At 41.7% G+C, this 72,089-nt stretch overlaps 2 protein-coding genes across 4 annotated transcripts; one reads left to right on the plus strand and one right to left on the minus strand.

Moving 5' to 3' along the window:
- Positions 1-10,287: 10,287 nt before the first annotated feature.
- Positions 10,288-24,099, plus strand: Gsg1 (germ cell associated 1). 3 transcript variants are annotated; one of them, XM_026409303.2, is made up of 6 exons: positions 10,288-10,335; positions 18,278-18,596; positions 20,030-20,200; positions 20,929-21,081; positions 21,864-21,975; positions 23,760-24,099. In XM_026409303.2, the coding sequence occupies exons 1-6, from the start codon at positions 10,288-10,290 to the stop codon at positions 24,097-24,099; spliced, it is 1,143 nt and encodes a 380-aa protein (XP_026265088.1). The 3 variants fall into 3 exon arrangements, with proteins under 3 accessions (XP_026265088.1, XP_026265089.1, XP_026265090.1); XM_026409304.2 differs by having other exon boundaries at positions 20,030-20,077; XM_026409305.1 differs by lacking the exons at positions 10,288-10,335; positions 20,929-21,081 and having other exon boundaries at positions 18,275-18,596; positions 20,030-20,077.
- Positions 24,100-24,953: 854 nt separating this feature from the next.
- Positions 24,954-59,791, minus strand: Fam234b (family with sequence similarity 234 member B). Its single transcript, XM_026409287.2, has 13 exons — positions 59,737-59,791; positions 47,031-47,429; positions 44,917-45,015; positions 42,887-43,075; positions 41,696-41,826; positions 38,181-38,328; positions 37,684-37,825; positions 36,221-36,364; positions 35,263-35,344; positions 31,925-32,080; positions 29,652-29,769; positions 27,926-28,146; positions 24,954-27,332 (listed from the first exon to the last, which is right to left on the minus strand). Exons 1-13 carry the CDS (start codon positions 59,771-59,773, stop codon positions 27,327-27,329), a joined length of 1,872 nt encoding a protein of 623 aa, XP_026265072.2. The 5' UTR covers positions 59,774-59,791; the 3' UTR covers positions 24,954-27,326.
- Between the last annotated feature and the right edge of the window lie 12,298 nt (positions 59,792-72,089).

Here is a 72,089-nt window from a genome sequence, read left to right on the forward strand (position 1 = left end):
CAGACATATGAACAGGAGTGCAATCCATGCATTTTTTAAAATTGTTCTTTGCTACATAGGTCATATCACATCCAAATGTTAAAGATTCTACCCTTTACTCAATAGGGAATGCAGCTGGTTTGGAGTCTTCAAAGCCAAGTTGGAAATGATGTACATTTGAGAATTGCCCTGACTTCCTCAAAGCCACATGTTGCCAGGGGTCATTGGATTCTGAGTAAGACTCCCTTGAGCACTTATCCATTTTAAAATAGTTATATATGGATCCCTGGTGAGTCAGACAACTCCAAACACCACTGAAATTCTTCTTCATGCATCCTGTCCACTCTTGGTTCACCTCCAGAGAGATTCACTACTCTGAAACTTTGCCATATTTGTTAATCACCATAGTGAGTTGGCAAAATGTCTATCTAGGCCATCGTACTCCTGCTTGCATAGAATCCCCATAAGAACTGCACCCCTGTCACATCTTATCAGAAAGTCATGTATTACAATCAATAAGAGCACATCATCAGGTTTCTCTTCAATAAAATATTAATAGAACCAACTTATTGCATTATGGACATTGCATGAAACAATAAGCAAATGAGTCCATAGCATGGTACCTGATACATTGTAAATAGTCAATAAATATTAGCTACATTTAGATGATGATGATGATGTAGTTTAAGTACATTGAATTTAATTAAGGAAAGTATAACTAACCAGAACACACAATTGGAATTTTTTTAAAGTCTGCATTATATATACCCTTTCTCAGCCTAACAATGACTTTTCAAAGATAAAGACAAGAAGTAAAAATATTCATATGGATGTTTTGGGTCATGTTGCTTGACAAAGGTGACAACCTCCTGCCTTTATGAATCTAAGAAAGGAAAGGTTTACATGGGGAAGTCCTATTTTTCAGACCTTTGCTCCTTTACACACTATGTCCCTACATGTTCAATTTTTCTATGTTAAATTTTTAAATAAAAGCAATAAGATTCAGAGAGGGCAAATTAAAAGCAGTAAAACTCATAAAGGACATGCTTTCCTGAAGGTATATGTATGAGCTGGGTATGAAATATAAGTTGAAGTATTTCTGTTTCAAACACTGTTTCCTAAGGCTGCTGTAACAAATTGCCAAACACCTGGTAGCTTAAAATAACAGAAATTTATTAAAAAAAAAAAAAAAAAACAGAAATTTACTCTCTCGGAGTTTTGAAGGCCAAAAGTCTGAAATTGGTTTTACTGGACCAAAAGCAAGGTGTCATCAGGGCTGTATTTCCTTTGGAGGCTCAGGAAAGGACCTTCCTTGCCTCTTCCAACTTCTGGTGACTGTACTTCATAGCATCATCACTCCAGTGGCGGTGGCACCGACTCCTACCCTCACCGTCTGTGGCATTGTTCTCTCTATCTTGGCCTGAGGGAACTGAATCTGCACTGCCTAAGGAAAGAATAATGCCCTATCGTGTTGTAGTTGCCAAGCAATACAACATTAACACACCTCAGGATCTCCTCTCACCACCCACTTTTGCCTTTAAACCTACAACCAGGCACAAGTCTCAGCAGATCATGCAAGCAGAGGTCTAGGAATGGACTTTAACCACATGGGTAGAAGGAATATACAATCGAATGAGAGCTGACCTCACTGATATAGGTCTATTAAGCAGAGATGCATTTAAAGTTGAAGCTTACAGCCAGGCACGGTGGTGTACACCTTATAATCCAAGCAGCCTGGGAGGCTGAAACAGGAGGATCACATGTTCAAAGCCAGCCTCAGTAAAAGCGAGGTGCTAAGCAACTCAGTGAGACCCTTTCTCTATTTAAAATAAAAAATAGGGCTAGGAATGTAGCTCAGTGGTCAAGTGCCCCTGAGTTCAATCCCCAGTACAAAAAAAAAAAAAAAAAAAAATGTTCAAACAGCCAAATTCCTAAATAGAAAAAAAATAATAATAAAAAAGATAAAGTTGCAGCTTACAGAGTTAAAAAGATGCTAATAGCTTATTTGGTTGTTTGACTAAATATGGAACTAAAGATGGCCCATGGTAATGAACTAGAGATGCCTGATATCCCTTGATTTTCCGTTGATGGTGGAATTCAAGGGCTTGGGATTCATCCTTGAAAAGCCCTATCAGTACTCTTCTCTGTATGTTGGACCTTACTGTGGAAGCCACACTCTTGGAAAAATCCAGATGCAATGGATATAATTGGATCCCAGAGTGACAGAGTCCATGTGGCCGCATTCAACCACGAAATGCAAAGCAGGAGTGCCTAACTGGACACAGATGCAGAAGCAACGCAATGATGAAAATTGTCTACCCACTTCTGGTACTGCAGCTGCAACTGATGTTACCACTTGATTAAGCTTCTGATAATCAATTGGCATTCTCCACAATCCATGCGTTTTATGTATAGATCAAATAGCAGAGTTAACTGAGGATGTGGTAGAATCACCACCTGGGCATTTTATTAAGTGATCTAAAAAGTTGCTAGTTTTCAGAGTAAGAGAAGATTCTGCAACAGGTCCAGGTTGCTGTTCAAGTTATTCTGTCACTTGGGCCATGTGATCCAGCAGACTCAATGGTATTTGAGGTGTCAGAGGCAGATAGGATGCTGCCTGGAGCCTTTGGCAGCTCCTCATAGGTGAGTCATAGTGGAAGCCCTTGGTATTCTGAAGCAAGGCCTAGCCATCATCTATAGATGACTACTCTCCCTTTGAGAAACAACAGTTGACCTGCTACTGGGCCTTAGTGGAAACTAAATACTTAACCATGGGCCACCTAGTTACCATGTGACCTGATCTTCCTATCATGAACTTGGTGTTATCTGACCAATAAGCCATACAGTTGGACATAGATAGGAGCACTTTATCATTGAATAGGAGTGGGATATATGTAATTGGGACTGAACAGGTCCTGAAAGCACAAGTCAGTCACATGGAAAAATGGCTCAAATGAACATGGTTCCTACTTCTGCTCTAAGGTCAAGTTTCCTTCCACCTGTACCTATGGTCTAAGGGGGAGTACCCTATGATCAGCTGGCAGAACAAGAGAAGAACAGAGGGCCTGGTTTATACATGGTTCTGCATGTTATGTAGGTACCACCTGAAAGTGGACAGCTGCAGTGTATGTCCCTTTCTGGGACATCCCTGAAGGACAGCAGTGAAGGAAAATCTTTAAGTGAGTCAAGTGGGCAGAACTTTTGGCAATGCATCTGATTGTGCATTTTACTTAGAAGGAAAAATGGCCCAGTGTGTGACTATATACATATTCATGAGCTATAGTCGATGTATTAGCTGGATGGTCAGGGACTTAGAAGGAACATGATTGGGAAACTGATGACAAAGATATCTGGGAAAGAGGTATGTAGATAGACCTCTCCAAATGTGCAAAGGACATGAAGATATTTGTTTCCCACATAAATGCTCACCCATGGATGATGTCAGCAGAGGATAGGATGATCTTTTCTTTGGGTAGCAGTCAACCTCATTTCCCAGTCACCCTGTCATTGCTCAATGGGTTCATGAACAAAGTGACCATGGTGGTAGGAACAAAGTTATGCATGGTTCAGCAACATGGACATCTACTCACCAAGGGTGACCTGACTATGGCCACTGCTGAGTGCCTAATCTTCCAGCAGCAGAAAACTGCACTGAGCCCCTAATATGGCCCCGTTTCCTTGGGTGATCAGCCACAATGTAATGCTGGGTTGATTACATCAAAACATTTCCATCAAGGAAGAGGCAGCACTTTGTCCTTACTGGAATAGACACTTATTCTAGGTATGGATTTGCCTTCACTACATATAATGCTTATGCCAAAACTATCAGCCCTTGCAGGGCTGGGGCAAGCTTCTTTCTCAAGAAAGCTGTATATGGTCTGAATCAGCATTCAGTAATATGGTGCTGTTTCTTCTAGAGCCAATATTTATGGAATAAAGAGAAACAGCCAAGAGTTACCCTTAATGACCCACTAGCAATATTTTTGATTTCTGTTCTCACAACCTTATGTTCTGTTGGTCTAGAAGTCTCAGTTCCAAAGTTGGAGATGGGAGGGTACTTCTACTAGGAGGCATGATTCCTTTGAATTAGTTAAGATGTCCCCCTGGCCACTTTGAGTTCCTCATGTTTCTGAGTCAATGGGCTAAGACAATGGTTGAGATGATTGATCCAGACTGCTAAAGGGGAAATTGGACTCCATAAGGAAGAGTATACCTGGAATGCAGGAGATTCCTTGGGAGTCTCTTAGCACTACCATGCCCTATTATTAAGGTCAGTGGGAAACTACATAATCCAATTTGGGCAGGATAACAAATGGCCTAGAATGAGGGTGTGGGCAACCTCTCCAGAGAAGAACCAAGAGTTGATGAAGGCAACTCAGTTTTTGAAGGCAGAGAGAATAAAGAATGGGTAGTCGAAGAGGGTAGTTATAAATACCAACAGGACTGTGTGAACACTTACAGAAACGAGGACTGTAATTTTCATGAGTATTTCTTTTTTATTTTTTTAAGAATATGTTTGTGCACATTTACACACATATCAAGCACCTATCTTTGTTTTCTTTCCTCTATTATTCTTTTCTCCTGCATGACGTGATAGACTTTATATTTAAGTGTTATTAAATCTACACTGTACTATTTAAGTTATGTCACTAAAAGAGTAGGCAGCACTAAAAACAAAAACAAAAAATTCCCCCTCTTCAGGGGAAGGAATTAATATGTTTTCAATTGTTTGCAAGATAATTCTATTAGGCAGAATTAAGATCCTATTATTGTCTGATGGTGATTAAGTAAAGTTTAAAGAGGGAGGTTTGAGTATCAAGTTGACAGGGGTGAACTTGTGAGGGTTGCTGTTGATTATCAACTGATTGGCTTGAGAGATGCTTAGGAAATTAGTAAAACACACTTCCAGGTGAGATTGTGTTATGGTTTGGATGTGAGGTGTCCCCAAAAAGCTCATGTGAAAGACAATACAAGATTTAGAAGAGAAATTATTGGGTTATGAGACTCTTAACCCAATCAGTGAATTAATTCCCTGATGGGATTAATTGAGTGGTAACTGAAGGCAGGTAGGGTGTGGCTGGAGGAAGTGGGCACTGGGGGCATGCCTTTGGGGTATATATTTTGTATCTGGCAAGTGGAGTCTCTCACTTTCTGCTTTCTAATCATCATGTGAGCTGCCTCCCTCTGCTGTACTCTTCTGCCATGATGTTCGGCCTCACCTCAAGCCCCAAGGAATGCAGTTGGCTGTTTATGGAATGAGCCCCCAAATAAACTCTTCCTCCCCTAAAATTGTTCTGGCCGAGTCTTTTAGTCACAATAGCAAAAACAGCTGACTGAAACAGACTGTGATGGTGTTTCCAGAGATGATGGGCATGTGGGTCAGCAAACTGATAGGGGAAGATCTGCCCTGAATATGGTGGCAACATTCAATAGGCTGGGAGCCCAGAGGGAACAAAAAGTGGAAGAAGAATAAGAAGTCGGGGGAATGGGGAGGAGGAGGAAGAGGAAGCCTGTCTACAGTCCAGCTCAATTCTTGAACAGGGCACTTTGGCTGCTACTATTCCCCATAGACATGAGAATCTAGCTTCTTCAGCCTAGGAACAGGGACTCACACCAGCAATTCTCCAGGGAGCTTCCTGGCCTTCAGCCTCAAATGGAGGCTATATCATTGTTCCTCTTGTTCTGAGGCTTTCAGATTCCTGGGCTTAGTAGTCACTGGTTTCTCCAGCTCTTCAGCTTGCAGACTACTATTGTGGGACTATCCAACCCCCATTCATGTAAAGCCAATCTAATAAACCCCTTTTTATAATTGTGTGTGTGTGTGTGTGTGTGTGTGTGTGTGTGTGTGTGCGCGCTCGCGCGCATATGCACACTACTGGTTCTGTTCCTCTAGAAAACCCTGACACATATTTATACAGAAAAGAAATCATGGACTGATGCCTCTAGTTCCAATTAATCCCATAGGATTCCTTTTTGCTTTCCTCTGTTCCAATATTTTTGATGGAATGAGAACTCTATAATGAGAACTTGTTCCCAACAGGATTAACAAACATGTTTCCTCATATGCCCAAATTCTAGATACATTTAAGACAGCTTCACAATTGCTTCATGCATCAGCATAGCTAGCACTGGAATGTCCCTCCAAGGCCCATGTGTTGAAGATTGGGTCCCCAAAGCAACAATGTTCAGAAGTGGGGCTTTTGGAAAATGATTGGCTCATGAGGATGCTAACTTCATCAGTAAGTTAATCCATTGATGAATCCATAATCTGAATAGACTGGTAGAAACTGAGGGAGGTGAAATATAATTGAAGGGAACAGTTCTTGGGGGTGTGCCTTTGGGAACTATATTTGTTCCTGGCCCCTTCCTGTCTTTCAGATTCTTTGCTGCAGCTAGTTGAACAGCTTTTCTCCACCAGGCCCTTCTGCCAGGATGCTCTGCCTCGACTTACCACACAAAGCAATGGAGCAGCAGGCTGACCTTGTGCTGAAATTCTGAAGTTGTTGATAAAAATAAATCTTTCCTCCTTTTAAGTCATTTTACTCAGGTATTTGTCAGAGTGACAAAAAGCTAAATAATACACACATCTACCACAAAATGAATTAGGTATTTACATTAAAAGGAGTTTTGGAGTTTGTTGCAATTCTCCCCTTCAACCTCACTAAACTGACTGCGGATAGTTGAACACTGTGTTCCTGAGTTCCCTGGATTTTTGCTCATCCCCCTTTGGTGTGGTTATAGTATTCATGCGAAATACAATTGAATTCATTTGTTTCAGTTTGTTTACAGTTTTAGGTTTTTCTTTTCCTTCCCATCTTGTTTTAATTTTATTTTCAAATATGTAAAACACCAGCACGCTTCTAAAAGTCAAAACTATACCAAAAAAAAAAAAATCTTAGAGAATGTCACTACCTCCAAAATTATTTCCATTCCCTCCCTGCAGTAAATAATCAACTCCATTATTTTCTGGCTTATCCTTCCTGTGTTTCTTTGGGTAACAATAAGCAGACATGTTTTGTTTCCCCTTATTTCTTTCACAAAAGATGGTATACTATATCCTTTTCTGCCTTGGAATTTTTTTTTATTTAACATTTCCTGGAAATCATTCCATATCAATTCATAGAAATCCCACCCACCCATCCCCACCCCACCCCACCCCCAGCCGCCACCTCCTCTTCCCCCCCCCCCCCCGCCCCTCTCTCTCTCTCTCTCTCTGTTGTTGATTAGTGTTTTGTTGCTTTGATATTTAGGTAGTTTTAAATGTTATACAATTTTATATACTGTTGTAATGAATGATTTCATGCACACCATTCTAATATTATGGGAGGTATACTTTCAGGATAAATCCCTAAAACTGTGACTTCCGGGTCAAGAGAGAAATCCACATGAAGTTTTGTTAGTGCCAAATTCTTCTCCACAGGGCTGTGCCATTTTTCATTCCCTCCAAAAGCGTGAGAGCAATTGATTCCCCACAGTCTCATCAGCAGAGCATGTTGCCAAGCTGTTTAATTTTGCCAATCTGACAGATAAGTGATGGTAGTTTAACTCTGCATTACACTTATTGTAAGTGAAATCAAATAGCTTTTCACATGTTTAAGGACATTCTGATGTCTCTTTTTATAAATTGTCTGTTCCTGAATTTTTCCCATTTTTATAAGAAGTTTTATCTTTATTTCTTTTTAATTTTTTAAAGTTCTTTATATAATAGGAATATTCTTAATTTTTTAAAGTTCTTCATATAATAGGGATATTAGCCTTTATCTATGATATAGATTATAAATATCTCCTTCAAGCTTGTCATTTTTAATTTTATTTATGGTGATTTTGTCATTCAAATGTTTGGTTGGATTTGTTTTTGTTTTATGGAATCAAATTCATCAAATCTTTTTTCTTATCAAGTACTCGGATTTTTAACTATGATTAAAAAGCCTTTCTTTACAATTTATCTTGTAGAGGAATTTACCTATGCTTTCTTTGAGTACTTGTATAATGTCATTTTTAAGTTTGGCTGTCTAATCCATTTGGAGTTTTCTTATATCTGATATTTTAAAAAAATGAACTCTATAATAATTTTCCCAAATGGCTATTCAGTTTGACCCAATAATGTTTGTTTAAAAGATCATTATTACCCCGAGGATTACAGGAATCACCTTCATCTTATACTGGAGGTCCATACATGGCTGTGTTTATTTCTTTACCTCTTCTATTCCTTTGGTCTGTCTAGTTATGCTCCAAGGTCACATGGTTTAATCCTATAGGCTTTATAGTATATCAGTGAGGGTTAGTCCTACCTTAGAGCTCTTCCTTTTTGTCGTTTTCCTGGCTAATATCAAGGATTTTTCAAAAAAAAAAAAATAACTTAAACATCAACTAATCATAGTCTTTTTTTAAAAATGCTCCTGGGAGGCACAGTGGCTCACACCTATAATCCTAGCAGCTCTGAAGGCTGAGGCAGGGGGATCACAAGTTCAAAGCCAGCCTCAACAACTGAGTAAGGTCCCAAGCAACTTAATGAGACCCTTTCTCTTTTTTTTTAGTTGTTTTTTTTGTTTTGTTTTGTTTTGTTTTTTTGTTTTTTAGTTCTCGGCGGACACAACATCTTTGTTGGTATGTGGTGCTGAGGATCGAACCCGGGCCGCACGCATGCCAGGCGAGCGCGCTACCGCTTGAGCCACATCCCCAGCCCGAGACCCTTTCTCAAAATAAAAAAGGGCTGAGAATATGGCTCAGTGGTTAAGTCCCCTGGGTTCAATCTCTAGTTAAAAAAAAAAATGCTCTTTGGTATTCATATTAGGATTACATTAAATTTATAAATGAATTTATGGAGAACTGACATCTTGATCAAGTTGAGATTTGCCAAGAAGAGGACTCATTATTCCTTTTATTCAAGTTATCAACACTTTAAATCTGATGTTTTCAGACATTTACTTAGGTATCTTAGGTAATTTAATAAAACAATCAATATTTATTAAGCAAGTATTATCTTCTCCACACTGTACTACCCACCATAGAAGTGAAGTAGGCTCTGTCCTCAAGCAGCTTAGAATTTAAGAGTAACATACCCAAAGCAAACAAAGAGTTCAAGACCCCACTTAAAGAAGCTCCCATTGTACAGCCAGCCCAGACATGCCCATGGGAGTTCAGAGGAAAGAGACAGTGATAGGGCTAGGATAACAGGATATTGAGACTGGAGTCATATGCCCTGAAGGTTGTGTAGGATTTAGATGTGATGGCAAAGAAAAGGAAGAAACCCAAATGGGGGTTTGGGAAAGGGAGTGCCTAATAAAGGTTCAGAGGTAGACTGAGTGTGAAATGTTTCACAGGGCAGAAGACACCCATTCAGACTCTCAGAATAGTAGAGTCATCAAAAATCCTCTCTTGAAATCTCAGAAAGTTATGCATTCATCAAAATTATGCTAATGAATGTCTCCTATGTTCCCACATCCAAGTATATAAAATCCTTTAAAAGGGCAAACTCTGTACATCATTATCTTCACAGCAAATGATCCAGAGTCCTGCTGTTGAATAGAGTAGCTACTAGCCACACGTGGCCACTGAGTCCTTATGATGTGGATGGTGTGACTGAGGAACTGAATTTCTAATTTTATTTAACTAGAATTTGTTTAAATTTAAATTTTAAAAAGGAAATCATGTATTTTTTCAATTGAACCCTACTTTATTGTTTAGGGAGGGATCTATCCTACTTGAACCATAGCACTGTGTAAGATTTCATTGTTGTAGTGCAGTATGTTTGTCCATTTTATTTTTTTTAATGTGGCTATAAGAAAACTAAATGGCATATGTGGTTCACAATGTATTTCTCTTTTGACAGCACTAGTCTAAAGCCCTACAAATCAGTGTGGCCTGATGTTATCAACTGGGAGACTTCCCAACCCTTTGGCATCTACACTTGAACAAGCTCCCCAGGCAATCCTTATGCACAGTGAGAGAAGTACTGATCTAGCAATTTCAGAAGGCCTTCAGAGACCTTTGATAGGTACCTAGTGTCCCTCCACATCCTGGCCCTTCTGGGGGTGAGGGGAGGGGGAGTGGGGGCAGCAGGGAGGTTCCTGCCTGCCACTATGACATCATAGAATATACCATAGGTCACACCGCCCCACCCAAGCTAGTAACTCACCTTCAGGACATCATTCCCATGCTCTCAAACCCACCACACACACCATCTCACCCCTCTGCTGGCAAGAGGGGATCTGATTCATCCTCTCACTCAACACTCATTCTACTCAACTGATTAAGACCCCTCAGAAGAGAAACTGAAACTTCTCTGCCTTTGAACTACAACAGTGAATGAACAGTCCCTCTCAATTGATTCAAAATGTTTGTCTCACCCAGGAGGTAAGTACACTACTTTCTGAAGTTTCAAAAAGAGAAATATTCTTAATGTTGGACTCATAATACAGTGTATACCAACTTATCAATTTAATTTATTTTTACAAGTTCCCAAGTAGGAGCTTACAAACACATTGTAGGATTATAAAAATTAGAATGAAAATTTGGTAGTCAAACTAATTTCTATTGATAAGACTAGTATATTCATACCTTTGTCTCTTGGTTTTCCATTTCCTTTTATTCTTCCTTTGCCTCTTCATCTTCCTTTTACTCTCTGTTCCCAGGGGTTCCTTAGTTCTTAGCTATACCTTTTCCCTTTTCCTTCCATCTATGATTTGTATTGCCAAAATCTGGTCTTGGCTCAGTGGTGGAGCGCTTGCCTCATATGTATGAGGCACTGGGTTGGATTCTCAATACCACATATAAATAAATGAATAAAATAAAGGTCCATCAACAACTAAAAAATATATATATTAAAAAAAAAAAAACTGGTCCCCAGTGATGGCTTAGTGGTGGTGGCAACAATGGAGATGTGTGTATATCACTCTAGGGAATTGAAAGAGGAGGCATGAATTTCTGTGCTGAATGGCGAGGATCCCCAAGCCAGTTGGGATCTGGAAATGGGGAGGGAAGCATAGCCCCGGTTCTTTCTGGGCTTGAATCTGGAGAGTCATCAACCATTCTTCCAGACCTAGGAAGACCCTCACAACAGATAGATCTTGCCCTGTTTGGGGTTGGAGCCACATGTGGAAATGACTAGCTTCCCTTCAAACCTGGGATAGCCAGCTTTCAGCTCCAAGTGTTACTAAAAAAGCAAAGGGTGTTCATTCTTTAATATCTGACCTTTCTCATGAAAGAAAAAATGAAGCTTCTGATTAGTCAAGAAACTAAAACACACACACAGGAAACAATGTATCGCACGGGAAATGCTCGGAAAGAAAGGAAAACCTAGTAAGAGTCGCTTCTGGGTCTCTGGGATGGCCAGGAAGAGACACAGTAAGTTCTGAAATGCCATCAGAGAGCAGGCTTTGGACAGCTTCCCCAATTCAAAAGCAGCCCAAAGTAAATAGACCATAAATAGGAGTACCCTCAAGTAGATGTGAAAATGAAAGCCAGTAATGGCTTGACTTTATCGTTTTTCATCATCAGTTTTCTAGGAGAGACGGAGGGGAGTAAGGGAGAGTCTGTTTGCTAACATACACCTCAGAAGTATAAAGTATAGTACACTTAACCTGCAGCCTCATTCTGTAGGAGTTCCCACAATCTGGCCGGCAATCTGTGAATTTTGTTAAAGGTGACTAAGCGGGTGATGAGTCAGGGACACGGTGTTAAGAGGTTCTGAATACTGACTCCACCATTTATAAGCTTTGGGGCCTTGAGCAAGTCAAACGCCCTGAATCTGAGCCCTCGCTTGTAGGAGCTTGTAGTAGGGAGGTGCCACCTCTCTTGGCGACTGGGTGGGAGGACTGAAGAGGCTCGTGAAGACCCTAGGTGCCAGCCAACTTCCCAGGGCTCCGCTTCCCTCCACCTCTCCCTCTCCAGGGTAGAACTGCGGAGGAGGCCTGGGGGCTAGGGGTGGGCCAAAATCCCCAGCACAGCCCTGGGGCGGGGAGTAGGGACAAGAACTCGGATCCGCTGAGGGGCTGGTGGTCCCCAAGCTCCCCGCTAGGATCTACCTAAGGAGGCCACACGGGCGGGGACCTGCATCGTTAGGGGCGAGGAAGGTCGGGGGCCGGGAAATGCCCCACGGTGAGGAGCGCTCCTCACTGGTGGCCCACAGGTGCGAGGACTTTATGTCACGAGCCAGGCTCTTCCCTCGCTCCAGGAGCCCGAGCCAGGCAGCCACTAGGCCGCCCCGCCGCCCGGCCCGGCTCCAGCCCTGAGGAGGCCCCGGCCCGGCTCCCCGCCCCTCCCCCCAGCCCTGAAGCCGAAACGGTCGGAAGTCGCTGGGGCGGGGCCGGGACGAACAATTCAAAACACGTCGCCTGGCAACGCGCGCCCGCTGCTAGGCAACCGGGGCGCCGTCGTAAACGCTCGGAGCGGCACTCGAGCTCGGGTGGGGCGGAGGGAACGGGTTGGGACGCAGGCTGAGCTCGGGACCGCGACAGACTGACGGGGGAGGGAGCGGGGAGAGAACAGGAAAAGGCGGGACGAGGGGGGCGCACGCGGAAATGGAAACGGGGCCGCCCAGCTCGGCCCGTGGGCAGCCGCGCCCTGAGCACCCCTCTGGCTCATCCCCACCCCGCGGTCCCCAAGAGTCCCCAGACGGCCCTGCTGGCGCCGTCACCCGCGCGTGAGCGATTGCCCCACAGGATGTGCAGATGTGGCTGCCCCCTCTGATTCACTCCAGCTGCTAGGGTATGGAAGAAAGGCGGCTTCCTCTCCTGGAAATGACTGCATTAGCAAAAGCCCTCAAACAATTCCATTAAAAAGCGGAAAGGGACAGGCCAAAGAGAGGCCCCACAAAGCCTTCCTTTGGTCCTCCCCGCTGAACGGGAGTGGAGGTGTTCCCAGCCCTGGGCACCCCGTTCGGAAGACTAGGGAGACATTTGTTGTTGGATCACTTGGAGTTCTGGTGGGCCTTTACACTAGGGCACCGTGGAGAATCATTAGTCTGAAGTTGAGAAGCCAGAGCTGAATCCTGTCCTGAACATTTGGAGAGTCCTCAGCCAGGGCATTTTGGTGGCCCTTCTTCCCTTCCCTTCTGGAAAGTATCCCATAGGAAGACCTTAATTTCATCAGTAAATTAGTCAAATGTAGGACTGGGGTTGTGGCTCAGCGGTAGAGCGCTCACCTAGCTCGTGGGAGACCCTGAGTTCAATCCTCAGCACCACATAAAAATAAAAGCATTGTGTCCAACTACAAAAAAATAAATATTGAAAAAAAAGTCAAATGTCCCACACTGAAGTAAAAATTGTAATTAAAGCAGCAAAATCTCAGAATGTTCTAGATGCCTCATCCAGAGGGGTCTAATCAGTAGGGAATCACCCAGTTTGGAAAAAGACATAACATTTCCAATCTGTCACTGATGGGTTTTTTTTGTTTTTTTTGTTTTTTTTTTTTTGGTCACCGACTTTTGAACACTGTCTCCTGATCTCTGTGAACTAAAGATAATACTAGTTCATGAGATCATTGCTGTTTTCTGAGCTCTGCTCATAGAAAAGAGGAATGTTCCCACAGGTGGGAGGAAATGTATTGGCAGAGAATCAGTTTGATGAAACTCTTGGTACATCTGTGTAGAAAGGCTTAGGGTGTGTCTATGGACCTATAGACCTTTTTTAGCTTCCCCTTAACTCTTTTGCACGTGAATCAGCTGAATCCTGTCTGCTTTAGCAACAGAAGGATATCTGGACATGCTTCTTCATTCACCCATAGGCTTCCTAATTATTTATAATACCTTGGCATTATAAACCTCATTTATTTATTCCAGAGTGTTAAAACAGTGCTAAGCTCTGCAGAACAACAATGAATAAAACATGACTGCTACTGTATCAAGCAATTTTAAAGTCAAATGAGGGTAACAGACAAAACCATGTGATAAATTACAGGAGAGCCCTGTGCATCAGAACATACAGGAGCCGAGAACAAGGCCATGTCCATCAGAGCCAGTAACAGCAGAATCACTTAAATTCCACTCCAAAATTCCACTTTTGTCTATTGAATAACAAAAAGGAGTCCATGGGGTCAGAAATATGGCTCCTGGGAAAGGGACAGAGAAACCACTATCAGGAAAGGTAAACAAGAAGATACCAGTAAGGATAATTGGATTAAGGATAAGACTGGATCTCTTAGCCCCAGCTTGGGCATTAGAGAAGGAGTGTAGTATACAACCTGCTCTGGCCCAGCATTTTACCCCTCATTTCATCCACCTCTAATCTACAGCACATTCACAAAACAATGAATTTCTGCCTACAACTTAGGTGTGTCAAGACCATGGCTTCTCTTTATATCTAATTAATGTGGTTTTATGCAGTAGAGAGAACAACAAGAATCTTAACACATGCAAATTAGCCAGACCTTGGTTTTGTGATGTCATAAATGGTGAGGTGCGTACATGTCTCTGTGGCAGTCATCCTGAAGTAGTAACAGTCCAACACACTAAAGTTAAATACTGTTTTCAAATGTAGAATCTTTGTGCTGAGTCATGAGCTTCTGAGCCTGGCCTAATTATATTTATGTTACATTGACTAGCAATCACTTTTTCTGTTCTAAGAAAGGAAATGGAAGAAAAAAAATATTAACATGCCCAAATTACAATGAAAGGAAGTGAAGAGTATGCTGGGCTCGGATTTGTCTGTCCAGGCAGAGAAACCTCGCATTTTGTTAAAAAGAGGAAATTAGATGCTATGGCCCAGAGCTCTTAGGGAGAGGGAGGCCAAGACTGGTCACATCCAAGAGCCAGTGCATCCAAGCATCCACCCAAAAGGCATAGCCTCAGAAGGGGTGGATCCAGGCTTGCTTTGTGGAAACCTAAAATAATATCATTTTGGAGGCCCTCTTTAAGAAAAATAATACAAAATTACAAGTTTGAATTAGGTAACAAAGTCTTGGAAGCAGCCCAAGTAAGTAGGGGACCACAGAGCTGAAGTTCATTAGCTTCAGTCTGAATCCGCGCTGGGCCTCCTCATGTAACACACTTAAGACCTTGCCACTCCCATCCCCTTTTCCCTGGAGAAGACAAACTTCAGGCTATTAAGGCATAGGAGGTGCGGTTTATGAGCAAAAGCAATAAAAACTGAAGACATAAGGCTGTGCCAAACAGTGACTCAAGCTGGATATGAGAAGTGTCTGCAAGTATTTGAAAGGGTGTAAGCACAGAAAGAGGAAAAGAATTGTTCACTGTTCTGGGGTGGAGAAAATGAGGATACAATTAAGTAGAGAAAAATGTGCACAAAACTCATCAGGAAATATTGGCTAGTTGTATTTTCTGATACCGTGGAGTTGTATTTCCCATGGAAAGTATTTGAGGATCCATTGAGTCACTGAAAATTAGAACTGACCACAATAAAATGTGCTATAGGAAATAATCATAAAAAAGAGGTCCTCCAGGGTATGACTGGATGCCCCCCAAAGTTCACCCCGAGCCCTGAATTCCATCAGGCTGACACATGGCATTCTGTAGATTGGTGTGCAGGGAGGAGGCCAAATGAAGAATGCAGTCCTATAGGGAGGAACAGTCACCTCCACCCACGTTTTTCCTGACTGGTGGAGAAAGCGCTGGACAGAAGAGGAAAAAATGTGAGGGGATAGCGCCACCCAGCGTTGTGAGGAAGCCACGTCTCCAGGAAAGAATCGGCTGCAAATGTTACCACAAATTCTCTTTTCCCAGAGGCAAGCAAGTTCTGTCACAAGAAGTAAAGGACTGTTTGGGTGACAACATAAAATATGGCTGGGCATAAGCACATTTGTATAAAATTTGCTTGTTAGCATCAATCTGGGAAGAGGAGAGAATATATTGGGTGATGAAAACAGGATCCAAAGAGACTCATTTGCCTAGAACATGGAAAAATTCCAACGCTTAAGGTTAACTTAAAGTTAATTTGTCTTTGATTCCCTATGAAGACAAATATAGAATGGGAAAAAACGTAACTTAGTGGCTAGTCCAGAAGAGATAGGGCAGGAAGGACATTCTATAAAGAGCTTTGTTAAATTGATGCCCAAAATGAGCTGAACAATTGTCACTTTATATTAGTTCCCCAAATATATTAAGATCTTTCTAAATTACTGGACCTTCCCCCAAAAGAACTATGGAATCTCATCCTTACTGCCATTGTGACCTAACACACTCTTCCTTTCTCTGAGGGTTCCATATGGACACAGGTACTTAATGCTTACTAATGACACTACCTTACCTAAAAGAGACCACCTGTGGAAGAGGAAACTATTCCATGTCCATATCTCCCCAAAGACATTGCAGATAATAGAGCTCCTTCAAAGGAATAGAAAGCTCCACTCAAGGAAATAGGAACCTGGGTAGTAATGGTGGCCCTATAATATTTTCTGTGGATTTCATAAAATCAAGCCCAGCCCATTCACACCAGTTATCTAGGGGAATAGCAAGTAGATGGAAACTAAATCATTTACTTAAAATAAATAAGTTCCCTCTGCAAACACAGATCTTTTCCTCTTTGTGCTTAATCCCAGGTCCCCACTGGCAAGCTATCTGGCATAATCACCCAGAACAGCTGGGCTGTGACTACATTGTCAATTATTAAATGCCCATGTTCACTGTAAGTCAGCATTTAATCAAGAAGCACTCGAAAACCTATGGGATAGGAAGGGAGGGGTGGGAAGGCATTTTCATTCTTGGAACACTAAATCAAAAGGCATTGCAACCCAGATGGCATCCTTCCATCCATCCAGACCGGCTGCAAGATGCTGACCATGGCCAAGGTAACCATCTTTATTCTACAGCTGTACCGCATTTGTTCTTTTAAAAGGTGTGATCGTCTCATTCATTTGTTGTCCTTTCTAGCCTGTATTAATGCTGTTTTTCTGTTAATATATGTTGATAGAAGAGTTGCTGACATATCCTAGTGATCTAAGCCTGAGTGTTAGAGAAGCCACTCTATTCCTTGGCCTGGGTTCTGTTGTCAGCATATGGAAAAGATATAGCTTTTCTTATGGCAGAATTTCTCCAGGGTAACTTTAAGGAACCCACTGTAAAACGAGATTTGCTCTTTCAAGAGGTATCTGGATTCTAGAGAGAAAAGGTATGTGACAAAGAGTGTGGCAGCACAATATTGAAGAGAATTCTTGAGAAGCATCAAGTGAGATGATCACTCGGTTATTGAGCATCAAAAATCACCTTATCAGATTGCTTTCCAAAAGCTGTTTTATCTCATTTTGTATTTTGGTTTTTATATACATGTTCATAAATAATGTGTGCTTTGTCTGTGGTGTATGCTGCTTCTTGAAGGGGGCTCCTTGCATCTAACCACGGGCACTTGTTCTGGAAGGGGGGAGCCTCTTTGAGCTAATTCAAGCTCTTTATCTTTTCTCAAATTGCCTCTTAACTTGGTGTCACCTTAGTGTCACAAGGTAGGTACACCTCTATTTCTTATTTCTGAATAACTAGAGAATAATTTACAAATATGTGTAACTCAAAATGGATTGAGGCTAGAGTTAAAAATCTGATGTGATAGTAGACAAATTTCCAAACCAAATATGACTGAAAATAGCTATTGAAAACAAACCCTGAGGTTACAAATTTACAAATTCTTAGTTCAGTCTTTACACAGAATGATCCATGAAAATATTTTAGCTAGAAGTCCATTTCCTATTTGAGCAATGGGTATAAGGATAATTAGAAAGTATAATTCATAGTTACCAGAACAATGACAAAAGACTTATAATACACACTTTGTCTATGGTGTATACTGTATTAGTCCCTGGAAATTCTAAAGAACAAGCTATTATGGTTCTTGGTCAAAGTTCTCTGTTAAGCTGGGGGTGAAGAGACAGGCAGGTTTTGGGACCTGTCCATTTAACTGTGGTTTTATTTACATCTCTTCAGCTAAGAAGATCTAGGTCTGATTAATTCTGATATGAAAGATCCCCTGAAAAGCTCAAGATGGTTTACTTTAAGGAGCGTCTGTCGGCAACTAAGCGCATGCAGGCTTTCTTCCTGTTCAGTGTGCATCGATGTAACAGCACACGTTGCTGCATAACACAAAGCACAAGAATTGTCGTTAATTTTGTCTTTAAATCCAGCTCCAAACCACTGCTCAACAAGGTTGCAAGTTTAATATTGGTCATTTTTAGATCACCCTCTTCAAATGCTAAAAATGAGTAGGCAAGCAGGGGTTCCAGCCAGAGGCACGTGGGCCACAGAGACTGGTTCTGCCTATCAGGCTTGAAGGAGAAGGAAGCAGGTTCACATCTCAGAGGAGACTCAGACCGCAGGCTCTCCAGCTCCCCTCCCTTCTCTTGTGTTTGTGTGTTACAGATGGAACTCACGAAGGGCTTCTCTGGCCAACGGACATTCATATCTGCAGCCCTCAGCCTGCTATCACTCAGCCTCTCCACAACATCCCTGCTCAGCAGCTCCTGGTTTGTGGGCACACAGAAGGTGCCTAAGCCCCTGTGCGGAAAAAGTCTGGCAGCCAAATGCTTTGACATGCCAATGTCCCTGGAGGGCAGCTTCCCCAACGCATCAACCCCGGAGGTGGTTCAATACAGCTGGGAGACTGGGGATGACCGGTTCTCCTTCCTTACCTTCCGGAGTGGCATGTGGCTATCCTGTGAGGAAACCATGGAAGAACCAGGTAGCCTCCTCACCTTCAACTTCATTTATTTTATTTTGTATTTTATATTTTATTTTATTTGCAGGGGAGTAAGGAATCTTATGAGGCAAGGAAACCATTTAGGACAGCTTAGAACTGGGCAGCAGTGAAAAGTACTGCACTTGCCTAAACCCAGATGAGCCTCATCCCACCACCCGACCCCTGCTCTGCACCTTCTACATCCTGGGTGCTGTCCCTTTTTCATAGCCCCTTTTAATAAGTCCAAAATTCCTTCTAGATTCTCATCCCCATTCTTTAGTAAGACCTACTGGGTGATTTGTGCTTTTGTTTTGTTTTGTTGTTGTTGTTGATGGTGTTTCATTTTTTGATTGTTTGTTCATTTTGAGTTGGGATCTCACTAAGTTGCCCAGGCTGGCCTTGAAATCCAGATCTTCCTGCCTCAGACTCCCAAATAGCTGGGATCACAGGCATGCACCACCATAACTGGCTCTGTTTGCTGGTTTAACATAGCATATTTAAAATAGCATTAACCTTAAGAGTTTCATTTAGTCCTTTCGTGTTAAAATTCCCATTCTAGTGAGCTAGAATTGCTGTATAGAAACAAAACAAGGAGAGAGAAATATTGTAGAAAAAGCCCAAGCTCTACCCAACTGTGATCTTATATGAGTAACTGCATTTCCGTAAGCCTTGATTTTCTCATTTGTGAGATGAAAGGATCACTGTAGATCATCTCCAAAAGCCTCTTCTTTCCCCTCTCCCCACAAGAGCGTATTTCATTCTAAGGGATTACTGTTACAATTTAAAAGACTGGGGGAACCAAGGCTCAGAGAAGGTACTGGATCTTGTAAGGACCCTCTGGAGTAGCTTTAGACAGTTGCTCCAAGGTCTCTTGCCACACTGTCAACATGCCCTAGTCAGCGTATATTCCTCAGCTGAGAGAGAATAAGATCACCTTGTGGCCTCAAAGGTCATTCAGAATCATACTCAATTTGAGATCTGCTATTTCTCCCAAACTGGGCTAAGGAGAAAAGGAAATGGAAGAGGAATAAAAATGTATGTGTTGGCATTTTATCTTTATTATTTTGCCACTTAGCACTGCTTCAACCACAGCCCTGGAAACAATTTAGAGACATTTGATCCAGTGGTATAGTGGCTTCAAAAGGCATTTGTTAACAGCAGAATCATGCACTCTTCCTGAGAGGAAATGGGAATGTTAGTCTGTGTAAAAACTCTCATCTTCATTATCAGAAGGGAGAAGAGAGAAGTTAGCTTGGATGATTCTTGCCTGTGCCATTCATATTCATCCATGCATTCTTTCCTGCTTTCAAAATGAGACATTAAATGCCTACTATATGCAAGGCACCCTGCTGAGCAGATGGATGTGGGATGTGGGAAAGGCTTTCATCCCAACTGTCCAGGGAAGCACTTCTATGAAGTCGTGTCTTGTGTTTCAGGGGAGAGGTGCCGAAGTTTCATTGAACTCACACCACCAGCCGAGAGAGGTGAGAAAGGACTACTGGAATTTGCCACGTTGCAAGGCCCATGTCACCCCACTCTCCGATTTGGAGGGGAGTGGTTGAAGGAGAAGGCTTTCCTCCCCCACCTTCCCTTGGGGCTTGTGGCAAGTATGTGTTCGATAAGGAATTTAGTTATTGAATTTAGTTATCATTGATTGGGGCCTCTCTGGATCTAAACTACACTGTGATCTTCTGCTTTTCTCTTCTTCTGAGCCCTACTGAGTGCCATAAATTACTCCTAAAGCTGACTTTCATTCATATGCAATTTACATGCATGAATGCAAAATGGGAACAACAGAGGGACAAGTAAAGTTCATAAACAGGAAACCAGCAGCTAGCTGTGGCCAAGAAACTGCATTGAAAAGCTCAAGTTGTTTTTTTTTCCTTTATTTTCTCCCATCCCTTTTTTTAAAAATTTATTTATTTATTTATTTATTTATAATGAAAAGGAAGTAATAGGAGGAGGGAAGAAAGGAGAAAGGAAACAAAGCTGATTATCCCAAACTTATATAAAGAAAAAGACAAAATGATATAGCAAAGTTACATCCCTAGATTTATGGAAATTAGGTGATTCTCCCCCACAAATCTCCCTAAAACTATTACTGTCCATCAAGTTTACTTGATTATATGTTGGGTGCTGCACATAGCGGGAACTAACTGCAGGGTGAGAGCAAGGACCTCAAAATGAAGTAATTGTTTCCAGCTTTGCCTCCTTTTCCCCTTCTCCTACACTGCCGGGCTTCTAACTTCTGGAGGGTGCCCTGTGATGGTTGTTGGTTCAGTTATTTAACCGTCTGGCTGAGGTTCTAACAGAGATGGTTGTTGGTTTCTAACAGAGATCCTCTGGTTATCACTGGGAGCCCAAATCACGTACATTGGCCTTGAGTTCATCAGCTTCCTCCTGCTCCTGATGGACTTGCTGCTCACGGGGAACCCTGGCTGTGGGCTTAAGCTGAGCGCCTTTGCAGCCATTGCCTCCGTTTTGTCAGGTGAGTGACCCCCACGGTGTCAGATGGCTGTCCTCCATCTGCCTTGAAGCACAAGCGGGAGGGCTTGGGTCTTGGTTCTTAAGCAGAGGGAGGAGGAGCCTAAAGGCAATATAGAGTGGAGATGAAAGATAACTTTATAGGCATCTTTCATTTAAAATGGAAATAACGATAACACATGAAATTATACATTGGATCATTAAGGTTTTTTTCTTTTCTCTCTATTTTTCATTTATTTTTTTGGTCTGGTACTGGGGACTGAACCCCCAAAGGCTTTACCACTGAGCTAGCTACACCCACCCCCTTTTATTTTTTTACTTTGAGATGAGGTCTCAAGGCTGGCCTCAAACTGGCTTGGATCAATGTGTACTTTACAAAATGATTTGCTTCTAGGTTCCTTTACTTGAAAGTTTTCTCAATATGTGAAACCTCTGGTTTGGTACTCTCAGATTGTGACATAGGCATAGCTTTTCAAGACTATTATATATACAGATCCACATATAATATAAAGAACAAAGAGTGGGGTGGGAAGAAGTCAAAAGGATGTGGTGGCCCTGGGTGCAGTACTGACTCAGAGGCTTTCTTCCATAGTACTCACCCTGAAATCTGGGGTGATCGTGGCCAAGTTACGAATTCAAAAAGAAGCCCCCATTGCTGCTTATAGTCTTCTGGGAAATGTGATGGCCACACCTGATTCAAAGTGAGAAGGCGTTCCAAAATCGTCTTCCTGTGGATGGCAAAGGCAGCCCTTCTCCAAGGGCTCTGCCTTCCTCTTCCCTCTGTAGGCCTTCTGGGGATGGTGGCCCATATGATGTATTCCCAAGTCTTCCAGGCAACTGTCAACGTGGGTCCAGAAGACTGGAGACCACATTCTTGGAATTATGGCTGGGCCTTCTAGTAAGTGCTGGTCATCTTTTTAGCCCCTCCTTCGCTAGAGTTTCTACCCTCAGCTAGATACTCATTCTATGTCCTCCTGCTTTCTCTTCATGCCTCATCTCACAAGTCTGCCAGCCAAACGTGGGGCTGGATCATCAGAACCTCTACTCTTTACCTGCTTCCCAGGGTGTGCAGAGAACATTCCTCTGGCTGACTTTGTGAGGATATGACCTCCTCCCATTTTCCTGATCACCATTTGTAGCAATCTCTTCTTCCCTTGAAACGTTCGTTTCCCTTGTGAAATGAAACTGATTTTATGTGACTTATGGAAATGATACTGTACATTTCCTTATAGTTCATGATTCAAAGTCTCAGAGAAACAAAGGATAATTGGCTTTGAAATTTGGATTGAATTCCATCAATTCAAATGGATCAAATCAATTTGATTTGATCATTTTTTCAATGGCTCATCAACCAAATTCTCTCCCCTTTCATTCTAAACTCAAGCCAAGAGTAACTTCTTGCACCTTTCTCCATTCTTATCTTTACCAAACTATGTTAGAAATAAAAACTTCTCATCCACAGTTATTCTCTTAAAAAAAATTTAGTTTGACTCAAGTTTGCACTTCTAAGAAGGCACTGTGGAAACCTACCCATGTCTGGAATGAGAGCCTACCCACTTTTCTTGCGGTGCAATATGTGCCCTTTGATTCAGGAGTCCTTAGTCTTCCAGCCACATCATCGGCTTAGTTCACTTCCTCTACCCAGCATTTCTCACCTTTTGTGTCTCTTCAAGTCATTCCTGGCATTTCAGTTGTGGAGTTTAGACTGCAAAACTCTCTGAAGCAACCCAGCCTGAATCTCTACTTCCCACGAGCTATGGCATGGCTTTAAGCATCACTTGGCCTCATGAAATCCCACCTAACCTCGCAAAACTTCCTGTTACCTGAGCGTCCCAGAATCACAGGGAGATTCAGAGATTTAGCTTTCCAAATTTTTAGAAATGAGTTTGATGTAGTTCCCTGGTGGTTTTTTTTTTTCTTTTTTTCTTTCTTGAATCCATTCAGCTTCTCTTAATCTCCAGCATCCATTATAAAATACCTTAAGCCAAGACCACAGTGTTTCATAATAAGCAGACCCCCCTAGTATCACACACAAAATACCTTCAGGTTTGTAGTAAAATTTTCCTACATTATTCCATAACTTTGTGGACCTAAGACTATTAAGTTAAAAAAAAAAAGTGGAAGAGGGATGATTCCTCCTGGCATCTGAGTGAAGAAAGGAGAAGGGGGAAAAAGGGCATTAGGTCATGTCTATCATGTCCACCATATCCAGTTGAGTTGCAGATCTGTGGTATCTCGGAGAGATAAAAGGGTGGTAACTGCAGCTTTGGAAACAAGAGTTAAAATTACACACACACACACACACACACACACAGGCACACCATCAGGTTTAAGAGCATGGCACTGACAACCAATCAATTCAGTGAAAATAAATCCATTAAATCCCTTGTTTGATTTTAGTACTACATGAGTCAGTCTCATCAATTTCAAAACAGTCTGTACCACCAAGACATACCAAATTGTCCTCTTGCTTATAGTTGTTTACGTGAATCATGATGAAAAGCAGCATACTCAAGCTCCTTAGTTCCCAAGAGACACCAGCCTAGTATGCCAATAGAAAAATCTGACTTTCAAGAAAATCAGATTTTATATATATATATATATATATATATATATATAATTTTTTTTTCGGTGCTGGGGAAAGTCAGATTCTTACTGTCCCTTTTGTGTGTTTGTCCCTAGCACGGCCTGGGTTTCCTTCACCTGCTGCATGGCATCTGCTGTCACCACTTTCAACACATACACCAGGATGGTCCTGGAGTTCAAATGCAGACATAGTAAGACCTTCAAAGAAAACCCAGGTTGCCTACTCCATCACCACCGGTGCTTCCCTCAGCAGCAGTCATGTACAACCCACCCCGGAGGTCCTCCCACAAGCTACCACCAATACCACAACCAGCCCATCCACTCCATCTCCGAAAGTGCTGACTTCTACTCAGCACTACAAGACCAGAGATTTCAACAAGGGACCAGCCAGGAGCTGAAAGAAGTGGTTGGGTCATCCATAGAAGAGCAGTGCTAGTAGTTAAGTGGGTTTGGAGAGCAGGCTGAGCCCAACCTTACACAATTTGTTCATTATAAACATCAGCTTAAGCCAAACTGTCTCTTGCGTTATTTTTTTAGAGGCTAAGAATAAGGGCATCTTAAAGTCAAAGTCCAAAGGGACACTACAACTGCCCCTTCCCCTCCATAGCTCTGTCCCATGTCCTCCATCCTCCGTACGTCCTGGCTCAGAATTTCTTTCTCTCTTGCCAATTGCTTATGTGCCAGGTTCTGGACTAAGCAATGGTGATAAAAGGGAGAGTCAAATACAGCTCCTGATTTTAAGGGTCTTATAAACCAGCTTATCAGTCTGAAAATTAGAGAAAAATAAAGTGAGCAAATTAACAGTAATTTGGAGTTCAATTTCCACTGAAATTTTCCCAGAAGTCAGACTGTAAGATGGAAGCACTACTGAGCATGTTAATTTGAAGGGCAGGTGTCCTCCATACTGCTTATTACAATTTCCTGCATCCACACAGTAGATCCCAATAAAGGTGTTATTAAATATTATTCTAGAAACAATTAGGAGGGTAGTGTGATGTGAGAAGGCTCATGCAGTCCACTTCTAGAAACAGCCTACTAAGGCTAATCAGATGGGTAGGGTTCCCAGAAGAGAATCACATGGGGCTTCTCCAGTGACTGAGAGGGGGGCAGAGGCTCCTCTCTAGACGCCCATCTGCTCCTCCCTTCTGAGACACTTGCTCTGCTATTCCTCCACAAAGAATGCCATCCATCCACTCCCCCATTCTCTTTTCCATCCTTGATAGCAAGAAGAATGAGAATGGCACACAAATGTATTCCTGTACATGGTATTTATTCAGTAACAGTTCACATTTTAAATAGTCTTTCTAGACAACAGACCAGCAGGCTTATCTTTGATGTGGGCAATAAGGATAGCAATTCACATTCATGGGGTTAGTTGGTATCACCAGACCACACATTGGAAGAGGGTGAGGATGTTGTCGAGGACAGAGGGGAGGGTTTACAAAGGGAAGGAGAGAAGGGAGACTGAGAGGCAGGGAAGACCCTCGCATTGCAGAAATCATTACTACTTCTAAATAGTGGTCGTATGGGCTTTGCCCGGCACCCCCATGTTGGGATTGTGGAGACAAAGGAGCACTTCCTATCTTGGATTTCTGGGTGGATGGCTGTCTTCAAGAAGAAGGAAGTTTAGGGACACATTTGACAAGAGACCAGCACCCACATTGGTCAGTTTCCAGCCAGTACTGATATCCTTATGTACTAGCTACAAGAGGAAGTAAACGTGGAACTTTTCATTGCATTTAGCAAGCAAAGATTCAAACTTGTAAGGAGAAGTTAGCTCCCAAAACACCAAGGAGAATTCAGCAACGTCATTCTTCCTCTTATCTGTGTCTGAGACTCACACTCTACAAACACAGTCCTCTGCTGAAACAATCCCACCAAAACAAGTCCCCAGTAAACAACTTTGCATTGTTTACTATATTGGCTGGCTTCCCAGAAAACCTCAACATGGTAGTTATGTCTAGGTGGCTCAGCAAGCCACAGGAACAACACATTTTGGGGTTCAGTCTACTAAAAATTACTTATAGGCATTTACACTCAAGTAGATTTAAATTTTGAATCTGGGATCACCTCCATACCCAGGTATCCTCTTCATTATTCCTTCAAAGAGTCAGTTGGACACACATACTTCCAAAGAAAGTATTGAAATCGAATATGCTTTCTGGGTCTTAAGGCAGCGGTACCTAGAAACCTATTGAGGCCAAGCTACAGGCCAGACAGTACACAGGTCACATGATGAGCCTGCTTGGATTTATTGCTGCCAACCTCCAGTTATGTCACAATAACTATCCCTGGATGACTAACAGGTATCCCTTTAAACCTGGAATCCATACTTTCCTGGAGCTCCTTAATTAATACAAACTAGAAAGATATAAGCCCAAGCAAGGAGAGAACCTGATTTTCAGGGCAGACCTATCAAAGTTAAGAAGAAAAACATTTTTCCATCAGCTATTAATGGAATTCTCTGCTATACAGACAATGACAATGGCCTAGAAGTTTAGGAGAGAATTTTAAATAAAGGCAACAAATTTACATAGAAGAAAGGGGAAGTAAGCACTGGAGATAATTCTGAAGAACTTAAGCATTTACAAAAGTTATAGTATTTACATAAGAATTTCCTCAAAATACAATGCTTCAAAGGCTGTACAGGAAGGAGAAGTGCAGGGCAGAGGGGTTGCACACTGGACTCAAGTAGCAAAGGAAGTCCAGAACATATCCCTGAATAAAATAGAGAGAGCCAGGGGAGGGAAGAGGAGGAGGATGTTCTAGAGAAGATTCTAAGAAAGCAGAGTGAAAATGCAGCAGGACAAGGACACAGGCCTCCCAGGACCTGGCTTCCAAGTCTGAATTAAAGACAGCAGACACATATACCCTCTGACGTTACTGCAGCAACAAGAACCACAAATGGCAGAGCCATTGATACCCCATACAACACCACATATAGACCTCGTCAGAGGTGGGTCATTGAAACCATATTTTTCTTGCTCCCATTGTGATAGGGACATTTATTCTTATGGCCACTTTGATGTAGATGACAAATCTAGGAAAGGCATTGATGAAAACATGACACGGCTAACAGTCCTCCACTACCAATCTGTATCACTGCTCTCTAGAGTTAGGAGGGAAGTAGCCATGGTAAAAGTGGTAAAAGTGGAAGGAGAGAAAGATGAATGATCCTCAAAATCGGAGTTGGGCCATCTGGAAGTCTCAAGATGACCAGACCAGATGTATTTCAGGAGGACAGGAAATGGGATCCCTGAATCTTAGGGAATGTCTGGAAAATGACATCACCACAACATTAAAAAATACAAATAGCATAATGTGAAACAAAATATTTCCTAGCCATCATCTTCACTGGATTTCCCAGCAACAGTTTATAAATTAGACATACAAAATAATAATACATCTATAAGATTCACATTTTCAAATTCTCCACACTGACTTCCTAGAGGGTATTAATACAAGGATTGGAAAGGTGGTAAGATACCCCAGCCAAGCGAATCATGCTGTTATCAAAAAGCTCCAACAGGCCTTCCAAAGTGCAAGGATCACAAACGAGTACTAAAATGAGGCCAAAGTTGTCTTCTTTCCAAAGAACTGCTTTTACACTGTCAGAAGGGACCTGTTCTGTTTATCTCTTCTGAAACCGAAGATTTCATCAGACTAGATCTGCAGGAAAAGGTAGAAGCATCAGTGACTTTTTTTCATGGTAAGAATTCTCAAAGAAATGGAAGGTCAGAATATTCCTCCATTTCCTTTTGTTTAGTCCCAATAGTTTATAAGAATCTCTCCTCTCTCCAAAAAAGGCCCAGAGACTTTGTCCTTCTGCATGATAAGCTCTTGAGCTTTGAACTAGAGCATTTCCAGCAAGATAATTCTGTGTAGTGTGTGACTCTGGCCAGCCCTGCATAATGCCCACATCACTGGCTCCTACCCAAAAAATACCAGTAGGATCCATTCCCTTCGGTCACTGGGACCACATTCTTTCAAATGTCTCCTATGGGAGATGACATCATTTCCAGCTGAGACAATTAACTTGAGAACCATGTCTTCATGGTTGAGGCAGAAGGATCCCAAGTTCAAAGCCAGCCTCAGCAAAAGTGAGGTGCTAAGCAACTCAGTGAGACCCTGTCTCTAAATAATTAAATACAATATAGGGCTGGGGATGTGGCTCAGTGGTTGAGTGCCTCTGAGTTCAATCCCCGGCACTCTATGTACCCCCATCAAAAAAATAATAACTAAGGATCTCAGAAGCTATTCACCTGGTAGGGAGAATCAACAAATTTTATCCTAGAAAGGAATCTTCTCAGCTCCCCACGGCCAATTTTGGGGGTGGTCTCCTTCAGCTGAACCATTTGGCCCTCCATCAATGCCCACCGCAGACTAAGTTTGCTGACCACCAGGGGTGCTGGATGCCCTTCAGAGATTGTCCCTGTTGTCCTGGTGACATAAAAGGCATCTTTCCAGAGGTCGTTGATTCCAACTGAGGAAAGACAAAAATGATAGCAGTTAACAAAGACAGACAGCTTCTAGTAATAGTGGCTTGGCTCAACACCTTCAGTCATTAATTTACTCACTACTTCATATGAAAAATTTCCTGAGCACCTAGCAAATGCCAGAAAGTGAAGAAGGGAAATGCCAAACAGAAAGTGTGAAGAAGTGAGTGACTGCATGCCAGCAAAGCAGCTTATTCTTCAGTGTTTGAGCCTTTACTTTTCTGACACTATCTCCAAGGAAGCCCCAACTCAGCAAATGAGAGAACATGCCCACTGGTGAGCACTCAGTAAAAAAGTGAACCCCGCAGACTAGAAAGCCCAAGAATTTCCAGATTGTCAGAACATGGTCACATCTGTTACTTCCTAGCAAGGGTTGATTTTACATCATCTTGAAATAGTGTTTACAATAAAAATGGCCTTGAGATTCTTGATTACCATTACATAATGTTCCCTGTATACAATTTTAAACTAATATTGATTTTGCAAGTGGAAGACTCTCCACCTCACCTCCACCCCCATGACCCACAACCAGTAGGCAGGCAGGACTACAGGTTCTGGGTCAGTTCTTCCCAATGCATCCCAATAAATGAGAGCCACAGCACTAATCCAATTCTAGGAATGAGTTTGTAATTACAGAGCAAGTCTACAAGTGGCAAGAGAGTATGAACAAAAAACAAAAAGCAGATATGGCCAGGAGATGTGGTCTCCCCATCCCCTACCCATCAACAGGAAGAGCAGCTTCCAGCAGGGGTGGGATTGTGAAAGGAGAACAGCAGCCAGCCAGACTAGTAGGTGGCAGCAGCTGAATGCCTCGGGCTTCAGTTTCCTGGATTAGGGGTCTCTAATATATGAGCCCAATTTTATGATAGATATGTAAAGTAGAAGAACATTTCCAAATGTTAACTGTGGTTATGAGCAGCCAGATTCTGGGTAATTTTTCTTCTTTAATCAAAGAAAACACATGGGCACTGCAGAGTCACTCTCTTGACTCCAATTTCTATGCAATACACATTTACTATTCAAAAAACCCACTCCAACTAAATCAATGCCCTGACAAATCATATTCTACTTCTATTATATTCCTCTCAGTCAATTCCAAATCCTATACTCCCAGAGGGTCAAGCAACTGGTCTTCCCCATGAAGATGTCCTGTGAGTCTTGCCAGCACCTAGCACATTGCTGAGGCTTAGTACATTTTGCCGAGGGGCTGCATCCATCATCCCTGAAGAGCCTCTCTGCAGTGCCCATGTGTTTTCACCTCCCTTTCAGCACATTCAGAGGCTCTTGGCTCTTGCCCTGCTGGCCTGGTGTTCCTAGCCAGAGGGAGCCCTCGAGCAGCACCCCTGGCCCAAGGACAGCAAGGAAAATCCTGCTGCTGTTGCCTAAAAAGCTCATATCCTTCCCTTGGTGGGGTAAGGGCATCCTCACATACACCCAGTACACATTCTCCCCCCACCAGTCTACACAGACCCCCAGTGTCACTGGAACTCACCCTCTGAGGCCGTCACTGTGCCCGAGGTGTTGGTCAGGTCCAGGAAGATGGAGGGGAAAGCTGGGTGCAGGAGGTATAGGTGGTGGAGGCTGGGTGGCTCAGCTCCCATGAGGGCATCCTAACAATAAGTCACAGAAAGAAAGAGCAAAGCTGATTACATTCCTGCACATGATGTTCCTCAAGTGAGGGGATAGACGATAAAGTGGTGGTTACTCATTGCTCTCAGATGCTAAATCCTAATCCCAAGTACAAGGATGTGTTTGAAAGAAATGCCCACATACAGGAGATTGGTTACTTCAAAGCTCAAAACACTGGGTCATTACTAACTTCTTCAAACCCCTATCTATAACTAGAAAATGCTCATATGAGAAAAAGAAAAAGAAATCTTCTGTAGAGAATCTTCCTTTCTTCTACTTATGGAAATCCACCTGACCAGGAGAAGCATGGGCGGGAGCCCACAAAATAGAAGAGGGCTTTTTCCACACACCCAGGTATGAGGGGACAGTGCTCTGTCTCAGTTAACGTGGCCATAAAACAGCCAAGTGCCTTCCTCACTGCCTATAGAACAAAACCCAAATTTCTTAGCTTGAAAACTAAAGTCTAGCACTATTTAACCAAAAATCTACCTTTCCGAGACTTCAACTGCAATTATTTACTGCCCACCCCATACTTTAAAGAGTGTCTCATAATTCAATAAAGCCAGGCATGGTGGTGCATGCCTATAATCCCAGCAGCTCAGGAGGCTGAAGCAGGAGAATCGCAGATTCAAAACCAGCCTCAAGAAGTTAGGGAGGCACCAAGAAACTTAGTGAGAACCTATCTCAAAATAAAAAAATAAAAAATGGCTGGGAATATGGCTCAATGATCAAGTGCCTTTGTACCAGGGTTCAATCCTGGTACTTAAAAAAAAAAAAAAAAGAATGTCTCAAAATGATTCTAAATACATGCTTCTCTTGGCTCTACCTAACGACTGCCAATCTTATTATTTCCCTGCTCAACTAACTACTCTCTGCACCCCAAATCCATACATCAGAATACTTCCCACCCCAGGTACCCAACATAAATGCCACCTTTTCATGAAAAGGTCCCTCTATCACGCCAAACAAAATTACTATCTCCCTTCTTTTATATACCCATCTACACTTATTTGTAGCTCCACTGGAGCATTTGTAACATGCCTTTGTCTAGTAGGAAACTAGGAAATCAAAATGTTAGGTGAGCTGGGCATGGCAGTAACACCTGTAACTCCAAACTTGGGAGACTGAGGCAGAAGGATCACAAGTTCAAAGCTAGCCTTAGCAACTTAGTGAGGCACTAAGAAACTTAGTGAGATCCTATCTCAAAATAAAAATAAAAAGCACTGGAGATGTGGCTCGGGTGGTTAGGTGAACTTCCAGTGGTCACATGTTAGGGCATGACAGAGCTAACACTGTAATCTAGGTTTTAAGTAAATCTGATCCTCAAAATGAGAAAATATATTAGCATCTTCATTAATGGGCTCAGAAAAGTTAAGTAGCTTATCAAGAGAACACATGGTTGATGAATTCAGGACTCTGTGTCCACTCATCCCTGAACCATCTGCTTCCTGCAGAGGGTCAGGGCTGCTTCCCATTATCCTTAGATCCCCACAGAGAGCGCAGGGCCTGGCACACAGTAAGTGCTAAGTTGAGATGTCAGGGCGGGCTTACTTAAGATGCCTAGGCACCTATTCTAGGTGGCACTCAGCCTCATCAACCCCACTAAAATACTGCAGTATAACAAGTAAGGCTTTATAAAATCTGTCTACTAGGTGTTAGACTTTCTGTTCCGATACTTCTCCAAATGACCTCTCAGCTTTTGCCTACTCAGTGGCCCTCTCCAATTACTCTGCCTCTTTAACATGCCGATCTGCAGCCTCAGTTCACTCACCTCAAAGACCATCCCAACCTGACTCCCATGTGAAACTCACTCTGCCCACTCCAGATCAGTCATAATGATGTCTCCTCTTCAGCCACTGTGGCATATATGAGTTTGGACCTGGAATCTTGGAAGGACTTTCTATTCTTTCCCCAGCCTCTCATTGTGGGCAGCAAGCAGTTATGGGCCCTGGTCAGTATTCACATTCTTGGCCGAAAGGCAAAGGCAGGAAGCATGGCTCAGGAGAACATGACTTGTTTCTACCTCTAACCCTAGGAAGGTGACCACTTGGATAACACCTTGAGATCCCAGTCAGCTCTACAGATCAGCTGCCATGTGACAAAGTGAAAAGGGACCCCTCCCCCAGGCTCACTCACAGAATTGGGAGAGGCAGGTGACAACCCTTCAGCCCAGAAGAGGAAGACGGACTTCTGGTCTGAAGTAACTGCTGAGGTGGTCGGTGCATCTTTCATGTGACATGGAGCACTGTAACTCCAAGCGATGGAGCCAGAGTCACCATCTATCACCATCATCTGCAAGAGAGAAAATAAAAGTGAAGAAAGCCAGTCCTTGGAAAATCAGCAGGCTGAGAAAGCATACCAAACAGAAACAAGGCAAACACCACAAATATTCAAACAACACCCATCAGGCCTTCCTCCGTGTTGGTGGGGAATTGGCTCCAGGATCCCTCTCCACCATGAATACCCAAATCAGTGGATGTTCAAGAACCTTACACAGAATAGTGTAGATTCTGCATGTCCTCTATACTTCAAATCATCTCTAGGTTACTTTTAATACCCTACACAATGTAAATGCCATGGAAATAGTTGCTATATTATTTGTTTAGGGACTAGTGACAAGAAAAAAAATAGTCTAAGTGTTCAGTGCACCCACATGTTTTCTTCCAAATATTTTTTAATCCACAGTTGGCTGAATATCCCAATGTAGAACCCAAAGATATGGGGAGAGCCAACTGCATTCAGAGGTTGAGCTTCTGAGAGGTAAGCAAACCGGGAGTTCAGAGAACATCAAATAATGGGATGAGGAGAGACCAGTATCCAAATTTCTGCAGTTCTTGTTCCCTTTTAATAGAGCTTAAGGAACTTTATAGTTCTTTTCAAGAGGATATTATAAATCATCAAGTCCACCTTATTTTACAGGTGAGGACAGGATTCTCAGAAACAGAGAGTCACTGGGATTGTCCCACATTTAAGACAGTCTCAGCAAAGCCATTCTAGCCATCTAGTATTGAAACTAGATGCCAACAGCAGGCCACATTGCTGTTCTTTCCCTCCCATAACCACAGGAAGCAACTAAGTGAATACCAGGCACTGCATTACGAGCTTTATGACTTTAACCCTACTGAGTCATGGCATATGTACTTGAGCCCTAGGATAGCCTCAAATTTAAAGGAGCACAGACTTAACAGGCATAAACAAACCAAGAGGTATTTCCACATCTGCATTTCTCAAAGGCTAATAAGTCAAAATCACAATCCCCAGCAGCACTTATACCTCCTTTAACCCCCCAAACCTCAAACTTCATAGATCTAGAACCTGTCATTTGCCCAAATCCCCAAGAAATTCCCCCACCATCTCCCATCCAGGGTTCTTACTCCCTCTCCTCCATGTCTCTGCTCTTCAGTAAGTGGAAGACCCAGCCCTTTCGGGACAGTCACTTCCTACTCCTGGAGACCACTGGGCAGCAGAGAGGAGAAATAGACAAGCAGGAGAGATTCCCTTTTGTAGTTGTGGGGAGAAAAGAAGCCTAGAAGCACCACACTGAAAACTGTATCCAGTCACATACCTGCAGTATCATATTGAACTGCCATGACAAGCCCCTGAAGGCAGGCAATATTACTTACTGCTCCTGTTTACAGATGCAAACAGTGAGGTGAAATTATGTAATTTGCCCAACATCACCAGTAAGTAGTGGAGCCAGGATTAAAACCCAGGCCTGAAATCTTCCGTATCTCAGTGCATAAACAACCTTCTCCCTTAATCCTCCTGGGAATGTCAATAAAATAAGCCAAACCTATTTGAAATTCTTTCAGAGTACAATCAGACTTCACTTCTCACTGCTGGAAGACTCTCCCTTCTACCTTCACATCTGTCCTCTGCCTGTGACCAAAAAACTCTGTGGCATCCATACCCCACCCACATCCCGCAGCCTGCCTTCAGGGCCCACTCAAGCTGAGTCACTCTGATCTCTCACAGAAATGTGCTCAGGCATCCTTCTCTCTCTCAGCAAACCTTCCTCCACTGCCATGATTCTGCACATGCAACCCCTGACTGACATGCAGCATCTCGACTCCCTGGCCCTCTAGCTCTCCTGCACCCCACCTGCTCCTGGGTGCTGTGGGAATCATGTGCAAACACCCCTAACAGCACTTTCTAGCCTAGGTGGCCTAGGTGCCCCAAGAGAAGCAGCCCTGTCTTCATTTGTTTTCCATCTCTAACATCTAACTCAGAACTTGACACACCCTAGAGGGGATGAGTCAGTGCTTGTTCAATTATTTTCTCTCAGGGAACATTGTGCAACATATAGATATGTATTTTTCTAAGCCAATTATAAAAAATGAATTTTTAAAATTCTACAATTCTGCCTGTAATATTAAAGAAATGACAACGGTCCAGCCAAACATTAAACCCACACAACATGCAGGCTCCCCGAAAATCAGAAAGATCTATTCTGTGTCCCTGGAACATGCCACACCATTTCTGTCTCTGGGCCTCTGGTCTTGGTGTTCCTGACCTAGCCTGCTGTCCCATCCACATAAATTCAATTTTAAAGTCTCTAATCATATTTCCATCTTTTATATAAAGTCTTCCACGAAAAACGCAGCTGCCATAGATACCCTGCCTTCTCTGAAACATACTTGCTCTGAAGTATCACATTCCTTTATTTTTTATTTTTTTTAGTTTGTTCTAATTAGCTATACATGACAGTAGAATACATTTTGACACATATTGGAGCACAACTTCTCAGTCCTCCTGCTGTACATGGTGCAGAGTCACACCTGTAGTGTAATTATACATGTATATAGGGTAATAATGTCCCTCTCATTCCCACCCTCACACCCCTTCCCATCTCTTCACTCCCCTCTGCACAATCCAAAGTTCCTTCATTCTTTCCTACTACGCCTCCCCTCCCATTATGGATCAACATCCGCTTATCAGAGAAAACATTCAGCCTTTGGTTTTTTGGTTTTGGCTTATTTCATTTAGCATGATATTCTCCAGCTCCATTCATTTACCTACAAATGCCATAATTTCATTCTTCTTTAAAACTGAGTAATATTCCACTGTGTGTGTATGTGTGTGTATGTGTGTGTGTGTGTGTGTGTGTGTGTGTATACACACCACATTTTCTTTATCTATTCATCTGTTGAAGGGCATCTAGGTTGGTTCCATTCCATTCTTTTAATAGCTGCCTTTACCCTATCAAGAGATTTCAGAAGGTTCCTCCTGCCTAACTGTAAGTTAAGGATCTAGCAGGAACTTGTGTACAGGAATGAAATTAGCCAGAAATACTTTCAGTGCTTTATGTCTGAGCAGTGAATTTTGAGTTCTCATTTTACCCATTCAGTTAGACTTTGGAGTTCTTTCAAAGATAAGACCATTTTTAGATTCTTATTTCTTAAGTCTAGCACAGAGATGGACACAAAGCATATACTTTATATAAGTTTTGATGGATTTGAGTCCCAGAATTTTACCTTTTTCATCCCAAGTCCATCCTGTATCTGCAGAAGGAAGTCTAATGTTTGATCATCAGTGAAATACCCAGGAGTAGGCTGGCTGCAAATAAGGACAAGGAAGAAATCAACAGTGAATAAGAAAACAAGGAACTCCTTCCCTTCTTTCTCTTGCAAATGCCAGATATCAAGTAAATGTTCTAGGTAAATTTTTAAATTGTTTCATGTGCTTTGAAAGTGAAGCTGAACATGGTCGCCCGTGCCTGTAATCCCAGCTACATTACTGAGGCAGAAGAATCACAAGTTCAAAAGCAGCTTGAACAACTTAGCAAGACCCTATCTCAAAATAAAACAAAATAACTTTAAAAAAAAAAAAACAGCTGAACATGGGACACACAGCTATAATTCTAGCTACTCAGGAAGCTGAGCCAAGAAGTTCTCAAGTTTGAGGCCGGATTCAGGAACTTCAGGAAGGTGCTGTCTTGAAATTTTAAAAAAAGAAACAAATAAAAAGGACTAGTGGTGTAACTCGATGGTAGGGCACCCTTGGATTCAATTCCCAGTACAGAAAGCAAGCAAGTAAGTAAATTAAGTAAGTAAAATAAAAAGAAAAGAGAGGGGCTGGGGATGTGGCTCAAGTGGTAGCGCGCTCCCCTGGCATGCGTGCGGCCCGGGTTCGATCCTCAGCACCACATACCAACAAGGATGTTGTGTCCACCGAGAACTAAAAAATAAATATTAAAAATTCTCTCTCTCTCTCTCTCTCTCTCTCTCTCTCTCTCTCTCTCCCCTCTCTCTCCTCTCTCACTCTCTCTTTAAAAAAAAAAGAAAAGAGAGGCTGGGGCTATAGCTCAGTCGCAGAACACTTGCCTAGCATGTGTGAGGTACTCAGTTCAATCCTTAGCACCACATAAAAATAAACAAATAAATAAAGACAGTAGATCAAACCAGCAAACAGGAGCAGGAGCAGTCTACGAACCTACGTAGGCCTTGAAGGCTCAGTGTCCAGTAAGGTGTAAGGTTTTGTCCCCGAAGCAATACCAGGCCTTGTCTGGTTGTAACCAGGAGATTGCTGCAGTTGGAATCTGGCGCCTTTACCATCTGGAGTAGTTCAACACCATCACTGGATTAAACAAGACCCCAATAGTTAGCCTCTGGAGTGAATGAGATTCCTGAAACCATTTATTTTAGCTTTTTCTCTCACTCTATGTGTGCTTGCATATAAAGTTGTCCCTGGGCAATCATGGGGGATTGGTGCCAAGACCCCTGCAAATACCAAAATCCACAGTTACTCAAGTCCTTATATAAAATAGTATAGTACCTACACACAGTTTACATCCTCCTGCAGACTTTAAAATCTCACTAGATTACTGATAAAACCTAGGGTCATGTAAATGCCATGTAAATAGTTGTTATACTCTATTGTTGAGGGAATAAGGACAAGGAAAAAATGAGTGGACATGTTCAATACAGATAAAAAATTTTCCCTGAGATTTCCAATCTTCAGCTGGTTGAATAAAAAATGTGGACTCCATGGATACAGACAGACAGCCGTGCTCTTACATCCATTTCCATTTAATCTCACTTTCTTTATCATTCCCATTTAATCTCACTTTCTTGATCCTTAGAAACCAAGGTTCTCTAGAAAATTCCATATAAGTCCAAAACAAACTCACAAGAAAAGTGCTATTGTGCCATGTCTCTCACATTGGAAACTCAGGGAGAGGAAAAGAGCGGATAATGGCAGAGAAGACAGATGGAGAGCAGGACAGGAGGCCTGAAATTGTCAGTGAGGTTGGACAGCAACTCCTGGCTTGCACTTCATCAAATTCTTCCTTTCTCTACACCACTGGGCCAGTCTGTTTAATTCCTGTCAAATTCACTGAAACAATATGATACTGCCCCTCAAAAAATGCTAGAAAATGATTTGCAACTTCTGGTAGAAAAGAACAAAACAATTATTACCCCAGCAGAGGGCTAGATGGGTACAAATTCACTGCGGATGACAACTACATGCTTTTAGTTAAGAAACAGATAAAAATTTAAAAGTAAGATTTCATGGACGCTATCCTTGCTTCTATTGAAATGATTCTTCAACTAAAAGAAAAATACGGGATAGAGTAGGCCAGATAGTTATGCACAGCCTTATGAAGAGTTATTTTAAATAAATCTATCTCCCCATCACTACTCTGACTCAACCAAATATCCTTTCTTGCAACCTATGTGTGAAGTGATCATACATCATGGGCACAAACACATAGATACTAATACATTATGTGATCAAGAGGAAGAATTCACCACATCAGAAGATGGTATATTAAGCCTGGCACTGTTTCCCCTAATCTCTGCCCACACATTCACCAGCCCAACCAAATTTAGAGATTCCACAGCATATGAGTTCTCAGGAGACCTCGAACTACCCAAGTTCAAGGTTTGCCTTACCTGTACACGTCAATGAGCTCAGACAAGTTGATGGATCTTCTTTTCTCCCATTCTGGCTCTTCTATCTGCAGAGAAGGTGGTGAGCTGTCTCGATTTTGGGCCTGAACAAAAATGTCCCGCAGGGCGACAGCTTGTATATTTCCTAGCACCACAGGAAGAACCAACACTGAGAATTGAATTTAACAGGACTATCCCAGGGTGGGGATCTGAGCAAGAGACCCATAGCCAATTAGATAGGTCTACGAGACCCTGCTCAACCTGGTCCCACACATGGAATGGGGGTGTGGAAGTGATTGGGCAAATGCTGGACAGAGTCTTCCCTCTAGAGAAGGCAGCAAGGGAAAGCAGGGCTCACAATCTATTGAGGGGAGAGGGCCCTGCAGGGGAGGCAATGAAAGAGCTGGCTCTGCAATCCCTGAGCTTTCACCACCTCCCAAGGAAGGCCTGGTTACATATACCGGAGGGGAACAGTAGTGAAAATCAGCCTTGCTCCTTACCAAAGCCAAACAGGATGTAGACGGCTCCATTTGCAGTGATGTAAACCTGAGGACCAATCAGATTCCCTACTCCCACAATGTTGTACTTCACGGGTCGGCCTATTGGACTCCCCGTCCGGCCAGACACCAGCAGAAAGCACAGATCTGGCTGAAGAAGTGAAAGAAGGGGTCGAGTCAATAGAAGCCCTTCATTTCCTAGTCAAACAGCCTCTCCTGACAGTCATTGCCTCCTGTTCAGCCAAGGGCTCAAAATTCCCAAAGCTCTAGCCAAGGCTGCTTTGGTAATTTCCCTGAAAGTAAGAAATGAGTGAACAGCCCATCCCCTGATTAGTACATGCAAAGGGCACCTTTGCATCAGACAGTTTATCTGAAGCACAAGTGTTGCTGACTGCCCAGTCTTCAGAGACACACAATTCTAGCCTAGAGTTGAATACAGGATTGGCTAACCTCAGGTCTTTACTCCCATACCCTGAAGCCCTCAGTACTATTCAGCCCCAGCTAGAACCACTACAGGCAGAGCTTTTCCATCACGACATCAGATGTCTGACCACTGTCAACTTCACTCTCAGAGATAGGCAAACCTTTCCTGTGAAAGGTCAGGTAGTAAATATTTTAGGCTTTGCTAACCACATGGTCTCCACAGCAACAACCCTCCTATTTGGACCTAGCATAAAAACAACCATAGAAAACACATAAATAAATGGGTGTGGCTGTGTTCCAATAAACTTTATTCATGAAAATAAGCAGAGGGCCAAATTTGGCCTGCAGAGCATAATTTATCAACCTTATCTCTTTGTTCTTTGTTTGAGGAGTCACCAGTTGGGAAATACAGAAACTATGCCAATATCTTAACTTCAGTAAAGCTTTTGATAAAGTGTTTTATCATGAATTCTTATGGACAAGATAAAGAAATATGGTATTCATGGGGTCAGTACTAATCCAGAGGGATGTTTTTAGAATGTCATAACACTCTGCTATTGCCTCATTCCTTTAAGACATTTTTTTATCAAAAATTTAAATAGAATTCAAGTTTATCACAAAGCTGAGAGGAATAGCTAATATGCTATATGACAAACTCCAAAAAAAAAAGTCTTAGGCTAGAAGATGAGTCAAAATCTGTTAGAAAAAAATACTGGCCTATTAACTAATGATTACTTAAAAGATATGGGTGCTTCACTGGGAATAAAAACAAAGAGCAAATCTTAGGTTATTGTAATCTTTGACTGTAAAACTAGATATAGAGTCTTCATTTAAAAAGTCAGTTTCCTCAGGATGGTATAATTCATTAAACTAAGAATAAAATACCATTTGCAGATATGGGTACCACATTTAAAAGAGATAAACTGTGAAGTGCAAAGGGAAAGAAATCAAGAAAAAGAGAGGCTGGGACTTCCAGCAACTGGGGGAACAATATAAGAAACTAAGATATTTGAGATGGGGCTATAGCTCAGTTAGTAGAGTGCTTGCCTCACACGCACAAAGCCCTGGGTTCAATCCCCAGCACCACAAAAAAAAAAAAAAAAAAAAAAAAAACTAAGCTATTTGGCCTTGAGAGCAGCAAGCTTAGAGAGACCAAGCTAACTGAACTCAGGGATTAGACTCATTCAGAGTAGCTCTACTGAGCTGAAGCTAGAACAATGAATGGAAGATATGAGAAAGCACTAATAGGATAATTTCTAGAGCTAACTAACAATGAAATGGACCACCCACAAATGAGTGCTCTTCCCATCACCTGAGTGTGCGAGAAGAGCACAGGTGCCAGTGTGTCTGGAATCAAACCCAGATATCACAGCATGGTGTGAGAGCAGTAACTGCTTGGCTTCTAAAGTCCCTCCTCCTAACTTTCTAGTCTAGATCCATTTCCTAATCCCAAGCCAGGTCCAGTTCTCCCAAACTCAGTTTACACTAACCTGAGACCTAAGGATACAATCACTAGGGCACTGACCTAATATGTTTCCATTCTTATGAAAACAGTTCCTTCCATGTCTATGGCTTACATGGCTCCCACTTTCTCTGTTGCTGGTAAAGAGGGCAAAGAGATTAGAATAAAAATGAAGCTGCTGCTCTAAATCAATCACTTCTCCAAGAATTTTCTGGAACTATCACTTTTCAAGCATAACATATTCCATATCTGTACACTATTGTGCAAATGAGTAAATTTTGTGAGGCAAGCTGAGCAATACACTAAATAGAGACAAAGTAATAATTTTTAAAAAGGCAGAGTAAGAGCAGATGAAAAGCTGACTCCTCTAATGGAGGGTCCCCTAATGGCTTGAACCACTATCCCTTGGCCACCACAGCTATAAGAGGCAGATGGGGCACTAAGAACAAGATCTCTGAATTTGTTCTGCTTATAAACATGCTCAGGGCCTTGTTCTGCGCTGAATTCTATTAGAATGAAACTCCCCAGATTTCTCCCCCTTTGGACCTTTAGAAAATCACTCCCAGCTAGAGGTAATAATTAAAATTTTCCCTAGACCACACAGTTTCTTTATTCATAATGATTATGTGAATAATTCCTGAATTCTTGGTTCATGTCCACTTGGAGACCAAACTGCCAGTTGAAGAAAACCAACAGAAAGTACTCACAAGGTCCTTTAGTTTAAAATTAAAATAAGCAATCAAATGAGGCAAACTTGTCTGCATCCACATTTTCTCACAAATATTCATTGCCATTTGTTCTTTTGTTCATAAGCATGTCCTTGACAGTCTCATACTAGAAAGTCTGAGAAAGTGTTAGAGAAACTGAAAAAAAGCTCTAAGAAGTGCTTCAGGAATAAAACTTAAAGTTGAGCTGATTTTATTCAGTAATTCAGTTTTTCCTGTGATTTGGGAAAAACACTATTACTTTATCTGTCTACAGAATAACTAGCTCCATAATTGATACATCTATAATTTAGAGGTCACTATTATAGAATTAAACTATCTTGTCACAGCATAGGCTATAATACTTCTTCATTAGATCACTGATTTTATCATTTGATTTAAGATTTTTTTCTATGTATCTATTTAATAAATTTTCTATCAGTCTCTCCTGTTTTGTAGTTGAAATAAAATTTCAAAATGTATATAGTAAATATGGTAAAACTAACAATACCTTTACATGGTAACAATAAGCACTCTCCTAGGCACTTTATATATGTTAGTTCTATTTTTCGTAACAATCTTATGAGTGGATACAGCACTGCCATTTTTACAGAAGAATCCAGAACATGGATAGGTTCTTTGGCTTGCCCAAGACCACAAAGCTACAGAGTGGTAGAGGAGGAATTTACACACAGACTGCTGGCTTCAAAGCTCAACTACACCACAGTCCATGTAATCATAATGAAACTGCTGGGAAAAATGGGTTCATAATGCTCATTTGTGCACTTAACCTCACCAAGAGAATTTATTTAAACCTAAGCCCTTATAAAAAGAAAGTTTCAAGCAGTATTTATAATAACAACATTAGAAACTGAGACAACTAAAATTGAAGTTAAAAAAAAAACAAACAAAATTAATAAAGAACATACCTGTGTTTCCCCAATGGCCAGAACCACTAGATCTCTGACATGGTCCTCATCCAAGTCTGGCAGCAACACCACTGGGGCAGCCAAGGTACCGTTGGACAGGTAATTTGGGTTTAAAGTCCAGATGGCTTTTCCTAGGGAAGGACAAATAGGCTGATCACTAGTACAACTTTCTGCCTCTAGAAAAGGCAGATGCCATGTTCCCAGGCCAGAAAAGGGACACTCCCAGGGCTCAACAATAGACAGCGACACCTTACTTTTTCCCTTTTGCTTTTATCTTACTGGGGACAAAGGGGTCAGGAGATGTGATCTGAAATCCACATCCATCTAACAACCTCACACCAAGACTTTTGAGATCAAATGGAGGTACTATAGTCTCTCCAGAAAGGGTGAGCTGGCTCCACTGAGGTGGAGAATGAAACCGTTAGAGGGTATTTTAATACCACCCGAAGCCAGCCAAGGGCACCGACCAGAAGACCCACTCTGGTGCCTTTTCCCACAGGGTCACATAAGTAAGCACCAAGTATATGGCAGGAGGTAGTCAAGAGAACTTCAGTTCTAGAGCTAACTGTATTCTTTTTTTGTTTGTTTGTTTATTGTTTCACTCAGAAGCACCCCTCTAGAAAACCCCAATCTCTAAACCTGGGGAGGATGAGTGTGTAACCCCAAGAGATAGCAAGCATTCTAGCAGTAGCTTATGACTCTGAAAGGAGCCTTCATTACATTTTAACTCTTTTTCTTTCTTTTGTCTTGGGTGTCTAAAAGCAACAAGAAGCTAAAATATCAAATGAACGCGTTTCAGTAAGCTTTTATTTCTTCACTGCAATATTTTTAAGTAGTTAACATCTAAGTTTACACACGGACTCCATGTGTATCAAATAGGAAGGGACCACCTCATTTGTCTTTTTACAAAGACAACCATTGAGCAGGGAGACTATTTACAAACCAGAGGCCTCGGGGCAGTTTCTGTCTAGGTAACTGGGTTTACCCCATCTTACCCCAAACGGGTTGAAACATGGATCTATTTACTCAACCTGCCCAGACTTCTTATCTTATTCCCTTAATAACCACTTCCAGAGCAGCAAATCAAACTTTCCACTCTGTCAGGGTAAAAAAGTCCCTTCTCTACCAGATTGTTCTAACACAAAATCATGGCTCACTGGAACAAAGACTTTGGGGGCAAACGATCTTTACCTGATGTTGCATTGAATGCACTGAGCATCTTGCGTGTCCCTGTCACAAGGCAGATGATTTCAGCCACACTTCCTGGCATGAGATCCAAACATGTGATATCTTGGGCCTCTTCTGGGAGGGGACTGGACCACAGTGTGCTGCCATTCATTCCCGAAAGGCACACGAGATTAGCAGTTGATCTGGAGCTACCTAAAAGCACACAAGGGTGATAAGAAAGGAAAGGAGGCAGGAGAGATAAGAGGTAGAGATGAGCAGAAGGCCTGAACACCAAAAGTGAAGGGTGCTAAGGCAGAAGCTCACACTAGTGTGTTTAGCTCCCTCCCATATTTCTGACCCTCAGAGTACCTGTCCTCTCTGCTCATAAGACACTGGCCTCCTCTGTGCTGCCTCCCTGCATGTCCACTTTTTCGGCTTTGCCAACATATCCATTTATCTATCTGCTACCTTGGCCACCACTAAATAGTGACATCCTTAAGGACAAGGACTGTTTATATATCCTCAGCACCTTGCAAAGTGCCTGGTACACATAGCAACCAATTGTTTGCTGAACAAAAGACAGGAGCAAAATCCAGAATATGGAAAGATGGTTCTTGAGAACAACAACAACAAAAAAAAAAAAAAAAAACAGGAAGAAAAGAGAAGGTATATGTTCAGAAATGTGAGGCTGATCTAGGATACATGAAAAGTAGGAGGAAAAATACTTGAATCCTAATCTCAGTAGCAAATGCTCCCTGAGAGCAGAAAAAAAATGTTTCCATGAAGCAGCTGATCTGGTCTTGGGCAGGAGAGAATAATACATGGGAAGAGTCAAAAACCTAGGTCCTAGGATAGCTGGCAGGGAACTAGAGCAGCTCCCCTCCCTAGTAAATAAGCCATTATGTAACTTAATGACCCTCTTGCCAGTTGTACTTTCACTTTCAGAACAGGGACAGCTTGCCTCATCTCACACACTTTCCACTTACAGCAACAACTAAGATAAAGAAAGCTAAGTTTTGAGCTTCATTCTACCTATTCCTCAGTATTACTAATCAAACATGTGACCTAAAAACAAATGACAAACTTTGGCTTGCTGTTTCAGATCTCATTCTCAGAAACAGATATACAGGACAAACAGAGGTGAAATGTGTCAGTTCTAGATTTCTGAGATCCTCAGATGCTATGGTTAATATCCTGTGCTGTTCTTCCTAGGTAAGGGCCCTACAGACTCCATATCCATTCAATGGCTGGTTTTTTGTTTGTTCGTTTGTTTCTCTGGATGATGATGAGTTACCCGTTCCCCATTGAATCATGGTTCCCTGAAGCACAGAGTGGGCTCCTCTTGTTTAGTTCTAACCAACACAGCTCTGGAGAGGGTACACAGCATGTGCCCCACACCGTCAGCATCCAATACCATTGCATGAATGAATAAACAAGTGAACCAACAAATAAAAACTCAATTCCTCCCTGTCAGTGGCACAGAGTTGGGCACAAGTGCTCGACGTGAGGGTTGAGGATATGAACTCCAGAGTCTGACTCTTGGATCTGAATTCCATCTCTGCCATTTACCAGCTGTTGGACTTTGGCTAAGTTCCTTAAGTTCACTATATCTGTTTCCTCATTCACAAAAGGGTGATGCAGGCCAAGGCACAAGGATCACAAGTTCAAGGTCAGCCTCAGCCTCAGTCCCCCCTAGGTACCCCTCTCCCTATAAAAAAAGAGACAATGGAAAACTCACTGGGAGGAAACTGAGAGAAACCTAAGTACTAACAGTGTCACTGCAGGTGTCTGGACAAGTCACTTCCTCTCTGCATTAGTTTCTTCACTGACCTGGATGACAATGAATAGCTCCTTACATCTGTAACTCTCTCTGATTTCTGGAACTGAACTTCATTTACATGGGGAACTACTGACTCGGCTTATCATGTATGACAGATCCGTGGTAGCTTTCTCTTCCCTACAGAAACCCTTCTGCAGTGCCCCTTGGATACAGCTGCTGCTTTTGGGCTGGCTGACAGCAACCCTGAGGCAGCTTGGAAAACCACATCACTTACCTGCTGCACTCCCATTCCTTGATGTTACAAAGGAGAGAAGCACATCCCGCAGGCCATCTCCATTCACATCAGCCAATTCCAGTGGAGACAGGTCCCCACCTGATGTGCACATAAAAACAAAGAGGTCCTGAGAATGTTGCCACAACCCAGTTCTCTACTGCCAGCACGTCCACAGAAACCAAGCACACTTCCAGTTCCCAGACTAGATGGTGTAGACATGCCTCTCCTACTCCCCAGCCCCACCCCAAAAAGTCTATCTCAAAGCCCTGGGCATTATGCACAAAACAAACATAAGAACACCCAGAAAGGTGGAGAGATTAGGCAGATGGGCTAGAGACTGCGAGACCCACAGAGTGAAAACGTGATGAGTCCTCTGGGTTTTCCTGGCCTCATATATACCAGACAGGGTGCTGCAGAAGTCATCAGTAACCCAGAAATGCCCAAAGTACAAAGAAGCCCCAAGAAAAGCTGATTTCCCTGGCCAAAGGCCCAGGAAAGGTGCAGCCTAGCATGGCAGGAAAGCTCTAATCCAACCAAGCAGCACACACAACAAAGACTGACTGGGGAGCCTACACAAGCTGACACCAGGGTAGCACCCCTCCCCTGCCACCAGGGTCATGGCACAACAGACCAGGTGGGAGCAGCACTGTCACCCCCACCTAGCAGTACCAAGGCCCTCCACACACAAGGAAAGCCAACAGTTCTACCCCACCCAGCATTAGTGAGGCAGCTGTCCCCTTTCCCACCAGAGGGTGTCAGCAGAGGCCAGTGGGGAGCCTGTACTTCATCCCCACCCTGCAGTTGCAAGACAGGAGCCCCCCCTAGCCCCCCACCCAACAGTGTGGAGGCAGAGGAGGCCCGCCAAATTTGGAAAGAACTCATGCTGTAAGTGGAAGCCTAAATTGATACAACCACTTTGGAAGATAATCTAACATAAACTACTAAGAATGAACATGCACACACCCTATGACCCAGCAATTTCATTCCTAGGTTTGTGCCTAGAGAAGTTCTTATACATTGCATCAGGAGACAGGTACAGAAAGGTTCTTAGCAGCATTCGTTATTCAAAAAATAGTAAATAAAGACTAGAAACCACTTAAATGTTCATCAACAGGAAAATGGATTTTTAAAATCATGGAATATTCATATCATGGAAAACCAGACAGTAGTAAAAATGAATAAACTCCAGCCACATAAATTAATATGGATTAACTAAAAATCTTTTTTCATAAAATTAAGTTGAACAAAAAAGCAAATCACAGAAAATGACATAATTACATTTATGTAAAATTCAAAAGGAGGCAGAATTAATGAATATATCATTTAGGGGTACATGTCCATGTGACAAAACTTTAAAGAAAGATCAAGAAAAAAAAAATCAACACAAAATTCAGGAGAGCAGAACCTTGTGGTGGGCAGAGGGGGACATGATCAGGAGGAACACATGGGAGGCTGCAGAGGTCTCAAAAATGTTCTATTTCTGGAGCTGGGCAGTGGATACACCAAAAACTCGTTACCAGGCTTTACTGTATAAATACCACATATGAAAATTAAATTTGCCTTTAGAGAACAAAAGATGAGAACAGAGAATCCATCAGAAGCTAATTCAAATGGAATCAGAAAAGTGGCAGAGATGAAGCATTTCTAGGTCAAAATGACACGGGAAGGCTGGGAATAGCAGCACCCATTCACAGGAGACAAGACTGCTCAGTGGAGATACAATCCCCAGTCCTGTAAGAGCACCAGGGCCTTGTCTAGCTAGGTCTTGAGCTTTACTTTTCTCTGTAAACAGCCCTTTCTACAGTTTTGCATCCCCCTACCCCTACCCCCACCCTCCCATACACAGGGCTGGCTCCAAGGCAGGAGTCCAGCAAACCAATGTCCTGTCCTCTCTGTGTCTAATTATGACCAATACCCAATACAATAAAGGTGTCTGTCTAGAGGTGTAGAAATCCCCCTATTGTTTTATTTCAAATCTTAACCTCCTAACCATTTCCACACACAGGGAGAAAAATGCTACATGACACAAATTTTTTAAGATTTGGAAAAATACTCAATGTAATCCGACATATGATGAAATGTTACAAACTAAAGCTGAAAACCCCACAACTTACCTGCTTGTGAGCCCAAGTGGCGGCTCCAAGTGCTGTGCAGGTCTCTGGGGGGACAGGGGATCAGGAAAGCACAGAGGAGCACCAAGATCATTGAGATCACCAAGGTTAGCAGGAAGACAGATGTGCGTATGTAGGACACAAGGGAAGAGGTCGCCTTCTGCTCCAGGCCCCCCAGAGGCTCCGAGGGGTACCCTTCTGTGGTGACTTCTGAAAGATGTGGCTTGGCAGCCCCTGCAACCTCAGCATCTGAGTCAGGCTCTGGTGCTTCTCCCAGAGGACTCTTCCCATTTTTGACCCCTCCATTCTTCTGCTGCAAGTTAAGTACAAGATCATCTTCGCTCTCATCACTGTCGGCCTGAGTAAGGGGATCGTATTCCCCTAGGTCTGGGCTCTTCTTCCCTGAAAAGACAGAAGGACAGTGAGTCAAAGAGAACTAGGAAGGAGAAACTTCACCAAATATATACACCTGTAAACACCTGGGGAAAAATACACACACACACACACGTACACAAGTCTAGATTTACATCAAGTTTGGATTCTGGTGGTGATCTGTAAAATTAGATGCCAGCAAAAGGGTGGTGGCAAGGTAAGAGGGGAAGAAAAGCATAGTACTCTAGAATTATTGCCTTCATCAGGTCAAGAAAATGGAAAAGGATTCAGCAACATGATGAAACTAGAGGACATGATGTTAAGTGAAATAAGTCAGGCACAGGATGACAAATACTACTTGTTTTCACTTACATGTGAAACTAAAAAGTTGATCTAAAAAAAGTAGGGAATACAACAGTGGCCACCTGAGCCTGGGAAGAGTGAGGGGAAGGGAGGGCTGGAGAGAGGATGGCTGATGGGTAGGAGAGATGACTTCTCATGCTCTATAGCACAATAGGTAGCTGTAGTTGACAACAATTAATTGGACATTTCAGAAAGCAAGTAGAGAGGATTTTGAATGCTCCCAACACAAAGTAATGATAAAAGTTTGAGGTGATAGATATGCCCAATTACCCTGATCTGATCACTACACATTGTACGCAAGTAGTAAAATCTCATGCTATATACTATTAATATGCACAATCACTACATGTCAATTAAAAATTAAATTTTTAAAAGAAAATAAATTTGTAAAAATTGGCAAATTTCAAATACCTTTAGTTCAATAAAAAGTTTTCTAAATTTGTTTGAGTCTTGCTAATAAAAAAAAGACCAGACCATGGCCCATATAGCCACTTTCCATAAACCCAACATGCATTATTCACTTAGACTTTCTCAGATCTGTGATGTCTTCATCTTTCCTGGTAACAGAACAGAACAGAACGCTTCTTCTCCGTACGCCGCTTCTCACAGCCCCATATTCATGACTTCCCAACTGTCTCTATGGAGACAACTCAGAAAACTGAACATTAAATGTCATCTGGAGATGTGTTACTGGAGCTCACTCCTCAGGACTGCCCTCTCAGTAAACAGTGTTTACCTCTACAACTGCCATTCTGAGAAGTGTCCTGGGAGAGGTGGCAATCTGGCAGGAAGTAGAAGTAGAAGACTGGTCTGCAAGCTGGTCTGCACAGCAAGCTCCCTGTTTTTATTTAGAATCTGTGTTGACTTGAGGCAGCTGAGAGACAGAAATTTCAGGAGGACTTGGCACATATCCCGAGCCTACTCCTGGCCCTCATTGCCCACAACTGAATGATTTCATACCTTTATTTCATGCCATAATCAATAAAAAGTTTCTTTGGGGGAAATAACCTGGAAAGCTGTTAGTAATGTAAACTCTACCATTAAATATTTTGTTCAGAAGAAATATAAACGAGAAAACGTAAGTCCGCTAATGTCAGGGAGAAAGAATCCTTGATGCTAATCTCTGCCTCTGGGTCCCTGTGGTCTTGGTGATGTCGTTTCATACATTATGTTTCAGTTTGCTCAACACATGAAATGAAGCGATAAAATACTTTCTCTCTATGACCAGATATGGAGAGAAAAACCTTCAGTGTAAAGTTTAGTATTTGGTATACAGAAAACAATAAATGTTTGACTAAGAAAATGTATACTCTGCAAAATATTTTTATCACATTAAATATTTTTTTTAAAAAAAGACAATACTGAATATAATGGCATCCTAATAACCAGAAATTTCTCTTTTATTTTCATTTTCAAAGCTATTCATTTTATCCAAAAAGGATTGGATTTGATTTTTACAATTAAAAGAAGATAAACTAATTATTAGGAACCTTATTCAAAATCTTATTTGGGGGCTGGAGATGTGGCTCAGCGGTAGCGCGCTCGCCTGGCATGCGTGCGGCCCGGGTTCGATCCTCAGCACCACATACCAACAAAGATGTTGTGTCCGCCGAGAACTAAAAAATAAATATTAAAAAAATTCTCTCTCTCTCTCTCTCTCTCTCTCTCTCTCTCTCTCTCTCTCCCCCACCCCCTCTCTCACTCTCTCTTTAAAAAAAAAAAAAAGAAGAAGAAAAACAAAATCTTATTTGGCCTTCCAGGACAGGCCAAAGGGTCAGCACAGGTTCAGGATAGATTCCTGTGATATTTACTTCCGCTATATGAAACATCTCATTTTTTTTAAATGAGTAGTACACGCTATTCCTCATCCATCCCAGGTAATTCTATTTATAATATTTTGCAGAGGCATGAGTTGTTACAATAATATTGACTCTAATACTTTTTAAAGTGGTCATTTGTTTTGTTTCTAACTAAAATACACCTGATATGATAAGTGAAATCTGGTGTTATGTGTACACACATACATACATGCCATGGATTATTATTTAACCTTTAAAAGGGAAAGAAAATGCTGATACTTGCAACAACATGGGTGAACCTTGAGGACATTATGCTAAGTGAAAAGAGCCAGGATGAGAAAACAAATGCAGGGACTCTACTTACATGAGGTATCTAGAGTAGTCAAAATTCCAGAAAATAGAATAGTGGTTTTCTGGAAGAAACTAGGGGTTGTTTTTTAGTGGACACAGAGTTTCAGTGTTGCAAGACAGAAAAGTTCTAAAAATTGGATGCACAATAATACAAATATACTTAATATTGAACTTAAAAATGATTAAGATGGTACATTTCATAGAATCTGTATTTTTAACACAGTTAAAACATTTTAAAAAAAAAAGTATACCTGACAGGAAAACATACGTAGAATCCCCAAATCTCAGAAGTGAAAGGCATTTTAAAGTTCACATAATCCACCCCAACCCTATTCCAATCTTAACAACTCCTCACGAACACCCACCAAGCAATAACTCAGTACATGCCTGAATGTAACCAATACTGGGTAATCCACTGGCCTCCAATCTAGAAAACAATTCTTTATACTGATTTAAGACTCTATTTCTGAGGAGCTGCCAATTATCTGTCCTAGTTTTAATTTCTGGGACCCCATTTCCACATATAAGTCCTTTTAAAAACATGCAGATTTACGAAAAATTGTGCAGTGAATGGATAATTATGAATGTAATACATTCTACTATTGTCATGTATGTAAGAAATTAATTAAAAAAGTGCAGATGTCGGGCTGGGGATGTGGCTCAAGCGGTAGCGCGCTCGCCTGGCATGCGTGCAGCCCGGGTTCGATCCTCAGCACCACATACCAACAAAGATGTTGTGTCCGCCGAGAACTAAAAAATAAATATTAAAAATTCTCTCTCTCTCTCTCTCTCTCTCTCTCTCTCTCTCTCTCTCTCTCTCTCCTCTCTCTCACTCTCTCTTTAAAAAAAAAAAAAGTGCAGATGTCAATCAGAAGAGACAGATAATTCAGAATCTAAGAACTCAAGACTTCATAATAAGAAAAATCATGACTTTCTTAGTAATTTAGTAACCTCAAAAATATTAAATTTATGGAGCTTCAATTTCCCTATTTATAAAATGGAATAATTATTATTCCTACCTCACTCGATTGTTATGAACATTAAATAAGATAATAAATATTTGGATGGGTCTTAGTATCTGGCCGATAGTCATACTCAATAAATTTTAGCTTCTTTTATTTTCATTTTGTTACTATTGCTATTATATCTCCCAACTGCCCTTGCCCAGACCTTTTTACCTCCAGGTTAAACATCTCCACCCCTTTCAACCCATTTTTTATTTTTGTTTTGCAGTACTGGGAATTGAACCCAGGGCCTAAGACATGCTAGGCAAGGGCTCAACCCCTGAGCTACACCCTTGGCCCTTTTAATATTTTTCTTCTGAGACAGGGTCCCACTAAATTGCAAAGGTAGTCCTCTGGCTAGCTGGGAATACAGGCATGCACCATCATGGCCAGCTCAACGCATTTCTTGAAGAAGCATTGTTTCAGATGTCCTCACCATCCTGGTGACCCTCCTCTGGACACAGTGTGATATGTCAGTGCTTTTTAAAATATGGTTTCCAGAACTGGATCCAGCCCAGGGTCCAGCCCCAGAACCACAGAACTGGATCCTGCCAAATAATTAAATTACTACATCTAAATTCTTGGTAGTTTTCTTGGCATCTCACCACACAACTGAAACTCCCAAGCATTTTGAACACACATTGAGGCCATCCTATAATTGTATAATAGGATTTTAGCACCATGTGAAAAGTTTAGCATTGACGTCAACTTAATTCAATCGTTTGTCAGTTTCCACCTCGCAATATAGCCCAAAACAGCACCTTTGCCAAAGTGAAATAATTAATAAAGTATTAGTTGTTTTTTTAATATTTATTTTTTAGTTGTAGGTGGACACACAATCTTTATTTCATTTTTATGTGATGCTGAGGATCGAACCCAGTGCATCATGTGTATTAGGCGAATACACAAACATTAAGCCACAACCCAAGCCCCACCAAGTATTAGTTTTAAAATGTTTAAAAAAAATTTATTTTATTATGTTAGATACTATTATACAGGCAGTCAGGACAAGACTTGAGTACATATGATACAGAAATGAAGAAAATTCTTAATAAGTCTATAAAAAATAATCTGCAAGCATTCTGTGGAAAAAAGCTGCTATTGAATTGGTGCTTTTGGGATTACATGCTTCTAGTTAATGATGACTTACAAAGGCATTTCTGTCATACTCTTTTCCCTAAAACCAGGGGGAAAAAAATAGAAATAAAAACAGAAAGAGGGGCTGGGGATGTGGCTCAAGCGGTAGCGCGCTCGCCTGGCATGCGTGTGGCCCGGGTTCGATCCTCAGCACCACATACCAACAAAGATGTTGTGTCCGCCGAGAACTAACTAACTAAATAAATAAATATTAAAAAAAAAAAAAACAGAAAGAGATGGGAAACAGCCCACATTCTCAAACCACAATTTTTAAACAACTATTGTTAAAAGCAATGAAACTTGTGTCTAATTAAGGGAGTGCAACAAAATCAAGTACATACATCTGCAGATCTTCAGCAAGGAGCACAGTTTACAGAATTAGTGAGGATAATGGTAATCATGATGAGAACTGGAAATCATTTACTGAGTGCCTACCATCCCAAGCCCTGATCCAAGCAAGTTACGTGTATTAATTCATTTAATCCTCACAGCAGCCCTATATGGTAGGTATTATTATCCCATTTCATCATCAAGAAATCTGAAATATAAAGAGGTAAATTGTCTAAGATTACAAAATTAACAAGAAGATAAACAAGGATTCAAATCCAGCAACTTGGCTGCTAAGCACACTTGTTCTAACCTACTACTTCCCTTGCTGCACAAGTATCTCACCCAACCTGTAATTTCTTGCTTGTAAATACAAAATCTAAAGTCACTGCAATACTTATGAGCCCCATTCAATGTCACTTAGTCAATGGGGAAGTGTGACAATAGGAAAAAATGCAAGTCACATCTTTACAGAAAGCAAACTATCAGTAATACAGGTTAGAGAAGTAACCCTCAGCGTCATCAGTTCTGAAGAGGCTGATTTTTTGACAGACTGAACCCAGTCAGGAGACAGAAACCAGAAAGTGTTTCAAAGAAAACAATTCAATATAAAAAAATTATTTAATCATGATAGGAAAGTAAATATAAAGATGGAAAGAGAACTTAAAGGTGCCCTAGGACTGAAGGATAATAACCAAATGACGAATTTGGTATTTCAAAGAGCCAGGATCTGCTTTCACAGACCAGTCAACAAAAGTGAATTTGAAGGACAGGGGCAACAGATTGAAAACTGGCACCACAAAAAGAATCAAATGCTACATCAGCGTTCTCTAAGGTCCTGTGATAAGCCTGCATTCTCCAGTGAGCCAGGATAGAGGCATGCACAGAGGGAGAGAGCTGGTGAAAAGGGGCCTAGTTAACAAGCCAACATTAAATTCTAGCTTCCAAGTGCCCCAGCACACTCTCCTGGCCCTGCCTAGATGTAAAGCAACTACCCTGTTTAAATATCAGCAATTAGCAGAGCAATTAGCTTGGCATAGCATTCGCTCTACAGATATTCACTAAAGAGGTTAAACAAAACCCAACAAGCAAAATCAGCTAAAGCACAAATGCTGACCCACTTATACCATAAGGTAGAAGAAATAATGAAGAGGTGCTCTCCCACAGAGCCCAAGGAATTAAAGAAAACTGTCTTCTCTGAAAAAAAGGGCTTGTTTTAGTCAGCTTTTTTGCTGCTGTGACTAAAAGATCTGACCAGTATAATCGTAGAGGAAGAAAAGTTTATTTGACAGCTCATGGTTTCAGAGGTCTTTATACATAGAAAGCCGGCTCCCTTCCTCAGGGCTCAAGGAGAGGCTGAGCATCATGGAGAAAGAGAATGGCAGAGGGAAGCAGCTCACATGGTGATTAGGAAGCACAGAGAGACTCCACTTGCCAGACACAAATATATACCCCAAAGCCACACCCCAATTCCCACCTCCTCCAGTCACATCCCACCACTTCAGTTACCACTCAGTTAATCCCTATCAGGGAACTAATTCGCTGATTGAGTTAAGACCCTCAAGGTCCAATAATTTCTCCTCTAAACTTTTTGTATTGTCTCACATGTGAGCTTGTGGGGGACACCTGATATCCAAACCATAACAGGGCTCATAGAAAATTAACGTTTCAGGGGCTGGGGTTGTGGCTCAGCAGTAGAGCGCTCGCCTGGCGTGTGCAAGGCCCTGGGTTCAATTCTCAGCACCACTTAAAAATAAATAAATAAAAATAAAGGCATTGTGTACACTAAAAGAAATAAATATTTTTTAAAAAGAAAAAGGAAATTAACATTTCAGCTGGGCAGTGGGAATGCAGTGCTGTAATCCCAGCAGCTACGGAGGCTGAGGCAGGAGGACTGAAAGTTCAAAGCCAGCCTCAGCAAAAAGGGATGTCCAAATAAAATTCAAAAATAGGGCTGGGGATATGGCTCAGTGGTTGAGTGCCCCTGAGTTCAATCCCTGGTACCAGCAAAAAAAAAAAAAAAAGAGGGGCTGGGGATGTGGCTCAAGCGGTAGCACGCTCGCCTGGCATGCGTGCGGCCCGGGTTCGATCCTCAGCACCACATACAAACAAAGATGTTGTGTCTGCCGAGAACTAAAAAATAAATATTAAAAATTCTCTCTCTCTCTCCTCTCTCACTCTCTCTTAAAAAAAAAAAAAAAAAAGATTTGGGTATGTGTTTAAAAAAAAAAAAGAAAAAGAAAATTAATATTTCTAGGAAGAAATGACAATTTATAAAAAAGAAAAGTAAACAAGCAGCTGTCAGGAAAATAATGAAAGAAAAATCATAATTTTAGAAAAGAAATTCTTATTGGAATCAGCAAAAATAATAAACATTGCTGGGCTGGAGTTGCAGCTCAGTGATACAGCACTTGCCTTGCAAGTGTGAGGACCTGGGTTTAATCCTAGCACCGCATAAAAACAAATAAAAGCATTAAGTCTGTACATAACTAAAAAAAAAAAAAAGTATTATTAAAAAAAAAAAGAATAAACATTGCTAAGGGGCTGGGATTGTGGCTCAGTGGTAGAGCACTTGCTTAGTACCTATGAGGCACTGAGTTCAACCCCAGCACCACACACACACACACACAAAAAAAATAAATAAATAAAATAAATAAATAAATAAATAAAGGTATTGTGTCCATCTACAACTAAAAAAAATTGTTTTAAAGAATAAACATTGTTGGGGCTGGGGATGTGGCTCAAGCGGTAGCGCGCTCGCCTGGCATGCGTGCGGCCCGGGTTCGATCCTCAGCACCACATACCAACAAAGATGTTGTGTCTGCCGATAACTAAAAAAATAAATAAATAAATATTTTTTTAAAAAATTCTCCCTCTCTCTCTCTCTCTCTCTCTCCTCTCTCTCTCTCAAAAAAAAAAAGAATAAACATTGTTGAAAACATACATAAAGGATTGACCAGAGTTTAGATATAAGGTACCCCCCAAAGCTCATGTACACGACAATTCAAGAAAGTTTAGTGGTGAAATGATTGGTTTACAGGAGCTTTAACCTAATCAGTGCAATAATCCACTGGCATGGACTAAGTGGAGTGGCTGGAGGAGGTGGGTCACTGGGGGTGTATCTTTGGGGTTCATACTTTGTCCCTGGTGAGCAGAGCTCTCTCTGCTTCCTGGTACCATGTCCTGGGTTCCTTTTCTCCACCATGCCCTTCTGCCGTGATATTCTGTCTCTCTGGGGTCCAAAGCAATGGTGTCAGACTTCTATGGACTAAGACTTTTGAAACTGTGAGCCCCAAATAAATTTTTCCTGTTCTACATTTTTCTTGCAGGCTTATTGGTAACAGAAGCCAAATGCTGACTAAAACAACCAGTGAAAATAAAGCAATGAAATGGAAATAACAAGGCTGGTTGTTCTGAGCACTTACAAACCCTTTTAATGTCTCAGCTCAATAAACCTTTACAACAACTCTTTGAGATATACTCATTAACACCTTTCATTTTCTAGATAAGGAAATTGAGATTTGGAAGTTTAAGCAACTGGTCCATAGTTAAACAGCAAATAAGTTCAAACCTCGGCAGACCATCGTCACAGTTTCTACTGACTACCAATATATCTCCCATGGAAAAGATCAAGACATCTAAAAAACTAGGAAGAAACTGATAGAGAACAAGGGTAACATAGACATAACCAAAGAAAAAAACAGAATCAAAAACAATATTCAAAGGAGATGTAAATAAATTCCTGCAATAAACCAAGATCTAAAACTCAAGAATAAAGAGCACACAGAGGTCCAAAAAAAACCAGATACGAATCATCAATACTAAAACATACTTTGTAAAGTCACTGGATTTCAAGGGCAAAGAAGGAATGTTATGAGGCCAGGGGAAGAACAATCAAGTCTCTAATGTCAGGAACAAAAATCAAGTTGACTTCTCCACAGTAACATACAAAAGAGTAGAGCAGTATCTTAAAAAATCCTACAGAAAGAACACGTGTTACGAAGTCCAAGAACTCTGACCCATGTTATCCCTGCAGGATAAAGGCAACAACAAGAACTCAGCTACAGCTACCTTACTTAGTCCTGTGTTTTCTTTAAAAGATCACAGACTACAGCCAGTTATTGACCAACCTTTGGACCATAATATTTACTTTTATACTAATACATTTTTTCAGATAATGCAAAAACAAACCTAGGCTTAATTATTACAGATCGCAAGGTTTGATTAGTCCTAAACAACTTTTTCTCTGTTTACTCACAGAAAGACAAAAAGAGGGAATGAAGTATAAAGAAGCCCCCCTAATTGCCTTAGGTCATACTCAGGCTGAGGAGTTGGCATCAAATCCATGCTTCAAATCAAAGGTGAGGGAACTGAACACTTACTCTCTTCTTTGTTGCTTTCAGCCACCACCCAGATTTTTAATCAATGTAAGATTTGCAAAGAACACAGGAGAGGGCACTGATTTCATAACACACCAATATAAATGAGCTTTCCAAGGTTATTACTTTTCCTCCTAGGGAGACTGAGGATACCAACTACATAGCATTTCCAAATTGGTCCAGAGGAAACATTAATGGGAAGGTTGCAATTATACCCTTCCCAAATGTTTTGTGGAAAATAAACTAAAACATATACTATCCCATTACATATACTGTATTATAGTGTACAATATACTTCACACATACTATGGAACATATAACTGCAACTTAGGGTAAACATTTTAAAACATGGATTAGTTTATCTAGAGCACATAATCACTCTAAGTCACACATAATAAAACAAACCATAAAAGTAATATTATGCTCTGATGTTCCCTTCAGTGTTTAACCTTCAAACTTTAAAATGGCCTAAAAAATATATATATACTTAAGTTGTTCCACGAGCCTATGAATGTCACATCATCCTTCTGTTACTAATTAACCTCATGTTATACATGTGAGCCAAACATCTTTCATGCTGAGATTAGTGAAAGGGTATGAGATGATGAAATACATTCCCAGCAACTGCTCTTTCATCAACGTATTGTTGAGATCTGTCACTAGCTCACTTCTGCATCAGGACTTCCTTCAGGTGTTACATTCATAAAGGATAGTGACATTATATGATAATGACAATAGCTAATGTGTCAAAATTTAATACACCTCCTAAGACATTCATCTCTAACTATTCCAAATAACCCTATGAGGTAAATATGCAATGGACTGTGTGGCATGTAGTGAATGTTCCATAAAAATATTATTATTACAGATGAGGAAACTCAGAGATTAAGTAACTAAGCAGGTGAAGACTGGATATGATCCTGAGTCCATCTTCTACTTTTAGCCAATATTCTATTCAGCCTTCCTCAGAAAAATAGTAAAGATGTTAACTAAGGTTAACATGAGACAATAATTCAAACAGGACAGCAGCCTCACAACCCCAAAAATAGCTATGAAAAAGCAACATCTAACTACTATAGTCAAAAACTATATTTTGTGTGGAGGGGAGAAAGGGCAAGAGGGAGACCAGGAAAAGTGGAAGTGAAAAAAATCCATATCACATAAAAGAGCATATGACTACTATATCCGGACTGTATCAGGGTTAAGCTGTATGCCAACTTCAGGCCCAAAGACAGGGTGATAGAAATCCTTTACCTACACTGTCAGCTGAACACACTAGGGAATTATAATGCCATAGCTTTAGGATGTGAGATCACGAAAGAGCTCAAGGGTTTCTAAAGAAAGATTTTCTTGCCAGTATGGTGACATATGCCAGTGATTGGGGAGGCTGAAGCAGGAGGATTGCGAGTTCAAAGCCAGCCTCAGCAACTTAGGAAGGCCTTAAGCAACTCAGTGAGACTCTATCTCTAAATAAAATACAAAAAAAAAAAAAATGGAGAGGGAAAGAAAGATTTTTTTTTTTTGCATTCTCAACCTCCTAGAATAACAATTATCTATCCTGAAAAAAAAAAAAAAAAAAAACAAGAACTCTTAAAAGGAAAAAGAAAGCTAAATATGTATAACATTTCATTACCCCTTTGAGAGGATATGGTCCTACACTAAGGCTACACTCTTTAAAGTGAAATAATCCTGCAAGTAATTAATTTATTTATTAATTAATTCCAGTATTATATACACATTTCAAGGTAGATACTATCAATGTTCCTTCCAATGTGCTAATGAGCCCAGGAAGGGAAAAAAGTCTTTCTCAGGTCATGAAGTCTCGGGACAGGAATGAAAATTCATATCCAACCCACACTCATCCAAGGTACAAGTCTTGTTTCAAAGCAACCAATGGTAAACTCTTGTAGTTGTAGAACCAAGGCCCTGCAATCCCTGACAGCCTAATGCTGGATATACAACAGACACCCAAGTAGACCTGTCCAAGTTGCCAGTGAAAACACTACTTTTCCCTTTACTCTTTGATGTTATCAGCAAGTAAATGTAATGCTTATAATGTATTTGAGGGGAATCATAAATTTTTTAAAGCCTTGATGTTTAAAATTTACCTGGGCAGAATAAATATACTTTTACTAAAAGAACAAATTTCTAATAAGAGTACAGTCCCATTCCATAAGTTTGAGATGAATAAACAAAACCTTAAGCTGCTGCCCAAAGTCCTGAATCAGCTCTGGAAGTTGTCCCCTCCACCAGTGCTTCCTTAAAGAATATCCCATACATTATCGGCAACTTACAGGTGCTCCACAGCCAAGTAGAGTCAAAAGCTCAGGGTCTACTGTCAAAAAAAAGACTCCAGATTCAAGGACAGGCTCTTCCAATACTGTTTATGCGACCATAGACAATTCGATTAGCCATTTTCCTAATCTCATTTTCCTCTTCTATACACTACGAAGGGAAATACCTGTCTCATCTAGCTCCCAACTGGGTCACAGCCTGTTTGGGGGTGGAGAGGTTGTTTCACTAAGGGTCACTAACTGTCCCGCCGCCCTCTGCATCCGCCTAGGTTAATTCAAGGCAGGAGCTGGAGTCCCCGCGGTACTTCGTCCGCCACGCTCGGGGAAGGATGCTCCCTCCATCAGCCCTCCCTTGGGGACCGCGGCGACATGCGCTGTGACAGTCCCTGCCGCAGCAGCTCCCGCCGGCTCCGGGACACCTGCCCCGAGCGCCTCCAGCGGTCCCTACCTTCGAGTCTCCCAGGCTCGCTCCGCGCCCGCGACCCCCGCCTCTCCAGACGCCCCTCCCGCCCCCTGGTGGTGCAGGGACCCCGGGTGCCGGGGCTGCACCCTCCTTGCCTCTGGACGGCTACAGCATCGCCCGGGTTGAGACCAAGCCCCGGCCCACCTCGCCCCCCCAGAGCCTCGCCTCACTCTCCCCAGGACTGGCGGGGAAGGGTGGTCGCAAGGCTGAGGCTCCTTACCCGGGAGCTTGAGCGCCCTGGACAGCACGGTCGCCATGGCGGAGGCCCGGGTGCGCGTGCGCGCGACCGCGTCCTGTCGGGAAGTGTAGTTCGCAGCGCGCGGCGCGTGGGCTGCGACCTGGGAAGGTGGGACCTGCTGCGGAGCCCAGCCAGGAGCAGGGCACGGCCGCGGTGCAAGTCACTTCCCCACTTTGAGTCTCACTTGCCTTGTCGGTCTAATGGGGTTGAAGTAATAACTAGCCCATAGGCTTGCGGACAGACTGGGATGAAATAGCTGATACTTAAGGAGGCGCGGGTTGTGAAATGCGCGTGGGCTTTGGAATCCTACGGACTGAATTTTAATCCTACCTGCCTCACTTGCTAATTGGGCCACCTTGGGAAGCTTCAGCTTCCTTTTTTAAATGGAGACAATACTATCTACTTCCCAAGCTTGCTGTGAAAATATAAAAGTAACCATCTGTTTAGAACACACAGCTCAGTTAATTGTGTCTCTTGTGTTTCTTGGGTAACAAACTGAAGTTTCCTGGAACTCTAACCTTCATTTCTTGCTCCCAGTTCTTTCCAGGTATCTATTCAGCACCGTACCCCACAGCTCCTCCCTTGCAAGATCTAGGATGCAGGCGCAAACTTGCTTCTTTCCCCCACAGACACCAAAAGATCAGCACTTTGGTGCAGGAATGCTGGATATATTGAATTATCTTGGAACTAGAACCATCTTATAGACTATCTAGTCATCTCCCTGGACCCCACCTTGTTTTATTGGAGGAAAAAACTGCAAATATGATGTGGCTTCTTAGTGTCAGAACAAAAGTTCCAAGATACCCCTCACTTCAGAGGCTGCCTCACCCCCACGAGGAACTGTAGATAGGACCATCCTGCCAGAGTAATCTGAGAAACTAGCAACCATTCCCATCAACTTTTCCTTGACAAAGAAAAAAAAAAAAAAAGCCATTGATTCTGATACAACATCCACTCTGGAACCAAGCCTCCTAACGTCAAAACCCGACTCCATCATTTCCTACCCACTAGACTTACCACTATTTACTTATCTCTTCCTGTTTCACTTTCCTCATCTGCAAAATGGGGATAAAAGAGTTCCTGTTCCATAGAGTTGTCCTGAAAATTAAATGTATACCTGTAAAATACTTAGAACAGTTCCTGGCACCTACTGTTTTATTAGAGTTAACCTTTCTTTTGGTAGTTAATTTATTAATGTTTTAACAATTAAAATTTTAACATAGGAGCTGGGGTTGTAGCTCAGTGGTAGAGTTCTCACCCTGCACATGTGAGGCACTGGGTCTGATCCTCAGCACCACATAATATTGTATAATTCAGCATTATACAATACTCAAAATTTTCACTGTTTGCCACTTCTCTGGAGATACAATTAAGGCACCATAGTAGGTCATCTAAGAAAAGAAACTATAAGTCACAATCAGCCAGTAGTTGCTTGTCTAATATCAGAGTTGTTAATTAGAGATATGAAGACAGAGAAAAAATGGACTTTAAGTCTGAGAAGGAGGTAGGAAAAGTCTGTTTTAGTTGCAGAACACAGGAACTTGAGCTGCTAGAACAAGGTACAGGTGGAATGAAATAGCCGGGTTACATAGGATAGGAGAAAAAGAGAAAAGAATCTGTCCAGTTTTCTTCATGAAAGGTAAAATCCAGGAGTGTCCCTTCTTATAATCCAGGAGTGTCCCTTCTTAGTAAATAAAATTGTAGTTTAAAGTTTGATTAATAGCATGGAGATTCCTCAAAAGACCACCATATGACCCAGCTATACTATTTCTCAGTATATATCCTGAAGAATTAAAGGCATCTATGCATACCCATGTTTATAGCAGCACAATTCACTATAGCCAGACTATGAAACCAGTCTAGCTGGTTTCAATGGATGAATGGATAAAGAAAATGTGGTATATATACACAAGAGTTTTATTCAACTGTAGAAAAATAAAATGTTGTTCTTTGCAGAAAAAAATGGATGGAATTTGAGAACATTATATTAAGTGGAGTAAGCCAAACTCAGAGGGTCAAGGGTTATATATTTTCTGGAATATGTGGAAGCTAGAGAGGAAAAAGGAAAACAAAGGGGAGGGTTGGGGATCTCTTGAGAATCAAAGGGAGATCAGTAGAGGAAAGGGATGAAGAGGAAGGGAAGAAATGGGGAAGTGCTGAGGAGTGATATTGGCCAAATAATATTGTTATATTGTGTGCATGTAAGAATATGTAACACCAAATCCCACCATTATGTGTAAGTATAATGCACCAATAAAAAGGAATTTGGGGAAAAAATAAAGTTTGATTAAAAACTTTGCTTCAGGGCTGGGGTTGTGGCTCAGCTGTAGAGTGCTCGCCTCACGTGTTCGAGGTCCTGGGTTTGATCCTCAGCACCATATAAATAAATAAATAAAGGTTTTGACAACTACAACTAAAAAATAAATATTAAAAAAAAAAAAACTTTGCTTTAAATGGGTGTTGTTACCCAAAATACCGGTATGTATCCAGACAATTATATATGTACATAAAAAGTGTTTCTGAGTGAATATACATCCCATACGTGTGACCTCCAAGCCCCTCAGATTTATATCCTAGTTTCTATGGCATTTCCACTTTCCTCATAATCATTCAACTTTGTCCAAATGATTTTCAGGGGGAGGCAGATGCTGAGGAGTCCCTCCTTCCGTAGCTCCCTCAGGTCACCTCCATTTTGTTTCTCTTCTCCATTCCAGAAATCTCACCTACCCTGACACATCTTTTCCCCCCATTTTAGCATAGGAACTACAACTTAGACTAGTGTTTCCCAAATCTAATGCCCTTTTCTTTCACTAAAGAAAAAATTCAAAGCAGTCAAAAAAAGATTCAGGATTCTTGGGCTGGGGTTGTGGCTCAGTGGTAGAGCATCAGCCTAGCACATGGGAAGAACTGGGTTGGATCCTCAGAACCACATAAAAATAAATAAATAAAATAAAGTATGTGTCCATCTACAACTTAAAAAAAAAAAAACTTTAATGGAATCAGGATTCTTGCCTTTTGCATAAAGAATACCTGTGAGTTCCTCTCTAGTTATCAAGTAGAATGTGAATACCTTTGATGCCAACACACCCACTGAGGTCCTTGTGGACAATGCAAATGCCCAGGGGCTCCCTAACTTCTAAACTTGGGTTGCCTCCAGGAAAGGTAAAACAAAGGTGTCTGGGGAAGGATGGCCCTAGATAACCCAACCTGCCAGATAGTTGTTTTGGACCCAGGTTTCAGTAACAATAAGAAGTTGCTTTTCTGCAAATTGCAACTAAAGACAAAAAGGCACTTTCTCTTCTTCCTACATTGATGTTCCACCACTTTATCAGGTTCCCTAGACTTATGCCAAGTACTGCTCAAAATCTCCAGGAGTCCTCCACTTAATCAAAGAATGATCAGATCTGGTCATCGAATACTTGCCATTTCCTGAACATCATGGCCATTTCTGCTGGTTCTGACCCTTCTGCTAGGTTTAATGACTTTCTCTTGGAGCCAGGTATCTACCAGCAGGCTGCTACTGAAAAACCAGCCTCTACCTCAGAGCAAAGCCTGTCCAAAGAAGAGGGCGTGACCCTTGTCCTTGGAAAGACCCACAGAGCACTCCTAGGCACATACCCACCCTGCAGAGTTGTTTATCTACAAATAACAGGAGATATCTGCTGTGTCAGGTGTCCCTGACTCTGTCAGGCTAGGTGGGGACCCATAGTAACCCCCTAGCAGCCACCAATCAGCTTGAGACCAGGAAAATACCTGGGATGCCAGATGACCCTCCCAGTAGTTTATGGTGGTTGATAACATGCTGGGAAACCATGTAGTTCAGCACTACTCCCCTCATGGCTTAAACCAATCAATTCAAAGGAATCTCTCTCTTGTACTAACCAATCACCCCTACCCAACTTGTTCCCAATAGTGAATGTGCTAATCGTGTTTTAGAGTTGTTGTTTGATTTTCCCGCAGTGTGTGATGATTTGCTAAGAGATGCTATGATGTATGTGAAGTCCCTGCCTTCCCCAAAGAGTGTATAAAACTGCTGCAAACCCTGGGCTCGGGGCCTCTCAGCATCACCAGTTGCTGTGTGCGCGGAGGACCAGGAGGACCCAGCTAGCTCGCAATAAACACCTCTTTGCTGCTTACATCGATCTCAGTCTCTGGTGGTCTTTTGGGGGTCCCGAATTCAAGCATAACACTACTCCTCCATCTTGGTGTTGCTGAAAGCTCAGTCCTTGTCCCCCATGCCAATCCAATAACCAGAACACAGTTTTGAGGAAAAGGAAAATGAAGGTTTATTGCTTTGCTAGCAAAGGAGAAACATAGGGGAGTCCTGTCCCAAATGCTGCGATTCTGCCGTCAGCAGGTACAAAGAGGGCTTTTAAAGAGGTGACTCAAAGGCTACATTCCATGCATTCTGTTTGCAATTGTAATTCGCTTGTTAATTTGGGAGATCTCGGGTTCTATCCCAGAAGTCTGAATTACTTAGTTCCTGTGGTGGGTGTGTTCAAGGACAGATAAATCTGCCTAAAAGTGGAAGAAAGGTAATCCTTTTCCCCCTGAGATTAGGGAGGAGCAGGGAGAGAGGAAGAGAAAAAAACATGTCCATTTGAAAAATAAGTTGCAGTGGCAGAGAAGCAAGGGCTAAAGTAGACTGCTGTTACATTGGTACCAGTGGGACTGCCAGGCCCATGGCCATCTCTGTCTCCTTTCAAAAAGTTTCTTAATGCAGCTCATACTAGTCAATGCCAAGTCATGGTTTCGTGCTGTTAAAATGTCAAAGCTGTGTGCAGTGCAGTGCAGTGCAAACTAAGGAAGACTGCCTCTCTTCTTTATGTTATGTCTTATTAGAAAATATCAACCCTGGGGCTGGAGTTGTGGCTCAGCAGTGGAGTGCTCATCTAGCACACGTGAGGCCTTGGGTTGGATCCTTGAAAAACCAGCCTCTACCTCAGAGCAAAGCCAGTCCAAGGAAGGGACATGACCCACAGAGGCACATTCCCACCCTGCTAAGTGGTTTATCTACAAATAACAGGAGAGATCTGCTGCGCCAGGTGTCCATGACTCAGTCAGGCTAGGTGGGGACCCAATCCCCCAGCAGCCACCAATCAGCATGAGACAGGGAAATACCTGGGATGCCAGATGACCCCCCCCCCAGTAGTTTATGGTGTTAGGAAACCATGTAGTTCAGCACGAACACCCCTCTTGGCTTAAACCAATCAGTTCAAATGAATCCCCCTCTTGTACTAACCAATCACCCCTACCCAACCTGTTCTCGCCAGTAAATGTGCTAATCATGTTTTAGAGTTGTTATTTGATTTTCCCGTGGTGTGTGATGATTTGCTAAGAGATGCTATGATGTATGTGGGGGTCCCTGCCTTCTCCAAAGAATGTATAAAACTGCTGCAAACTCTGGGCTCGGGGCCTCTCAGCATCACCAGTTGCTGTGTGCGCGGAGGACCAGGAGGACCCAGCTAGCTCGCAATAAACACCTCTTTGCTGTTTACATCGATCTTGGTCTCTGGTGGTCTTTTGGGGGTCCCGAATTCGAGCATAACATCCTCAGCACCACATAAAAAAAATTAAAAAGATATAAATCAGTTTTTATAAAAAACAAAAGAAAAGAAAAAAAATTATCAACCCTATGCTGCCTATTCCTCATGATCAAATGCAGTGTTTTCATTACACAGAACTTTCCCATTTTTACTTGGTGAGTCAATTAAGGCAAGGTAATTGCTGTAACAAACAACCTCAATGCTTCAGCAATTTGAGAGAATACAAGTTCATTTTCTGCTTATGTTACAAAGTACAGAACAGGGAAGGCAACATAGGGGCCCTATTTTTCCTAGATATTCAGAGACCCAGGCTCCTCTGTCTAGTAGTCTTTGTCCTTAGGGCCTTGGAGACCTCCACTGGATCATTTGCATCCCAGTTAAAGTGGGCCTGGAGCTGGTATAGGTGGACTTCTGCCATATTTATTTAACTAGAACTCAGACACAGAATATATGTGCCAGGAAGGTGGTGAGCCCAGGAAGGAAAGGAAATGAGTTTGAGGAGAATCTAGCCAGACTCTGCTACACTAATTACTTTACATCTTCATAAAATACAGACCTGGGTTCTTGGTAGTGGGGAAGAGGTTCCAGGTATAGCTCTATATAGAATTGCCTTTCTCCTCTAGCTTTGTTCCTGAGCTATACTTGTCCTGACTCATGGACTTGCCATTGTGTTTAAGGTAAACCTCTCAGCAGGAGACTTGCTTCCTCCATAAATACATTTCTAGGAGTCATGCCTACATATGTGAGCAGAACACAAACATGTCTGAACTCACTGGTGGACCCTTCTCCTGCTCAAAGCATGAGCCTCTGCTACACTGATAAGAGAGATAGACTTAGGAAGCAGCTGCTAGTATGAGATTGGAAAAGCAAAAAGAAAATACTGGGACAAATAGTAATGAGATTAGGGAGTGGAGAAAAGCAAAAGAGAAATCCAGCAAACATTTGAGGGTTAAATGCAAATGTCAAGGATCCTGTAAAGTCAGTCTTGGATTTGCATGAGCAAGTTCAGAGAGGGCGTGTGCCAGTGGCATATTCACGTCTCACAGAGAACTGGACCCTGACCAGGAGCAGAATGACTTGCCATGAAGACAAACAGGTTTATGTTCCCAGAGTGTCCTTTAATAAAACACAAAGGCTAATACAGCTCAGATTCATACAGACTTGCAGCCTACAGAACTTTCTAGAATCTAGACTATAAAATCTTTTCTAGGCCCTGAGATTTAAACAAAGGCTTCTTCTTAACAAGTCTTTGGCTGGAATGTACACTCGAGAACAACAATATAATTAAGGACAGATCCACCCAAGCCAAAGCAGCTCTCCCGCCTCTCTGCCCTCCTCATAGCTTTACATGTCTACTGAAGGACTCTCAGTGGTAATGTGGGTGTCCATCTACCACTTGAACCCTTATCACCTCGCCAGTCTTGATCAAGGATTCAGCCCCTTTATAAACTTCCAAGAGAAGTCCAATGGACCAAGCATATTGTCACTTGGGTAGTTTCCTCGATGATTTAGGGAGTCAGGGAGAGTATTCATTACATCTTTCCCTCCTCTGGGATGTTCTGAGGCTGTTCTGCTCTTAGACTTTCTCTCCTTCCCTTCTTTCTTGTCACCAGTGGCCATTAGCTTTGACACAAGGCTGGACTCTCATCTCTCTCCTAGTGGGCAGCATCTTTTCATTGAAATGGTCACTCCACACAATGGAATCCTCACACAATGTTCTCCACACTGTTCCTCTGATAGTGTCCTGTTTAATTCCCTCAACAACCCTATGTGGTAAATATTACTACCTCAATCTTGCAGTGAGGAAATATAAGCTTAACTAGATTAAGCTCCTTGCCCCAAGTTGCAGTTCCTGTGTACTAGAAGGAGATTTTGAATGAAGGGTTTTCTGCCTTTAGTCACAAGCAAATATACAGTATGCATATTACAGTTTGTCCTTTATCTAGGGCAGGTATCAGTCACCATAGCCTAGACACAGCTTCAGAATCTTTACCTGGCTACCCAGGGAGCTACTGTCCATTTGATTGGGCTTAAAATTAAAAATTATTTATAATCTCTGCCTCACAGCATGGTAAACCAATATTTAATTCATGATAGGTATTCAGTGAATGTAACTGATATTTAGCCAACATTTGTTCTACTTAGTTGAGAATCTTGCCTATCTAATTGATCAGGACTAGGCAGAACGGTGGTTTTCATTCAAAGACCACACTCTTGATTGAATCTTCTTAGTTCTGCCTGTCTAGTCCTAAGTAATGCTCTCAAAGTCAATAAATCAGGACACTACTGTTTGTGTAACCAGAATCTAGAATGTTTCATTTTTCTGCCCATCTTAGAGTATGAATTATAATCAGCTGCATGTTACACTGTAATATGAATGTATGTTCATGTGTTAGTCAGGTTTCTGTTACTATGAGAAAATATCCGAGATAATCAACTTAAAAGGAGAAACAGTTTATTTTGGCTCATGGTTTCAGAGATTTCAGGGCACAGTTTGTGGCTCCTTTGTTTTGGGGACTGTGCAAGGCAACACATTATAGTGGAAGCATTTGGAAGAGGAAATTGTTCACTTCATGGCAGGGGGAAAAAATAGGAAGAAGCCAGGGTCCCAATGTTCCCTCCAAGGGGATACCCCCCCCAGACTAACTTCCTCTTAATAGGCTCCACCTTTTAAAGTTTCCGCCACCTCCCAATAACCCCACAGGCTATGACAAAGCCTTCAACACATGGGCTTTTGGGAAATGCTTAAGATTGAAACTGTAACAGTCTAATATATTAAATTTGAACATATGTCCAGGCAAAGTAGAGCATACCTATAATCCCAGCAACTCCAGAGGATGAGTCAAGAGTATCACAAATTCAAGGCCAGTCTGGACAACTTAGTGAAACCCTCAGAAATTTAGTAAGGCCCTGTCTCAAAACAAAAAATAGAAAAGGACTAGGGATGTAGCTCACTGGTAAGGCACCCTTGGGTCCAATCCCCAGTACCAAAAAAAAAAAAAAAAAAAAAAATTAAATATCCTTCTGCCATATTAAAACTCCAAAATTAAATGTTCAATTCTTAAAAAGTAAAAGTGAAATTTTGTATCTTTTTAGACCTATGTAAAGCATAACATATGACACTAGATGTTAATGGATAAATGTGATATATTATCACATTCCAAGAAAAGAATAAAATTATTTTAGAAAAAAATTATAAAGGAAAAAGTCTTTATAAATAACAAAACTATTTTTTTCCAAGCTCTCATTCCTCGATTAATGTAATCAAGACCTTCTCAATTCCTTTCATCACTCCTCTTTGTGCCAATGCTGTGGTCCAAGTGCCCAGGCTGTATGACCTCAGGAATCCCAGTCCCTCCACATGTGAATCTCTAGGCAGCGCATAAAGGCTCCATGTGGGCCTCATGACTATCATTTCTCTCTGTCCTTCCTTTTCTGATAATTACCTCTAGGATCTCATCCTTGCATCTTCATAAAGATTGTAACACAGAATAGGGAATGTCGACACTTGCTATCAAGTGACCCACTCTTGGAGTCCACTGGCTACAGTCTTCTCATAGGGCCATCCCCAGCCAATTTGTTCCACAGAGTGGATATAAAATAGTAAACACAAACAGCAAGTTTCTTACTTTCAGAGCCCTCACAATCTAGTGGGGAAGATGGACATAAAGCAAGCAATAACTAATATATCATTACAAATAAGTTTTGCAAATGCTATGAGGGAAAAAAATCCTAGTAACTCTGAGAACTGTAAGGAGAACATAGATGAGATGGGGAACCAAGAAAATGGCTCTGCAAGACACTGATATTAAAAAAGGGTGGAAGTTGGCCATGTAAAAGGTAAAGAGCAGGATATGTGAAGGCTCAAGTCAGAAAAGAGCTAGGATCTGTGAAGGAAACCAGAGACCTGGAGGACAGTTGCAAAGAGCAGATGGTGAGAAACAAGAGGTAGGCAGGAGACTGGGAAGCCTTGACATTGAAGGATTTTAATCAGATAAGTGAATGATGCAGTTGACTTCTGAGCAGAGAATATATTGGAGGAAAACAAAAATACAGATAAGGACACCAGTTACAAGAATGAGGTCATGATGTATTAAGTAACTCAGGCTTTAACTCTCAGATACAGCATATGTACAAATTCTGTTTACCTGCTTTCCTTTTACGACAAGAAAAATTGTATGTGTGTGTGTGTGTGTGTGTGTGTGTAGCTTATAGCTTATTTTTCTCCTATGACAGAAAGTACCCAAACTTATAGAACTCAAAATTTCTTCTCCAGTGAGCCTAATTATAAGTAAGGCAGTTAGCATACCCAGCCTGACACGTTACTGTCACCCCAGCTGGCAGTCTCCCTACAGCCTCTATCAGCTTGCATCCAGAGAACTAAACCAAATCATACGGACACTGAGGCTCCCTGGCTCTCCCCTCCCCACAGTGCTCGCCTGGCATGCGTGCTGCCCGGGTTGGATCCTCAGCACCACATACAAACTAAGATATTGTATCCGCCAAAAACTTACAAATAAATATTAAAATTCTCTCTTCTCTTCTCTCTCTCTCTCTCTCTCTCTCTCTCTCTCTCTCTCTCTCTCTCTCTTTAAAAAATAAATAAATAAATAAACACTGTTATTCTCAATCCTACACAATTAAATGTAAGGCCAGGCACCCGTGATCAAAAGGAGGCAGATTAAAAGCAGCTGAACAAGGCTTTATTGAGATTCGCTCCCAGGCGAGACCCTCCAGTCCAACAGAGCAGGCCCAAGGGAATTGCACACAGGCTCAGCCAGATGGAAATTTTATTGAGTTTAGGGCAGGAAGGGAGGGCTTGGGACAGGAAAGGGAGGATTTTAGAGTCCCTTGTCCTCCTGGGGTTGGTTGGGGGATCTTGCTGAGATCCATGTCCTTCCAGGATTGGTCAGGAGACCCTGCTGATTGACAGATGGTTATGAGGCACCATCACTATTTGTCTGTTGGCACCTGATTGGTTGTTCTTTTGCATTTGCAGGTTGCCTGGTTCTTTGTTCCATTAGCACCTCAAACCAGCCTAATATTAACATTTAGCTTTCCTTATTTAAAGCACATTGTTATTTTTTTTAAGGGGGGGGGGGAGAGAGAGAGAGAGAGAGAATTTTTTTAATATTTATTTTTTAGTTATCGGGGGACACAACATCTTTTTTGTTGATATGTGGTGCTGAGGTTCGAACCGGGGCCGCACGCAGGCCAGACGAGTGCGCTACCGCTTGAGCCACATCCCCAGCCCCAGCACATTGTTATAATGTAATTTTATGAATGGCTAAAAAAGCCATTTAAGTGTTTTTCATTATAATCTTACAAACCATGCAGAGATTGTGATCCAGTAAATCTACTCTACCTTTGCTATGAAAGATATTTTAATTCTTTTTTCTTTTATTATTACTTTTTCCTTCCAAGAGGTTGTCCTTAAAGAACTAAAAGTTCTGGGAAATTTTTCAAGGAATCACATATGTAAAGCTACGTTTTACTTCTCCAGTTTATAAAAATCTCATTCATTTCCTTTTCTTCTTTCTTGCCATAAATGTTCTCCTTTTATATCTTAGTCTTCAAGATCAGGGCATTTTATTCTTTCACCTGAGTGGTCATTTTTCTTCCCTTCTCCAATTTTTTACAATTCTAAATTGGCTATTTGTAATGTATATATCTATGTGGTACAAAGTGATGTTATGGTGTATGAATAGAACATGAAATAATTAAATCAAGTTAAGTAATATGTCACCACCTCAAATATTTTCTTTTTTGTGGGAAGAACATTTAATACTTACTCTCTTAACAATTTTACAACAATATATGTATAATACGCTATTATTAGCTGAACAATAGCACTTAAAAGGAAAAATCTTTTCCTCCTGAGAGGCCATCTTCTCCCCAGTCTTCCTAGGTTTTATAGCCAAAATTCTACCCTCTGCATCTATGAATTCTATTGTTTTATAGTCTACATATCGGGCTGGGGATGTGGCTCAAGCGGTAGCGCGCTCGCCTGGCATGCCTGCGGCCCAGGTTGGATCCTTAGCACCACATACCAACAAAGATGTTGTGTCCCCCGATAACTAAAAAATAAATATTAAAATTCTCTCTCTCTCTTTCTCTCTCACTCTCTCTTTAAAAAAAATAAATAAATATTAAAATTCTTTCTCTCTCTAAAAAAAAAAAAAGAATACAAACAACAATAAGTGTTGGTGAGGATGTGGGGGAAAAGGCACACTCATACATTGCTGGAGGGACTGCAAATTGGTACAGCCAATATGGAAAGCAGTATGGAGATTCCTTGGAAAACTGGGAATGAAACCACCATTTGACCCAGCTATCCCACTCCTCAGGCTATACACAAAGGACTTAAAAACAGCATACTACAGAGTCACAGCCACTTCAATGTTTATAGCAGTACAATTCACAATAGCTAAACTGTGGAAGCAACCTAGATGCCCTTCAGTTAGATGAATGGATATAGAAAATGTGGTATATACACACAATGGAATATTACGCAGCAATAGAAGAGAATAAAATCATGGCATTTGCAGGAAAATGGATGGAGTTGGATAATATAATGCTAAATGAAATTAAACAGTCCCAAAAAACTGAATGTTTTATCTGATATAAGGAGGCTGATTCATAGTGGAGTTGGAAGGGGGAACATGGGAGGTTAGAAGAACTCTAGATAGGGCAAAGATGTGGGAGGGGAAGGGAGAAGGCATGTGGGTAAAATAAAGATGGTGGAATAAGATGGATAGCATCACCCTAAGTATATATATGAAGACACAA

The sequence above is a fragment of the Urocitellus parryii genome, chromosome 5, assembly GCF_045843805.1.
Source record: "Urocitellus parryii isolate mUroPar1 chromosome 5, mUroPar1.hap1, whole genome shotgun sequence".
NCBI lineage: Eukaryota > Metazoa > Chordata > Mammalia > Rodentia > Sciuridae > Urocitellus > Urocitellus parryii.

What these genes read in the sequence shown, in the direction of transcription:
- Fam234b (XM_026409287.2), bottom strand. Translation starts at nt 59,773, where the DNA reads ATGGCGACCGTGCTGTCCAGGGCGCTCAAGCTCCCGG. An exon ending in TGGCCATTGGGGAAACACAG is followed by an intron (nt 38,329 to 41,695) that starts GTATGTTCTTTA and finishes TCACTTCTTCAG; the next exon opens with CCAGATCTGTGCTTTCTGCT. An exon ending in CTACATCCTGTTTGGCTTTG is followed by an intron (nt 37,826 to 38,180) that starts GTAAGGAGCAAG and finishes CTGTGGTGCTAG; the next exon opens with GAAATATACAAGCTGTCGCC.
- Gsg1 (XM_026409303.2), top strand. Translation starts at nt 10,288, where the DNA reads ATGAACAGTCCCTCTCAATTGATTCAAAATGTTTGTCTCACCCAGGAG. An exon ending in GGAAACCATGGAAGAACCAG is followed by an intron (nt 18,597 to 20,029) that starts GTAGCCTCCTCA and finishes CTTGTGTTTCAG; the next exon opens with GGGAGAGGTGCCGAAGTTTC. An exon ending in CATTGCCTCCGTTTTGTCAG is followed by an intron (nt 21,082 to 21,863) that starts GTGAGTGACCCC and finishes TTCCCTCTGTAG; the next exon opens with GCCTTCTGGGGATGGTGGCC.